This window comes from Nicotiana tabacum, chromosome 17 (genome assembly GCF_000715075.1).
Source record: "Nicotiana tabacum cultivar K326 chromosome 17, ASM71507v2, whole genome shotgun sequence".
Taxonomy (NCBI): domain Eukaryota; kingdom Viridiplantae; phylum Streptophyta; class Magnoliopsida; order Solanales; family Solanaceae; genus Nicotiana; species Nicotiana tabacum.
Window position 1 is genome coordinate 45,169,618 of NC_134096.1, and position 72,089 is coordinate 45,241,706.

At 40.4% G+C, this 72,089-nt stretch overlaps 2 protein-coding genes and 1 long non-coding RNA gene across 3 annotated transcripts; 1 reads left to right on the forward strand and 2 right to left on the reverse strand.

Annotated features, from left to right (window-relative positions):
• Window positions 1–32,646: 32,646 nt before the first annotated feature.
• Window positions 32,647–33,120, forward strand: LOC142171816 (uncharacterized). The gene has a single exon (XM_075235521.1). It carries the CDS (start codon window positions 32,647–32,649, stop codon window positions 33,118–33,120), a length of 474 nt encoding a protein of 157 aa, XP_075091622.1.
• A 3,725-nt stretch (window positions 33,121–36,845) lies between these two features.
• Window positions 36,846–37,854, reverse strand: LOC107799428 (NDR1/HIN1-like protein 6). Its single transcript, XM_016622540.2, has one exon. It carries the CDS (start codon window positions 37,775–37,777, stop codon window positions 37,010–37,012), a length of 768 nt encoding a protein of 255 aa, XP_016478026.2. The 5' UTR covers window positions 37,778–37,854; the 3' UTR covers window positions 36,846–37,009.
• A 1,058-nt stretch (window positions 37,855–38,912) lies between these two features.
• LOC142171399 (uncharacterized) lies at window positions 38,913–41,041 on the reverse strand. Its single transcript, XR_012700959.1, has 3 exons — window positions 40,871–41,041; window positions 40,135–40,216; window positions 38,913–39,047 (listed from the first exon to the last, which is right to left on the reverse strand). It is a non-coding gene; the product is annotated as an uncharacterized LOC142171399 (long non-coding RNA).
• Window positions 41,042–72,089: the final 31,048 nt, after the last annotated feature.

The following is a 72,089-nucleotide window of genomic DNA, read 5'->3' on the forward strand; positions in this document are numbered from 1 at the left end:
CAATCCTAGATCTTTTATAACTTGAAAAAATCCAAAACCAAAAACATTGTCTCTTAGCTTTACAACTACAAGCATTAGCGTAAAAGTAGAAGTAGAAACAATATTTGAAAATATGAAAGAGTAATCTTAGGCACGTCATACATTCACACTAGGTATATACCTTAGCTCACATCAAGCTCCCTTTGGAATCGACCCCGACTCGCGTTGGGTATTTATTATTGCATCGACCGCCTCGCTACCTAAATTAGTGGTGTGAGTTTTGGGAAACATCAATTTTTGGCGTCGTTGCCGGGGAACTAAAAATGGATTTAGCTATATATTTAGTTTTGTATGTGACTTGTCTTCTTTTCCTTCTGGGTTACTAACCTTTTTGTGAATCGATTGTAGGTACAAAAAAATGGCTCTCAATAATGATCCTCTCGGAAACATGCCTTTAGGGGATGTGAACGTGAAAGATGACCTAGTTGAAGAGGTTCTTTTTGAACCTCAAGCAAATAGACGAGGCCGACAACCTCAAGACAACATTCCCGTTCCTCCCCCAAATCCACCAAGAGCGGCTCCACACCGGGTGTTGCCGAATGAAGGGTTCGCAGATGCTATAGTCCCGCTCTGTATTAGGGCGGGCAACTTTCAAATCACATATGTTATGCTTACACTGCTTGAGAAACATGGATTCTTCATCGGGGCTCCATATCAAAATGCGTACAAGCACTTGAAAGGATTTGTGGACACCTGCTGGGGTAATAAACAGACCCACATTTCTGAGGATGCTTTAAGGTTGAGACTATTTCCCTTTTCTCTTCGGGGGAAAGCCTTGGACTGGTTAGAAAGATTGCCAAACCATTATATCCATATATGGGATGAATTGGCGAAAAGATTCATTGCCAAGTTCTTTTCTCCCGGGCATATGACTACTCTTAGAGACGAGATTCTAGCATTCAAACAAGAATCCAATGAGTCGTTGCACGAGATATGCGAGAGGTACCACTCCATGGTTAAAGAGTGCCTGAATAATGACATGACCGAGGCTATGATTCAACAAACCTTTTACAGGGAGATCAACACTACCAATCAATGCATGGTCAACCAACTTGCCGGTGGAAATTTCATGATAACACCATATGCCAAAGCTTGCGAAATCTTAGATGAAATGGAGGATACCTCATCGGCATGGAAAAGTAGAGCAAATATTCCTCAAGGTGATCTAAATGTGATTCACATACACAAAGAATTGCACGATCATGGGCAAGCAATTGTCGAGTTGATCACTACAATGAGTCAATTGGCCAAAGCTCAATTTCAACAAGTTCAAGGTCCTAAGAAAGTAAATGCAATAGAAGGTATCAATATGATGGTGAACAAGCGAAGACAAAAGAGTCAATAAGTGCAAAATCGTGTAGAACAATTTGTGCAAGATGATAGTGGGTTTGACCAAGATGAATCATATAATGAGAAAGAGGAAGAAGTGCAATATATGAATAATTACCAAGGGAAAAGGAACAACTCTCAAGACCCGAACCAACAATGGCGATCTCAAGGAACTCAAGGAAATTGGAACAATTAAAACCACCAAAGCAATTAGAGTGGTGGTACCAACAATCAAGGTAATTGAAATAATAACAATAATCAAGGCAATTGGGGTGGCAACAATAAAGGATATTGGGGAGGCAACAACCAAGGGGGTTGGAATGGTAACCAAGGGAATCGGGGGGCTGGATCTCAAAGGCCCCCTATGTATCAACAACCAAACAACCCGCCTCCTTATCCGTATCAAGGTTGTAGTTCTTCCAACAATGAGATGTGAAGGATTGAAAATATGTTCAAACAAATGATGGAGAAAAATGCCTGCTCCGATGCTCAATTAGCCTCTCACAACACTTCAATCCGCAATTTGAAAGTTCAATTGGAGCAAATCTCGCAAGCCTTAAACACTCCTCCTAAGAGGCACTACATAGATACAGTGGTGAACCTAAAGGGTGGGAACAACACGGGACATGCCATGGCCATAACAACAAGGAGTAGAAGAGGTGGAGATGCAACCACCTCAAATCAAAGAAGAATTGTGGATGATGATGTAGTGGTTCAAGAAGATGAGATTCCAAGCAATGTGGTTAAAGCTAATGAATAAGTGAAAATTGATATTGATGAGAGTGCGGAGGAGACCCAAGAAGAATTGAACCCGTCTAGGGAACACGTGATTGACAGACCGAAACTGGTAGTGCCAAAGGACAAGGCACCAATGCCAAGGCCTCCTCCCCCATACCCTCAAAGACACGCCAAGCAAAATAGTGAGAACCAATTCAAAAAGCTTATTGACATGATGAAATGGCTTATCCATTAATGTGCCATTGATTGAGGCGTTGGAACAAATGCCCGGTTATGCAAAGTTCATTAAAGATTTTGTGACAAATAAAAGATCAATGAATTGTGAGACTATCAAGATGACACATCAAGTGAGTGCTATTGTGCAATCAATGGCTCCGAAATTGGAAGATCCGGGCACTTTCACAATCCCTTGCACTATTGGAAGCGCCGACTTTGCCAAAGCTCTATGTGATCTAGGAGCGAGTATCAACTTGATGTCCTACTCGGTGTTCAAAACTTTGGGAATTGGGCAACCAAGACACACATTTATGAGGTTACAAATGGCAGATCATACTATGAAGAGACCATTGGGTATTATTGATGATGTGTTGGTTCGTGTTGATAAGTTCATCCTCCCAGCGGACTTTGTGATCCTTGACTGCGAAGTGAACTATGAGGTACCTATTATCTTGGGTAGACCTTTCCTTGCTACGGGGAAGACTCTTGTTGGTGTGGAAGCCGGTGAGCTCACCTTTTAGGTAGACGATGAAAAGGTGATTTTCCATGTGTGCAAATCTATGAGGCAACCAAATAGCAACAAAGTTTGTTCGTTTGTGGACTTAGTGACTGAGGTGATTGTTGATGATGATAGTGCAATGATGAATGTTGATGATACTTTGGAGGCCGTATTGCTTAATCATGATGATGATGAAAAGGATGACTATGTGGAATGTGTAAATACATTATAAGGAATGGGGTCGTATACTTATGAACCCCGAAAATTGTCCTTAGATCTTGAGAACCGGAAGACTCCTCCAACAAATCCCTTAATCGAGGAGCCTCCCACTTTGGAGTTAAAGCCATTACCTTCACATCTCAGGTATGAGTTTCTTGGCCCATGTTCTACTTTACCTGTTATTCTTTCCTCTTGCTTGACTAACGTGCAAGTAGATTCTACTTTGGCGGTGCTTCAAAAGAGGAAGAAAGCAATAGGATGGACACTGGAGGATATTTGGGGTATAAGCCCCGCCTTTTGCATGCACAAGATTATTTTGGAGGAGGATTCCAAGATCTCCATTGAACATCAAAGAAGGTTAAATGAAGCAATGCAAGTGGTGGTAAAGAAGGAGATCATAAAGTGGTTGGATGCTAGGGTAGTTTACCCCATTTCCGATAGCTCATGGACCTCTATGGTGCAATGTGTCTCAAAGAAATGGGGCATCACTGTGGTCACCAATGACAAGAACGAGTTAATTCCTACAAGAACGGTGGCCGAGTGGAGAGTGTGCATGGACTATCAAAAGCTCAACAAAGTCACTCGGAAAGATCATTTTCCGCTTCCATTTCTTGATCAAATGCTTGACAGGTTGGCTGGACAAGCTTTTTATTGTTTCCTTGATGGATATTCCGTCTACAATCAAATTCTCATTACTCATAAGGACCAAGAAAAGACTACTTTCACTTGTCCCTATGGTACTTTCGCCTTCTCGGGGATGCTATTTGGGTTATGCAATGCACCGACGACTTTTCAACGGTGTATGATGGCCATCTTCACTGACATGGTGGAGGATTTTCTTGAGGTATTTATGGATGATTTCTCTATGGTTGGGAATTCCTTCAATGATTTCTTGAACAACTTGGATAAGGTCTTGGCAAGATGTGAGGATACAAACTTGGTTTTGAATTGGGAGATATGTCACTTCATGGTCGAAGAAGGCATAGTCCTCGGCCACAAAATTTCAAAGCATGGTATTGAGGTCGACAAGGCCAAAATTAAGGTGATCTCCAAACTCCCTCACTTACATCCGTGAAGGGAGTTAGGAGTTTCTTGGGTCATGCGGGGTTTTATCACCGATTCATCATGGACTTTTCTAAGGTGGTGAACTCCTTGTGTAAACTTTTGGAGAAGGATGCCAAGTTCCATTTCAACGAGGATTGTATGAAGGCATTCTAATTGCTCAAGTTCAAGTTGAATACTACTCCTATTATCACCGCACCGGGCTGGAGCTTGCCTTTTGAGCTCATGTGTGACGCAAGTGATGTGGCGGTCAGAGCAATTTTGGGGCAGCGTATCAACAAAATCTTTCATCCAGTCTATTATGCTAGTAAGACCATGAATGATGCCCAAGTCAACTACACAGTGACCAAAAAATAGCTCCTTGCTATTGTTTTTGCTATGGAAAAGTTCCGCCCGTACTTGATGGGTACAAAGGTGATTGTTCACACCGACCATGCGACGCTTCGATATTTGATGAGCAAGAAAGATTCTAAAGCAATACTAATGCGGTGGGTGCTTCTTTTACAAGAGTTTGATCTATAGATATAAGACCTCAAAGGTAGTGAAAACCAAGTGGCGGACCACTTGTCTCGTTTGGAAGAGGAAGGGAGGCCACATGATGGCCTTGATATAAATGATTCATTTCCCGACGAGCAACTCCTAGCCATTTCTATGACCGGGATGTCATGGTTTGCCGACTTTGCCAATTATCTTGTGAGTGGCATTGTACTGAATGAGTTCTCTTTAAACCAAAGGAAGAAGCTCAAACGGTATTGCCTTGACTATTATTGGGATGAGCCTTATCTCTTCCAAATTTGTACTGATGGTGTGATTCGACGATGTGTACCGGAGGAGGAAAAAATAGAAATTCTTGAAGCTTGCCACTCTTCGTCATATGGTGGTCACCACGGTGGAGCTAGAATGGCAACAAAAGTGTTGAGTTGTGGATTCTTTTGGCCTACTCTTTACAAGGACGCTAGCGATCTCGTCAAGCATTGTGATGAATGTTAAAAGGCATGTGAGATTTCTAAGAAAAATGTGATGCCCCTTACCACCATCTTGGAGATTGACATTTTTGATGTGTGGGGCATTGATTTCATGGGTCCGTTTGTGAGCTCTTGTGGGAACACTTACATATTGGTAGCTGTGGATTATGTGTCAAATTGGGTTGAAGCCGTGGCTTTGCCCAACAATGAAGCTCGGAATGTGGTGGCATTTTTGAAAAAGAACCTCTTCACAAGGTTTGGTACTCCAAGAGCCATAATTAGTGATGGGGGATCGCACTTTTGCAACAAAGCTTTTGATACCTTAATTATAAAGTATGGTGTTACTCACAAAGTATCGACCCGCTATCATCCTCAAGCAAGCGGGCAAGTTGAAGTTTCCAACCGGGAGATCAAGAGTATTTTGTCAAAGACCGTGAATGCCATTCGGACAGATTGGTCAAAGAAACTTGATGATGCTTTTTGGGATTATAGGACGACTTACAAAACACCGATTGGTATGTATCCGTATCGGTTAGTGTACGGGAAAGCTTGTCACCTACCGGTGGAACTTGAGCACAAGGCTATGTGGGCATTGAAGAAGCTTAATCTTGAATGGGATGTCGCAGCCAACATAAGGGTGGCACAATTGAATGAGCTTGATGAATTCTGGTTCCATGGATATTCAAGTTCGTCCTTGTACAAGGACAATATGAAGTACCTCCATGACAAGTACATCCGGAACAAGGAGTTCAAAGAAGGCGATCTTGTGTTATCGTTCAATTCCCCGTTGCGGATGTTTCCGGGAAAGTTGAAATCCAAGTGGAGTGATCCATTTGAGGTTATGCATGTGACACCCTTTGGTTCATTAGACTTGAAGGACAAGAATGATGAAGTGTTTAGAGTCAATGGTCACCGGGTGAAACGTTATCTTGTCAAAGTTGATGATGGCTACGTTGTGGCGTTAATTCATTTCAAGTGATTGATGGTAACCTACGTCGTGCCGCGACGTTAAATTAAGCGCTTCTTGGGAGGCAACCCATATGTCTTTTTCTTTTTCTTTTTCATTAGATAGACTTTGTTTTGTGCTAACTAGTTTTGAAGTGTATGTAGGAATGGATGTGCATTGCAAGGACTGTGTCAAAAGTTTTGGCTAAATGTTGAAGAAGTGCGAATCACACATTAATTGTGCATACTTCACAATTCTAAAGGCAGCAACATAAATCATTCTGCGGCCGCACAATTCTGTGTGCGATCTCACAATCGGAAGAAAAGAATTGCAAGTTCTCTGAAGTTCGCCTGTCAAAATTCATAGCCAATATGTGGCTGCACACAAAATTGTGTGGTCTGCACAAATTCTGCTGCCACACTCACTTTTATGCGGTCCGCACGAGACAGTCTGCGGTCGCACTCAGAATTGTGCGGTCTACACTATCTCCTTTGATGACTGTTTTGTTCCAATTGTTAGTAAATGCTTGAAGTGTTTTGAACTTAACTGACCTATGTACCTTGTATTGCAGATAATGGTTAGATCATGTGGTGGAAGCTATACATCAAAAGGGAGAGGTGAACCCTCCCGAGGCAGAGGAAAAGGCACCCGCCCTTTGCGAGTGCAATCGAAGCCTATTGCTAAAAAGCCAACCACCGGGAGAGGAAGGGCCATAGAGCCCTTAAAATCCAGTTCCTATGCCCCATCCAGGGAAGCCTCCGAGGGTCATTCAATGGAGGTCCAACCTGAGGCCCAATCCCAACCATCCCTACCCACTAGGCATTTTCAATTGCGCGATGAACCTATATCTAGTTCTTCTAGGGATTCTGATGCGGGAAGCCAGGGTTCCAAGCCCTCATCTACACCTACTCCTCTGGAACCAGTACCTATTGATGTCGATGATGATAATATCCTGGATGATGGTAGAGGGGGGACACTCAAGTGGGAGCCCTTGAGAGGTCGAAAAAAAGGAAATGTGGGAGGATCGGTTCGTGAGCTTGACAACCTTCAACAGGTTCCGGGAATTGTGGCCCTAGAGGACGCTTACACTTGAGAGATAATTCTTATTTAAGGATTTGGATATTCATAATCCAGATGTCCTTAGACAGTTCCACGAGCGCAAGGGGTGGAAGTGGTTCACCCACAATGTCATCGAGGCAAATGAGCACTTGGTTAGCGAGTTCTATGCCAATGTGGCTGTAATGACCCAACCGGTTATTTTAACTTTTAGAACCCCGTTCCTCAAAATAAAACTCCCCAAACATGCTTTTATTAATTTATGACTTGCGGGGATTGTTGGTTCGGGATTTGGAAGCGTTTGGGTTGAAATAGGAACACTCGGTTCCTTAAGTTAGCTTTAAATGGACAGGTTTGACTTCGGTCAACATTTTGAGAAAACGACCCCGGAATTGGGATTTAACAGTTTTAATAGGTTCGTATGATATTTTTGGACTAGGACGTATGTCCGAATCGGGTTTTGGATAACCCGGGAGCGTTTTGACGCTTAATAGTAAAAATCAACTATTTGAAGGTTTAAACTTCTTTAAATTTTGTTTGGAGTAGGCTTTTGAGTAATTGAAGTCCATTTGGAATTTCGAGTTTGGGAATAGTTCCGTATAATGATTTAAGACTTGTACGCAAAATTTCGTGTCATTTCGGGTAGTTTAAGTACGTTTCGGCGTATTGGAAGTAAATTGAAGAACTTGAAGTTCTTAAGTTTGATTCAATTTGGTTTGGGGTGTGATTCTTAGATTTGATGTTGTTTTACACGTTCCAAGAGTTCGAGCAAGTTCGTTTTATGATTTCAAACCTGTTGCTACGTTCGGACGGGGTCCCGGGGACCCCGAGTGTCAATCGGACGAGGCTCGGACCAAGTTGGAAGTTGGGAGCCAAAACTGAAGCTCCCAGCTACAATCAGAATTGCACCTGCGCTTGGCCAGTCGCAGGTGCGACATTCACAGATGCGACAGAAGCTCGCAAGTACGGCATTCGCATATGCGAGATTTTGAGCACATAAGCGGAAATGGGAAGGGGCAATCCACCGTAAATGCAGACGATTTGCGCACCTGCGAACGCGTAGGTGCGAAGCTTTGTGCGCAAATGCGAGAATTGGCCGGGCAAGTGAAACTTGCACCTGCGAGGAGTTTTCCGCAGGTGCGTTCCGATTTCCGCAGGTGCGAAAGACCTTTTTGGCATAAAGCTTAAAAGAACGGGAATTCACCAGTTTTGCCCATTTTTATTCCATGTTTGAGCGATTTCAGAGCTTTTTGAGAGGAGATTTCAACTAGCGATTTGGAGGTAAGTTAATTCTACACCCCTTGAGTTAAATACATAGATTTTAAGTAGATTATAACTAGTAAATCTTAGAAATCAAAGGTTTAGGTGAAAAACCTAGCTTTTTATAAAAACGAGATTTTAACCACGAAAATAGTTATGGAATTGGGTAGAAATTATATATTTGAGTTCTTGAGATTATGGGTAACGTTTCCATCCGAAAATTTCCAGAATCCGGGCACGTGGGCCTGGGGTAAATTTTAGGAATTTTACAATTTTGGATAGGGTAATTTATTTAATAAATGAATTATGAAATATTGAACATATATTAATTATTTTATATAACTTTTGAATAGTTTCAAATTTTTCGGCATTTAATCGAGAATTTTACGCGACGCGATTAAATTGGAGCAAGACGAGGTAAGTCTCTTGTCTAATCTTGTGAGGGGAAAATTACCTCATTGGTGATTAAAATTAAATAATTGTTGCTAATTATGGGGGCTACGTACGCATGAGGTGACGAGAGTCCTTGCGTAGCTACTATTAATGCTAAAGTTCGGGTAGTTTAGGACTCAAAGAATGCATTACTTGTGTAAATTGTATTCTTTGATTAATTATATTAATTGATATATATGAATATATTGTGAATTGTTAGATAAAGATATTAAAGGATGGAAATCTCATAGCAAAATATTAAAGAATGGAAAATTTATATGTTTGATTTTCTGTTTAAATTAATTCATTATTAAAAGAAATTATTCTTCCTCCCGAATTAATCTCATAATAAATATACTCTTCTTCCGGAGGGACATAAGAAAATGTCCTCCTTTCCTGTGGAACGGGCCGAACGCCTCGGCATGATAGATGCATCTATGGATCGCGCCGCATGTCCCTCGGTAGTGTACACGACACTCTGGATCACGCCGTACGTCTTCGGCAGAAATCGTGCTTAATAATAATAATAATTACACGATACTTTAATAGCTTATTTCAACTTGCGAAACTAATTGATAAATTGGAAAATTCTTGGAATTTAATGAATTATTATTCTTGCTTGTTAAATATTTAATTGTTATTCCTGAAAACGATATTTAATTGATAAATTGGAAATTATTCGAATTTAAGGAATTTAATTAATATATTGAGAATTGTTGTATTTGAAGAATTTTGATTATTTCCGTTATTTAAATAAATTATTGTAAATTCTATAAATCATGCTGATTTAAATATTCTAGTTGTATTTCAATTATTATTATTGCCCCATCGTCTCTACCACTTCGAGATTAGGCTTGATACTTATTGGGTGCACGTTGTTTACGTACTCATACTACACTTGCTGCACTTTCTGTGCAGGAACTGAGGCAAGTACTAGCGGGGGACCTATCGTCTTACCCCCACGTTATCCAGGGACATAGTTGTGATATTGATTTTTGTATTGACTTGGCTTCAGATACCCAACCTATATCTATCCCACTTTATGGCATGGCTCCGAAAGAATTGAAAGAACAACTTGAAGAGTTACTAGCCAAAGGGTTCGTCAGACCGAGTGTATCGCTTTGGGGTGCACCGGTATTATTTGTGAAAAAGAAGGATGGAACAACGTGGATGTGTATTGATTATCGCCAATTGAACAAAGTCACTATTAAGAACAAGTACCCATTGCTGCGTATTGATGACATATTTGACCAGTTGCAGGGTGCTAGGGTGTTCTCTAAGATCGACTTGAGGTCGGGGTATCATCAGTTGAAGATTCGAGATTCGGATGTTCTGAAAACTGCTTTTCGTACTAGATATGGTCATTATGAGTTTCTGGTAATGTCTTTTGGTTTGACTAATGCCCCGACAACATTTATGGATCTGATGAATAGGGTATTCAGGCCATATATTTATTCGTTTGTCATTGCATTCATTGATGACATTTTGATCGTATGCTACAGTTCATGGACAATATGACTCAGACCGGTTTATTTTCGGCAGATCCAGCCACATCTCAGGCGGGCGGGGGAGCACAGACCCATACCGCGCAGGTTCATGGACAAGCAACTGCTGTAAATCAGACCCAGGGTGCACTACCCGTGGGTGGAGCCCAGCCAGTAGCAACAGCTACACCTGAGCCCAGGCCAGCTGTAGCCGCCGATCCTCAGAAATTATTGGACCGATAGACTAGACTACATCCTCCTGTCTTCGGGGGTGAGCGACATGAGGATCCACAACACTTCATTGATCGTTGCAGGGACAGATTGCACAACATGAGGATATTGGAATCTTATGGGGTCGATTTTGCTACTTTTTAACTAGAGGGGAGAGCCCGTAGATGGTGGCAGTCTTATTCTCTTGGTAGACCAGCAGATTCGCCTCCCATGACTTGGGACAGGTTCACCCGTATCTTCCTGGACAGGTATATTCCACCCTCCCAGATTGAAGAGTTGCGGTTTTAGTTTGAGCAACTCCAGCAGGGTCAAATATCAGTGACTGATTATGAGGCGAGGTTTTCTGAATTATCTCGCCATCCACTTATGATACTCCCTACTGAGGCGGAGATAGTGCGGAGGTTAGTAGCTGGTTTACATACTGGTATTTAGGCCACTATGGCTCGAGAGGTTGTGATGGGTACTTCTTATGAGCGGGTTGTGGAGATAGCCCGGAGGATTGAGGGTGTGCGTCAGTGGAGCCGAGAGCAGATTATGAGAGATAAGCGGTTCAAGTACTTTGGAGAGTTCAGAGGTGCTCCGTCTGGGGGCAGAGGTTAGTTCGTGAGGGGGCAGTCCAGCAGACCCCCATTTCCAGCACCACCACCTCCTCGAGGTGTTCCAGTGCATCCTTATCTCAATGTTATACCAGAGAGTTCCTACCGCCCACCAACTATTCAGGTTCATCCCAGTGGGTATTGAGTTCCCCAGGCCAAACACTTAGTCAGAAGCCCATCGCACCGAAGAGTTATTACGAGGGCGGGGATCCCAGTATTTTGCGTATGTTTTGCCCCAGGCTTCGGGGTAGACCAGTACATCAGGGTCAGCATCCTATGCTTACCGTACTAGTTGCTCCACGAGTAGTCCGACCACCAAGAGGTGGAGGACAGGTGGGTAGGGGTCGTCCTAGAGGTGGAGGTCAGCCAGGCGGAGGCCAGCCAGTTGGCGCTCCAACTCGGTTCTATGCTTTTTCAGCTAGACCAGATGCAGAGGCCTAAGATGCTGTGACTACAGGTATTATTTCTGTTTGCGGCAATGATGCCTCAGTATTATTTGATCCATCATCCACGTCTTCATATGTGTCGTCTCTATTTGCTCCATTCCTGGGTGTTTCTTGTGAGTCCTTGAGTACTCATGTTTATGTGTCCACTCCTGTAGGCGATTCTGTTATTGTGAATCGGATCTACTGGTCCTGTATTATTACATTCTGTGGTTATGAAACTAGAGCATATCTATTATTGCTCGAGATGATCGATTTTGAAATTATTCTGGGTATGGACTGGTTATCTCCATATCATGCTATTCTAGATTATCATGCCAAAACTGTTACCGTGGCTATTCCATTTTTGCCTAGGCTGGAGTGGAAGGGTTCATCGGTTAGTTCATTTAATAGGGTTATTTCTTTTATAAAGTCTCAACACATGGTTGAGAAGTGTTGTTTGGATTATCTAGCCTATGTTCGGGATACTACTGCAGAGACTCCGGCTATTGATTCAGTGCTAGTAGTATGGCAGTTCTCCGATGTATTTCCTTAAGATCTTCCAGGTATGCCACCTGATCGTGATATTGATTTTTGTATTGACTTGACTTCATATACCCAACCTATATCTATCCCACCTTATCGCATGGCTCCGAAAGAATTAAAAGAACAACTTGAAGAGTTACTAGCCAAAGGGTTCATCAAACCGAGTGTATCGCCTTGGGGTGCACCGGTATTATTTGTGAAAAAGAAGGATGGAACAACGTGGATGTGTATTGATTATCGCCAATTGAACAAAGTCACTATTAATAACAAGTACCCATTGCTGCGTATTGATGACCTATTTGACCAGTTGTAGGGTGCAAGGGTGTTCTCTAAGATCGTCTTGAGGTCGGGGTATCATCAATTGGAGATTCAAGATTCGGATGTTCTGAAAACTGCTTTCCGTACTAGATATGGTCATTATGAGTTTCTGGTAATGTCTTTCAGTTTGACTAATTCCCCGACAACATTTATGGATCTGATGAACACGTTATTCATGCCATATATTGATTCATTTGTCATTGTATTCATTGATGACATTTTGATCTACTCGCGCAGCAAGGAGGAACATGAGCAGCATATGAGGCGGGGGGGGGGGGGGGAGATCGCATTCACCTATCACATGTGTTGGACTTCAGCACAGTAGCTAGATAAGAGTTTGGGTTATGAAGAAGAGCCATTTGCCATTGTTGATAAACAAGTTCGCCAGTTAAGGTCCAAGAAGATTTCTGCAGTAAAGGTCTAGTGGAGGGGCCAACCAGTCGAGGAAGCGACTTAGGAGGCCGAGGAGGACATGCGGAGCAAATATCCACACTTATTTATCACTCAAGGTATTATTCTAATTCCGTTCGAGTACGAACGTTTGTTTAAGAGGTTGAGAATTTAATGACCCAACCGGTCATTTTAACTTTTAGAACCCTGTTCCCTAAAATAAAACTCCCCGAACATGCTTTTATTAATTTATGACTTGCGGGGATTGTTGGTTCGGGATTTGGAAGCGTTTGAGTTGAAATCGGGACACTTGATTCCTTAAGTTAGCTTTAAATGGACAGGTTTGACTTTGGTCAACATTTTGAGAAAATGACCATGGAATTAGGATTTGACGGTTTTAATAGGTTCGTATGATGATTTTGAACTTGGGCGTATGTCCGAATCGGGTTTTGGATAACCCGGGAGCGTTTTGACGCTTAATAGTAAAAATCAACTATTTGAAAGTTTAAACTTCTTTAAATTTGGTTTGGAGTAGGATTTTGAGTTATTGAAGTCCGTTTGGAATTCCGAGTTTTGGAATAGTTCCGTATAATGATTTAAGACTTGCACGCAAAATTTCATGTCATTACGGGTAGTTTAAGTACGTTTCGGCGTATTGGAAGAAAATTGAAGAACTTGAAGTTCTTAAGTTTGATTCAATTTGGTTTGGGGTGTGATTCTTAGATTTGATGTTGTTTTACACGTTCCGAGAGTTAGAGCAAGTTTGTTTTATGATTTCAAACCTGTTGGTATGTTCGGGCGGGGTCGAGTGTCAATTGGACGAGGCTCGGACCAAGTTGGAAGTTCGGAGCCAAAACGGAAGCTCCCAGCTATTGTCAGAATCGCACATGCGCTTGGCTAGTCGCAGGTGCGACAGAAGCTCGCAGGTGCGGCACTCGCATATGCGAGATTTTGAGCGTAGAAGCGGAAATGGGAAGGGGCAATCCACCGTAGATGCGGACGATTTGCGCACTTGCGAACGCGCAGGTGCGAAGCTTTGTGCGCAAATGCGAGAATTGTCCGGGCAAGTGAAACTCGCACCTGCGAGGAGGTTTTTGCAGGTGCGTTCCAATTTCCGCAGGTGCGAAAGACCTATTTGGCAGAAAGCTTAAAAGAATGGGAATTCACCATATTTGCCCATTTTTCTTCCATGTTTGGGCGATTTCAGAGCTTTTTGAGAGGAGATTTCAACTAGCAATTTGGAGGTAAGTTAATTCTACACCCCTTGAGTTAAATACATAGATTATAAGTAGATTATAACTAGTAAATCTTAGAAATCAAAGGTTTAGGTGAAAAATTTAGATTTTTATAAAAATGAGATTTTAACCACGAAAATAGTTATGGAATTGAGTAGAAATTATATACTTGAGTTCTTGAGATTATGAGTAACGTTTCCATCCGAAAATTTCCAGAATACGGGCACGTGGGCCCGGGGTAAATTTTAGGATTTTTACCATTTTGGATAGGGTAATTTATTTAATAGATGAATTTTGAAATATTGAACATATATTAATTATTTTATATAACTTTTGAATAGTTTCGGATTTTTTGGCATTGAATCGAGAATTTTATGCGGCGCGATAATCGGAAAGTGGACTTTGAGACGAGGTAAGTCTCTTGTCTAATCTTGTGAGGGGAAAATTACCCCATAGGGATTAAATTAAATAATTATTGCTAATTGCGGGGGCTACGTACGCACGAGGTGACGAGAGTCCGTGCGTAGCTACTATTAATGCTAAAGTCCGGGTAGTTTAGGACTCAAAGCATGAATTACTTGTGTAAATTGTATTCCTTGTTTAATTAATATTATTTGATATATTTATATATATGTTGTGAATTGTTATGTGAATTGTTAGATAAAGATATTAAAGGATGAAAATCTCATATGCTTGATTTTCTGTTTAAATTAATTAATTGTTAAAAGAAATTGTTCATCCTCTCGAATTTATCTTATAATAAACATACTCTCATTCCCGGAGGTACATAAGAAAATGTCCTCCTTTCTTGTGGAGCGGGCCGAACGCCTCGGCAGGATAGATGTATCTATGGATCGCGCCGCACGTCCCTCGGCAGTGTACACGACACTCTGGATCGGGCCGTACGTCCTCGGCAGAAATCGTGCTTAATAATAATAATAATTACACGATATTTTAATAGCTTATTTCAGCTTGCGAAGTTAATTGATAAATTGGAAAATCCTTGGAATTTAATAATTATTATTCTTGCTTGTTAAATAATTAATTGTTATTCCTGAAAATGATATTTAATTGATAAATTGGAAATTATTCGAATTTAAGGAATTTAATTAATATATTGAGAATTGTTGCATTTGAAGAATTTTGATTATTTCCGTTGATTAAATAAATTATTGTAAATTCTATAAATCATGCTGATTTAAATATCCTAGTTGTATTTTAATTATTATTATTGCCCCATAGTAAGTGTCAAAGTCGATCATCTCGTCTCTACCACTTCGAGATTAGGCTTTATACTTACTGGGTACACGTTGTTTACGTACTCATACTACACTTGCTGCACTTTTTATGCAGGAACTGAGGCAAGTACTAGTGGGGGATCTATCGTCTTACACCCACGTTATCCAGGGACATAGTGGTGAGCTGTTTCTCTGATCCGTTCTGCAGCTACTAGTGTCTCTCTTTGTATTTTAATTCTGTCTATTTTTATTTCAGACAACATTTGAGGTTTTGTATAATCTACTAGATGTTCATACACTTGTGACACCAGGTCTTGGCACACACTTTGGTAGAGTTTGAGTGTTATTATATTTTTCTTGGTTCGAAATTTTATCAATGTATGCTTAATTTAATAGTTGGCTTGCCTAGCTGAAGTATTGGGGGCCATCACGACTTATAGGTGAAAATGGGTCGTGATAGTGGCTCACATCAAGAAGGGGATGAAAGTGACAAAGGTGAGAAATTTGAAAGTCTGCTTCGACGCTTGCTCTTTGAACACTTATGTGGGATTCGAAGACATAGAGGCAGTCCAGTACCTAGAGAAGTTGGCTCTGGGTGACGCAGCTCGCCCATGGCTAGCTTAGGTTTTGGCCGCCTGAGGACCATCACCACCATGGATTACAACAGGAGTTCCTATCCTCCGGGCCACCCTAAATTTTGAAGCTAATGGGTGGAAAACCTTTGTGTAAAAACCGAATTGATCCGAGTTTGAATGAGAACAACCTCCCACTTCCCCGGGCAGTTTTGGTGGCTTCTATTATGGTGGGGTACCCGATCAATGTGGGTGCTATCATGTTAACCAACATCACATTGGCGGTCCGAAAAAGTGAAAAGTCCTACCCTTATCCAAACATCCTCACAGAGTATATCAATGATGCCAAGGTGGAGCCGAGGCCATATGACACAAAGGTAAAGGCCAAGAAGTCTTTCTCATGGTACCACCTGTAAGGTGCTGACAACCCGAAGTTCAAGGGTAAGATCACTACCACCGTTGGTCAGTCTGAAGAGCCATCGGTGGTGGGTTCCGAGGCTGCTACTGATCCATCTACAACTCTCATGCCTTCCACAACAGTCGGGTCTTCCACCAGGACAGCCTCCATACCACCATCTTTATCTTCTAGGCCATCAGCTGCAGTACCAGTGCCAACCTCATCCACTTATCCTCTCACTGCGCTGCGAGTCTCCTAGACTTTGGCGAGCCTCAACAACTGGATGCAGATAACCACTTCTAAGTTGTCTGACATATCCAGTACTGTTGCAACACAGTCCTCCACCCCAGCACTACCACAAGTCCCTCCGTCAGTGGAGGAAACATTGAAGAAGATTCTGGACAACCAGAAGACTGTTATGGATACTCTGGTGGCTCACGGGGGGGGTGCTATTGAGGAGTTAGCCAAGCAGGTGAAGAAGATGAGGAAATCCCAAGCTTCGAAGAAAGTAGTGGAGAGTTTGAGCTGGGAGGTGAAGAAGATAGCAGCAACATGTGATTTGCCCTTTGACCTACTGATAGAGACAGATCCATCAGTACCAGCTGACCCAGCAGCACCATCAGCAAAGGCACCAGCTGGCCAGTCTGACGAGCCAGATCTCACTTCCCCCACTGCTGAGGAGATGCTTCAGATGCTCACCAACCCTGTTTTCCCTCATCCTAGTGATGATGAGATACAGTTGGAGGATACGGAGGGTGGTGATGCTGCCAGTCACCCTGAGACCACATAGGGAATTTTCTTTACTCTGTATCCTCTTTTGTTTTGATTTTGCTAAGCATTAAGGACAATGCTTATGCTTATTCTGGGGGGTGGTCTATTTTGGTTCATTTTGGATGATTGTGATGACATTTGATTACATTTGGGTCTGTAATAACTTTAATACTCTTTTTATTTTATCTTTAGTTTTATTTTCTCTCTCATTATGTATATATTCATCCCGTTTGTATATATTTTATTCCTCTCGGTTTGTATATTCATTTGCCTTACTTTCAGTATTTTATTTCATAACTTCTTCATTTTATGTTCTTAATAGTATAGCTTCTTAGTTACTTTATTAGCTTCTTTTTGATTTGTAAGATTCTTTTTATGTTTTAGTGAACAATAAGCCTTTGGTTTTCTTAATTCTACGGTTCTTTCCAAAGGTGGGTCTTGTGTGAACCGGGTGGCTCTTCCCAATGATGGATGGCGTGATAACCGTCTTAAGGGATCGAATCAGTTTTTGATGATTAGGTAGAAACAAGTAGTATTAATGAATAAATAAGGTTCAAGCATGCTTCACTTGGTACCAACACACTTAACTACGCGCTTATGGTTAAAAACAAGTTTTTGTAAACAAATAGCCTTAGTTAGTGACCTTGTGACTCTTGTGTTGACTTAGGCAATCATCGGGTGGTTTAGTTGAACCATTAGTGATTTTTAATCTTGAATGCAGTTGTTGTGGGCCCTTGAATCTATTCTCTTTGACAATCTGGTTGTGTGAGAGATGCGGTATTTTGTTACAAGTCCAAGTACCCATGCGAGTGGTCTAGAACTTGCCTCGAATATGTTTCTAGGCAAAATTCTAAGTTAGCCTGGCTTGAGAAGTGATTCTAGGCTTTTCTTGACCCGTTTTGAAACCTTCCATGGCCCACCAATGATATCATCCTTAGTAAACCCTTTAGAGCCTAAAGACTTTTTATTCGATAACCACATTACAAGCCTTTACCCATTTTATAGTGACTCTCTCTTGGCACCCAAACTTTCTTTAGCACTCATGTGATTCAAATGGCAAAAACATAAGTTTGTGGGAGAGATGAGGAGTTTAAAGATGCTCTCAAGGCACAAAAAAATAGAAAATAAATGAAGAAGAGGAAAGGCAAAGAAAGATAAAGGAAGAACTAAAGAAAAAACACAAAAAACAACAACAATAACAACAACTCAGTAAAATCCCACTAATGGGGTTTGGAGAGGGTAGTGTGTACGCAGACCTTACCCATACCCCGAAGGAGTAGAGAGGCTATTTCCGAAAGACCCTCGGCTAAAAAAAATAAAAAGACAAAAGGGGCAAAAAGGGAGACAATATTAGTATCACAACAATAATCATAGGATAAATAGGAACACCATGAAATCCAGAAGAAAGATGCAAAGTAAAGGGAGACAATATTAGTAAATATTAGTATCACCACAACAGTCATAAGAAAAATAGGAACATCATGAAATTTAGAAGAAAGATGTAAAGCAAAAGCGATAGCTAGTAAATAGGACTTGCACTGAAAAGCGAAATAGTAAGCCACAACATTCCCACTAGTTATCTTAAACAAAAACCCTACATGGCTAGTCCCACCATGTTACGAAGTAAGGCACGACTCAACTACCTCCTAACCTACAACCCTAATACTCGACCTCCACATCTTCCTATCAAGTGTCATGTACTTGGAAATCTGGAGCCTCACCATAGCCTGCCTGATCACCTCCCCCCAATACTTCTTAGGTCGCCTTCTACCTCTTCTCATGCCCTCCGTAACCAGCTGCTCACACCTCCGTACCGGAGCATCTGGGCTTCTCCTCTGAACATGTCCGAACCATCTAAGCCTCGCTTCCCACATCTTGTCATCAATGGGAGCCACATGCACCTTCTCCCGAATATCATCATTCCTAATCTTATCTATCTTAGTGTGCCCGCACATCCACCGCAACATCCTCATTTCTGCTACTTTCATATTCTGGATATGTGAGTTCTTAACGGGCCAACACTCAGCCTCATACATCATGGTCGGTCTAACCACCGCTTTATAAAACTTACCTTTGAGTATTGGTGGCACTCTCGTGTCATACAGGACTCCGGATGCTAACCTCCACTTCATCCATCCTACCCCAATACGGTGTGTGAATCCTCGTCGATCTCCCCTCCCCCATGGATAACAGAACCAAGGTACTTGAAGCTGCCTCTACTCGGGATGACCTGCGAATCAAGCCTCACATCCACGCCCACTTCCCCTGGCTCAGCGTTGAACTTACACTCCAGGTATTTCGTCTTCGTCCTGCTCAGCTTGAAACCCTTAGACTCAAGAGCTTGTCTCCAAACCTCCAGCCTCTCATTAACACTGGCTCGTGACTCATCAATCAGAACTATGTCATCGGCGAATAGCATGCACCATGGCACATCCCCTTGAATATGGTGTGTTAACGCGTCCATCACCAGGGCGAATAAGAATGGACTGAGCACAGAACCTTGGTGTAACCCAATTACAACAGGAAAATACTCAGAGTTGCCTCCTACTGTCCTAACCCGAGTCTTAGACCCATCATACATGTCCTTAATCGCCATAATATAGGGAACCGACACACCTTTTGCCTCTAGGCATCTCCAGAGAATTTCTCTTGGAACCTTGTCATATGCTTTCTCTAGGTCAATAAACACCATGTGCAGATCCTTCTTCCTCTCTCTGTATAGTTCCACCAACCTTCTAACAAGGTGTATAGCTTCTGTAGTCGAACGACCCGGCATGAACCTGAACTGGTTGTCGGATACAGACACTGTCATCCTTACCCTCGCTTAACCACCCTCTCCCACACTTTCATGGTATGGCTCAGTAATTTGATACCCCTATAATTGTTACAACTCTGGATATTACCTTTGTTCTTATACAATGGAACCACCGTACTCCACCTCCACTCATCCGACATCCTTTTCCCTTTAAAAATAATATTAAACAACCTAGTCAACCACTCCAAACCTGCTCTCCCCACACACTTCCAAAATTCTACCGAAATCTCATCTGGCCCGGTAGTTTTGCCCCTACTCATCTTACGCATAGCTCCCACGACCTCCTCAACCTCGATATGCATGCAGTACCTAAAGTCACGGTGACTCTCGAAATGCTCCAATCCTCCTAGCACAATATCCCGATCCCCTTCTTCATTCAGATGTTATGAAAGTAAGTCCGCCATCTCCTCTTAATCTGGGCATCTTCCATCAATACTCTACCATCTTCGTCCTTGATGCATCTCAATTGGTCCAAATCTAGAGCCTTTCTCTCTCTCAACTTGGCCAGCCGGAATAACTTCTTCGCCCCACCATTTTCCCCCAATTCCTCGTACATATGACCATAAGCCGCATTTTTAGCCTCTGTGACCGCTAGCTTAGCCTCTTTCTTAGCTGCCTTATACCTATCTATGCACACTCGCCTCTCCTCCTCACCTATTCTACCCACTAACTTCAGGTAGGCCGCCTTCTTTGCTTCAACTTTACCTTGGACTACTTCATTCCATCATCAGTCTCCTTTGTGCCCACCAGAGATGCCCGTCGAGACCCCTAACACCTCTCTCGCAGCCTCCCTAATACAATTTACTATCATTGACCACATAGTCCTCGCGTCACCACTGCAAAAGAAAGCAAAAAGAAAGTGAATAATGTGAAAGGGTTGAAAAGATGCAAAAGAAAGCAAAAGTTCAAAGCATGAATAACAAAGAAGGAAAGTATGAATAGCATAACAAAGAAAGAGTGATGTAAGTCCCTCTAATCCCCCGAAGGGAAAAGAAAATGACTCATATAGTCGGCAAAGTAAGAGCCAAAAAGAGAATATGAAGTGCTAAAGGGAAGATGAACCAATTCCATTCCGATATTTCCCTCCTTAGTCCAAAAGCCTTCATTACATGGCGAAAATGCCCTACGTGATTTCAAGCCGAGCGAGCTTACATTAGTGGTGATCGACATGAGGGGCAAGCATATGGTACTTAGAGTCGGGCTTGTGACATTCTTTTGAGAGTGATGAGCGAATCTTTCTCGAGTCATTGAATTGAATTATTCATTCGTGAGTGAGATGAGCTTCTGGAGAGTATAAGAGGAGGAGTTTGGGATCCACAGTGACCTATATGAATGTGTGAGCTTCCTTGATGAACAAAGTCAACCCTTGATGCTCAAGCGTCACATTAGAGACATTTGTGCTTTAGCATTCAATTCATAGGCTTGTTAATGATTCATGAGCGTGTGGGTAGTTGTTGGTCCCAATTGATTTGTGTTTGATTCAACTTAGGCCAGCTGAAATAGCCCTTTTCTAGTGGAGATGGGAAATTGCCTTAATTGCATGAGGACAAGCAAAAGCTTAAGTTTGGGGGAGTTGATAAGTAGGGATTTTGACCGCTTATTTGCTCTCTTTTACTTACGTTTTAGCTAAAAAAATGCTTAAAGGTATTCTCGAGAACTAATGAAATGTGCTTTCTTGCAGGAATATTGAAAAAGGAGCCAAAAAAGTGAAAATCAACTCAAAAAGGAGTAAAATAGGACAAAAACCAAAACAAGGAAAAAGGGTCTACAGTGCGGACCGCACAATACTGTGTGCGGCCGCAAACTCTGAAGATGCACTGATAAGATTTCTTCACAGAGTGCGGACCGCATAATTATTGTGCACCCGCAGAAGACTAGATTCATAGATCTGAAGTTTGGGAGCTTGACTATGTGCGGACCGAACTATTATTGTGTGGTCGCAGGATGCCAAAATGCGGCTACACTCATAAATGTGCGGTCCGCAGAATGAAACCCTGATCCAGTCCAAGAGCAAGAGTGCGGCCACACTCAGAAATGTGCGGTCTGCACAATTAGAGGAAGTGCGGCCGCATCTCACTTTTGTGCGACCGCAGAAAGCCATACCCACCAGTCAGTCTCAAAGTGCGGACCACACATAGAATTATGCAGCCACACAACCTTCGCAAGGGCAATTTTGTCAGATATTTTCAGTTGGGTATAAATAGATTTTTTTGTCATTTTTAGGTAAAGTTTTGTGCACTTGAACACTTAGAGCCGTCTTTATTTACTGTATTGGGCAACTTTGTACTAGTTTAGCATTTAAACATTAGATTTTTTTCCTTAATCAATTATTATGCATTTTATCTTAGTTTCTTCTTTAATTTCTTCATTGTCCATTAGTAGCTAAACCCTTAGCTAGGGTTGTGACACAACCCTAGTATGGGTACTTAATGGGTGATTGATTTAGGGCTTATTTGTGATTGGGTATACGAATTTTAGCCTAGTTCTTGCTTGAATTTGAGATTTGATGGTTGCAAACATTGATTCATGCCTAATTGACTTAGTCTATACTTGAGAAAGTGAGACTAAGTCTAGGAAAACATGGCTAACAAGAAATTGGGGTAAACCCAAGAAATTGATAGCCCCAATTAAAGGGTCGAATCTAGAGATAGTAAGACCCGACTTGAGCATTTATCACTTGTTTCGTGAGATACCCATTTGGACTTGAGAAAGCCGAGTTGGGCAAAATCACTCAAACTACCGAGAGGTATAGAGTGCGGAATTACGTGTGATTGCTACATTGTATCCCGATCAACCAAACATTCCCTAAAGCTATAAATCCGATAGGTAACCAACTATGCGGAAGTCGCAACCCTAGATCTTTTATAACTTGAAAAACAACCAAAACCAAAAACATTGTCTCTTAGATTTACAACTACAAGCATTAGCGTAAAAGTAAAAGTAGAAACAACATCTAAAAATATGGAAGTGTAATATTAGGCACGTCATACATTCACACTAGGTATATACCTAATCCCACATCAAGCTCCCTGTGGAATCGACCCCGACTCGCGTTGGGTTTTAATTATTGCATCGACCACCTCACAAACTAAATTAGTGGTGTGAGTTTGGGTGACATCATGCGCCCCAAGGCGACACACTGGGTCTGATGAACCCCTTCTCAAGAAACTCTTGAAGTTGCTCATTTAACTCCCTCAGCTCCTTTGAAGCCATGCGATAAGGCAAAGTAGAAATAGATTGGGTGCCTGGCACCAAATCAATGCCGAAATCGATATCCCAATCCGACGTCATATTGGTAGATCAACAGGAAATATGTTGGAAAACTCTCGTACCACCGACATTGAATCCAGCACTGGAGTCTCTGCAGTAGTATCCCGAACAAAGGCCAAATAGGCCAAACAACCTTTCTCGGCCATATGTCGAGCCTTCAAGAAAGAAATAACCCGGTTAGAAATACCAACTGATGAACCCCTCCACTCTAATATGGGTAACTGAGGCATCGCCAAGGTAACCATCTTGGCATGGAAATCAAGAATGGCATGGTACGGAGACAACCAGTCCATGCCCAAGATAACCTTGAAATCAACCATATCGAGCAATAGAAGATCCGCTTTAGTCTCATATCCACATAAAGTCACCACACAGGACTGGTATACCCGATCCACAACAACAGAATCACCCACTAGTGTGGACACATATACTAGAACGCCCAAGGATTCACGAGATACATCCAGATAAGGAGAAAATAGAGAAAAAACATAGGAATAAGTAGACCCTGGATCAAATAATACCGAGGCATCCCTACGGCAGATAGAAATAGTACTTGTGATCACTACATCAGAGGCGACTGCCTCTGGCCGGGCGGGCAAAGCATAGAATCTAGCCAGAGCGCCACCTGACTAGCCTCCACCTCTAGGGCGACCCCTACCCACCCGCCCTTCGACTCTGGCCGGGCGGGCGGGCACTGTGGTAGCTGGTGCAGTAATCATGGTTCGATGGTCCTACTGCTCGGCCTTGCCCCAAAGTCTAGGACAAAACCTCTTCATGTGGCCAAACTCCCGGCACTCAAAACAGCCTCTCGGAGCAGTGGACTGCAGAAATAAAATCTGACGCTGATGGACTAAATACCCATTGGAGGAACCCTGAATAGCTGGCGGACGGTAAGTGCTCTCTGGAATAGCATTGAAGTAGGGTCGTGCTGGAGCACTCCGAGTCTCCATCTCTGCCTCACGGGCCATAGAAACCTGAATCTCAGGGTGCAGACATACAATGAACCACTGCACCCATTCTGTATCTATGGGGAGTATAATAGCTGCATGGCGAGACAAGTCAGTGAATCTCGCCTCATAGTTGATCATAGACATATGACCCTGACGGAATCGCTTAAACTGAACTCGAAGCTCCTCTCTCTCCGAAGGTGGTATATACCTCTCCAAGAACAGATATGTAAACTAATCACAAGTTAAGGGAGGTGAACCTGCTTGCCTGCTAAGGAGGTAAGCCTACCACCATCTGCGGGCCGTTCCCTTAAGATGAAAGGTGGTGATGACATGGAAATCAAGAATGGCAAGGTACAGAGACAACCAGTCCATACCCAAGATAACCTTGAAATCAACCATATCGAGCAATAAAAGATCTGCTCTAGTCTCATATCCACATAAAGTCAACACAAAGGACCGGTATACCCAATCCACAACAATAGAATCACCCACTAGCGTGGACACATATACTGGAACGCCCAAGGACTCGCGAGATACATCCAGATAAAGAGTAAATAGATAATAAACATAGGAATAAGTAGACCCTGGATTAAATAATATCGAGGAATCCCTACGGCATATAGAAATAGTACCTATGATCAATGCATCGGAGGCGACTGCCTCTAGCCTGGCGGGCAAAGCATAGAATCTAGCCAGAGTGCCACCTGACTGGCCTCCACCTCTAGGGCGACCCCTACCCACCCGCCCTCCGACTCTGACCGGGCGGGCGGGCACTGTGGTAGCTAGTGCAGTAATCATGGTTCGATGGTCCTACTGCTCGGCTTTACCCCGAAGTCTGGGACAAACCCTCTTCACATGGCCAAACTCCCGGTACTCAAAACAGCCCCTCGGAGCAGTGGACTGCTGACATGAAGTCTGACCCTGATGGACTAAATACCTACTGGAGGAACCCTGAATAGTTGGCGGACGGTAAGTGCTCTCTGGAATAGCATTAAAGTAGGGTCATGCTGGAGCACTCTCAGTCCCCATCTCTGCCTCGCGGGCCATAGAAACCTAAATTTCAGGGTGTAAACCTACAATGAACCTCTATGCATCTATGGGGAGTATAATAGCCGCATGGGGAGACAAGTAAGTGAATCTCGCCTCATAGTCGATCATAGACATATGACCCTAACGGAGTCGCTTAAACTGAACTCGAAGCTCCTCTCTCTCCGATGGTGGTATGTAATTCTCCAAGAACAGATATGTAAACTAATCACAAGTCAAGGGAGGTGAACCTGCTGGCCTGCTAAGGAGGTAACCCTACCACCATCTGCGGGCCATTCCCTCAAGCTGAAAGGTGGTGAAGTCCACCCCAATGGACTCAAATATCCCCATATTCTGTAGCTTATCCTTGCACCGGTCAATGAAATCTTGGGGGTCCTCTAACCACTCACCCCTAAAGTTAGGGGGACGAAGCCTAGTCCATCTGTCCAGTCGCTTCTGCTGATCAACGATCGCAACTAGTACGGTCTATGGCACAACTGTTGTAACTGGCTGGGGCCCGCCCGCAGGTAGTGCACTTGGGGTTTAGTAAATGGAAGCAGCGTGCCCTGGAGCCTGAGCGGTAGGGGTCTGTGCTTCCCCACCCGCCTGAGATGTGGCTGGGTCCGCTAGAAATAAACCAGTATGTGTCATAGAGTCCATGAACCACAACATACGACCCATGACCTTCTAAAATCCCAGTGCAATCAAGAAATCTACTGGGCTAGCTCAGCTGAAGGTGCCTCATCCTGCTCCTCAACAACAGGATCCTCCACTGGATCTACTGGTGGTACAACTGGAGAAACTCTAGGATGCCCTCATCCACGGACAGGAGATGGAACCCCCCCTTCCTCTAGCGATTAGGAGGGGGGAGGGGAGGGGGGCAGCTCATCTACCGCCTGGTACATCAGCTGCGCGTTCTCACCATTTGTGATAGATTAATAGAAAGATACTTAGCACAGTATAACCTCCATGATAGGAGATAAATGAGGAGAGGTTTCCTAATACCTTGTAGACTATCGAAGATAAGTACGGACGTCTCCGCACCGATCAACAAGACTCTACTAGGCCTGCTCATGACTGGTGAGACCTACGTGAACCAAAAGCAGTGATACCAAGCTGTCACGACCCAAAACCCATGATAGGTCGTTATAGCACCTAACGTCACTGTTAGGAAAGCTTACAAGTGAACCTACAATTTAGTTACTACTTTTTAACTTTTAAAACAAAAATTTCTATTTTAAAAGAACAAAATAAGATATCATGCATCCGCACACACTCTTTTCTCAACAAAATACCAACATGAGAAATACATCAAATGTAGTGACAGTAATGATAAGTACAACATTACATAAATGTTAAAAGCCCTCAAAACTCGGTGCCACAAGTGCATGAGCAATCTAGAGAATATACAAAACTAATACAACGACTGTTTGAAAGGTAATAAACAGAAATAATAGAAAATATATAGGGAGACTCTAATGCTGCAAATCGTTGCAAGGCAAGCAACTCACCACTAAATCTCCGTAGAAGTGCGATTGTGCACCCGTGTGACTACTAGTAGTACCTATCTCAATACCTGCACATTCGGTGCAGAAGTGTAGCATGAGTACGAAAAATAATGCGTACCCAGTAAGTATCTAGTCTAACCTCGAAGAAGTAGTGATGAGGGGTCGACTTGACACTTACTAGTGGTTAAACAGTATTAGAAATACATAAAGTAGACATTGTGAGTGTACAAAAAGTAGCAACGAAGCAAATAAAAGTAATTACAGTAATTCCACACATGAGTCTATATCAAATCACTAAACATGTCATAAACGACCTTGAATGCGCTAACTCAACTGTTACCAAACCAAATCTAGCCTCAAATATTAAGCACGAAATTGCCGAGGTGAACGGCCTGATCCCATATGAATAGTGGTACTTGGTACTGCCGAGGCGAACGACCCTATCCCATAAAAATAGTGTTACCATGTTGCTGAGGAGAGCAACCCGATCTTATAAGAGTAATTTAATTCATTGCCGAGGTGAACAAACTGATCCCATAAGAGTATAGAAATTTACCTTGCTCGCGGAAGTACATGCGAGTCGAGAAGACACGGATCCACATATCATCAAATATTTCCCAAGTTTTCTATAGTAAGAGGCTAAGTCGGTATCTTTATTCAAATCCTCAGTCTCAATCATAATCAAGAAAATCAATACATAGGATATGTACAAATAGCAAAATTAAAGGCATGATGTGAATCTAAATCTACCTAGACATATTATGAATATAGCTACGTACGGGCTCTCGTCACCTCGTGCGTAGGTATCTCCCCACAACAAGTAGCGCACAATAAATAATACACCTAAGGGAAAAAGTTCCCTCTTACAAGATTAGGCAGGAGACTTACCTCGATTCCAAGTCCCCAATCCAGCTCTTCAACTTTACTAGAACTCCTCAGACGACGATGAGGACACCAAAAATAACAAAAAGCCGCATAAAGTAATAAATATGTTCTCAAAAGTTCATAATTTAGCTATTAAACTAATTTCCCAACCCAATCTGGAAAGTCCATAAAAATCACCTTTAGGCCCACGTGCCCGGATTTCAAAATTATTTGAAGATAAATGTTACCCATGACCTCACGAACTCAAATATATAATTTATTCCCAATTCCATAATAAATTTTGTGGTCAAATTCCCTTTTTACCAAACCATGTCTTTCCAACAAAATTCCATATTTTCACTAATTTTCATGTTACAATCTACCCATAATCCATGTAATTAACTCAAAAATGGGTGGAATTCACTTATCTTGTGAAGCTTGATGAAAATACTCTCAAAAGAGCTCAAAACCGGCCTACCCAAGTGAAAATAAAATAAAATGAGCCAAATCCCGTATTAAAACTCGAATCTACCCAGGCTCGCTCTTTATCACGATCGCAGACAAAGCATCGCGATCGCGAAGGCCATCTCCTCCTAGCTGCTCAATTACTCATCACATTCGCGTAATCGTGGTCTCGTTCGCGATGCTCATCTGCCCCAACCCTTTGCATTTGCGTTCGCATTCAACCACTCGCATTCGCGAAGGCCTCCTACTTCACATCCATCCCCCCGCCCAGCCTTCTTCGCGCTCGTGAAGGAGGACTAGGTCCTTCTCCATATTCGCGAAGAGTAAAATTAGGGCACTTCAACATCCTTCTTTGCGATCGGGGGACAACCATCGCGATCGCGAAGCACACCAGAACACCAACATTTTCAGCCAAGATCAAACATGCTCCAGTTGGTCTGAAACACACATAAGCCCCCCCAGACCCCGTCCAAATGCACCAATAAGTCAATAAACACATTGCAAACTTAGTCGAAGCCTCAGAACACATAAAAAATCAACAAAATCAAGAATCACACCTCAAAACCTCATTAATCAATTTCAAAGCTTCAAACCTATTTGAACCAACTCCGAACGCGTCGAAACATACTTAGACAATTCAGAATAATGCCAAATTTTACACACAAGTCATAAATCATCATACATGCCTATTACCAAGCTCAGAATCCCAAACGAACCTCTATTACACCAAAGTCTACTTCAAATCAATTTTAAAGAACTTGAAAACCTTCAGTGTGCCAACTTTCAACATTAAGTGCCGAAATGCTCCCGGATCACCCAAAACCCGATCCGAACACACGACCAAGTCCAAAATTATCATCCAAACCTATTGGAACCATAAAATACCAGTTCCGAGGACATTTACTCAAAATATTGACTCAAGTCAAACTTGGCCATGTTTGGCCACTATTAGGGAACTAAGTATTTCGATTTCAACCGAAATCCTTCCAAACCCGAACCGACCATCCCCGCAAATCATAAAATAGTAAAATCACATACGAGAAGTATTAATTAGGGTAATGAAGATCTAAAAATAAAGAATATTGGTCAGGTCATTACACCTCCGGTCATAAAGAGCTCGGACTCAAAGAAGTATATACAGTTGTCGTTCAAACCTAGTATGGCTTCGGAGTTGATTTCAAAGAGATTCAAGATGGAGAATATTCTAAAATATGATGAAACATCGAATCCATAAGAACACATTACAACTTATACTACATCTATGAAGGTAAATGATTTGGCTCCACATGAGATCAAATCAGGGTCTCTAAAGAAATTTAGCGAAACTCTAACAAAATGGGCTTTAATATGGTATTCACTTTTACCTAAATACTCAATTAATTCTTTTGAAATGCTTGCAGATTATTTCAACAAAGCTCATGCAGTAGCGAGGAAAGTTCAAGCTAGGAAAGCAGATATTTTCATAATCGCTCAAGGAGACTCAGAGTTGCTACGAGAATTCGTGATCAGATTTCAAAATGAGAGAATGTTGTTGTACCAGATGAATGGGCAGCGGAAACATTTACTAAGGGTCTCAATATCTTAAGCTCTGATGCCTTAAGGAAGTTGAAGGAGAGTTTGTTGGAATTTTAAGCAACCACGTGGGTTGATGTCCATAATTGCTATGAATCTGAAATTAGGATTGAAGATGATCAGCTAGGTTCCCCGGTGTCTTTCAAAGGTCGAAATCATGATCAAAATCTAGAAAGGTCCAAGAATGACCTCGATGCAGACTGGAGGGCATCTAGGAGCCGTTTTCAATCATATGTATTAAACTAAAGGTTAGACAATGACGTGGAATGCTATCAATCGTTGAAAAGAACAGGACCAGATAGAACGAATAATCATGAACGAAGTAGCATAACTTTGCAACATAAATAACCATTGGGGTATCGGGATTCAAGCTATCCCAAGTTATAAGATTATAATTTCAATGTTAGTTTAGTAGAGTTGGTTTTGGCTATGGGGAACATTAAAGAGACAAGATTTCCGAAATCAATTAGAGAGATCCTAATTTATGGTATGAATTCCATGGTACACATGGTCATATGACTGGGGACTGCCGTATCTTCGTGAAGAGGTAGAAATATTGCTGAAAAATGACTATCGTAGATACTTTTTAAGTGACCGGGCTAAGAGTAATTACGGTAAGGGTCGTGATACAACAAAATCAGCAAAACCGGCGGGGTCTCAAAACTCACAATAAACATAATTTTTGGAGGAGTTGAAGTGAATGGGGTGATATTTTTTGCTGCAAAGAAGACGAAGATATCAGTCACTCGTGGAAAGAGGATCCGGGAAACACCAAAAGATGATGAAATTACCTTCAATGAGGAAGTTACGGATGGTCTTATTTTACCATACAATGATGCACTGTAATATCCTTAAATGTTTTAGAATTCAAAATTAATCTTGTGTTGGTTGATCCAGGTAGTTCCTCCAATATTATTCAACTAAGAGTCCTAGAGCAAGCAAAGTTGGTCGGTAACATAGTTCCGACAACAAAGCTTCTGGCTGGTTTCAACTTATCAAGTAAGACGATCTGAGGAGAGATCGTGTTGCCTACGTATGCTGAAGGAGTAACAAAATCAACGCTATTTGAAATTTTGGATTGATATATGGGTTACAACGTGATTCTTGGTAGGCCATACATCCACGATATAAAATCTGTTCCGTCATCTTATCACCAGTTGTTAAAATTCTCAATACCAAATGGAGTTAAGCAAATTAGAGGTGACCCGCCCACTGCTAGGGAAATGAATGTTCTTACTTTGTCTAATACAAGGTAGATGGAGTCAGTAAATAGCAATTACACGTACCGGTGCCAACATCTAATTCAATCCTGGTGGAAATACCGAAGAAAGATAGTAATGAGGAGGAGACACCGAATATTTACCAGGTACCCATATCCTTCCAAGTACCAGAAGATACGGATGCAACAAAATCAACCGCATAAGAACTCGAACAAAATTATTTGTTCACTGAGTTCCAGGAAATAAAGGTTTATCTGGGAACAAGGTTAAGTCCCGAGCTCAGATGTAAAAATATTGAATTTATTAAGGTTAATACTGATTGTTTTGCGTGGTCTCACTTAGATATGACATGGATCCCACTTGAAGTAGAAGTTTACAAGCTAAGCTTGGACCCTAATTTTCCTCCGACAAAGCAAAAAAAAAGGGCCAATAGTCGAGGTAAGAAATAGGTTTGTCAAGGAGGAGGTAATAGGTTCAATACGTGAAGTTGAATATCCTGATTGGTTAGCTAATGCAATGGTAGTACCAAAAAAGAACAATAAATTTAGGATGTGTATTGATTTTAAAAACTTAAGGCATACCCTAAAGACTATTTCCCATTACCTAATATAGATCAAATGATTGATACCACCGCTGGGAATGAGTTCATTAGTTTCTTTGATGTGTATTCCGGGTATAATCAAATAGGGATGCACCCTGAGAATCAAGAAAAAATATTATTTATTACTAATTTTGGTACTTATTGCTATAATGTGATGCCTTTTGGGCTCAGAAATGTTGGAGTCACATACCAAAGGCTCGTAAATAAGATGCTCGGACATCAAGTTGGTAAAACTATAAAAATTTATATTGATGATATGTTGGTTAAGGCTTTTAGTGTATGTGGGGGGGGGGGGGAAGGGGGAGGACCATTTGACTCATCTACAAGAAACGATTGACATCTTAAGAAAGTGCAAAATGAAACTTAACACGAAGAAATGTGCTTTTGGAGTTGGATTCGAGAAATTTCTTGGTTTCTTGGTTTCGTAAAGAGAAATTAAAGTAAATCCTAACAATATCAAAGCCATAGAAGATATTCCTGATCAAGTAAATAGCGTGAAGGAGTTGCAAAGGTTGACCGGAAGATTGGCATCTCTTAGTAGATTTATATCTAGATCCTCAGAAAAGTGTCATCGGTTCTTTTCATTATTCAAAAAGAAGAATGACTTCTCATGGATATCAGAGTGTCAGCAAACGTTGAAAGATTTGAAGAAATACTTGTCCAACCTACCTTTAATGTCCAAACTGAAGGATAGATAGAAAGTTTTAGTATATTTAGTGGTTTCAGAAGTAGAGATAAGTGAAATTCTGGTCCAGAAAAATGAAGATATGCAGTTCTCTATTTATTATGTTAGTAAGATATTGTCAGGTGCGAAAACTCGATATCCGCATCTGGAAAAGTTGGCTCTAGTTCTCGTAGTTGCCTCTCGAAAGCTTAGACCCTACTTTCAATGCCACCCAATAGCCGTTATGATGACTTTTTCCCTGAGAAATGTCCTTCATAAACCTGAGTTATCGGGTCGGTTGGCTAAATGGGTAGTTGAATTTAGTAAATTCGATATTGAATATAAACCGCAGATCGCAATCAAGTCACAAGTTTTGGCCAACTGCGTGGCTAACTTTAGTTCGGAAATGATGCCTTTAGCTACCAAAAAAGCAGTTTTGGTATTGGTGACTGGATTCAGATTCTGGACCTTCTTTGCGAATGGCGCATCAATGTGAAAGGGTCCAGTCTTAGGATAGTATTAATTACTCCTTCGGGATAAATCCTAAGGTAGGCCATACGAACTGTTCCTTTAACTAACAATGAAGCCGAGTATGAGGCTATGGTTTTTTTTTTTTTTTTTTGGACTCAAATTAGCCCTTGGACTAGGCTTCGAGGTGATTAAAGTAAAGTGTGATTCCCAGTTAGTGGTTAATCACATATATGAGATTTTTTATGCTAAAGAAGAGCGTATGGAGCAGTACTTAAATAGAGTCCAAGTTTTACTTTTCCGGTTCAGGGAGTGGTCGGTGATCTATATCTCAAGAGAGGAGAACGTAGAGGCTGATGCATTAGCTAACTTGGGTTCTTCAACAAAGATAAAAAGGGATGATTCTGGTGTAGTTGTACAGTTATTGCATTCAGTCCTAGATGTGGATGGTTATTGCGAAGTTAATTCAACAAATCTAGTTTGGGATAGGAGAGATGAATTTATAGAGTATCTAAGACATGACAAATTACTTGATAATTCCAAAACTTCCCGGGCACCCAGAACAAAAGTTGTATGTTATTATCTTATTGATAGACAATTATACCGGAGATCTTTTCAGGGTCCGTTGGCTCGATGCTTAGGACCAGCGGAAGCTGATTATATAATGGGGGAAGTTCATGAGGGAGTTTGTGGCAATCATTCTGTAGCATATTTATTGGTGTTCAAGTTAATGTGACCCGGTTACTATTGGCCCCGAATGGAACAAGATTCAAAGATGTTTGTGCTAAAATGTGATAAATATCAACGTTATGCTCAATTAGTACACTTGTACACCAGTCAGCTGCCATAAGATTATTTCATAATACTGCCGAGGCGAACTGTCTGCTCCCATAAGAATATTGAAACTTTCAACAGTTCACTAGCCCAACTCGCGAAGACACGTGCGAGTTTAAGTGGTCACGAAACTACCGATCAAGCAAGTACAACACGAGGATATGTACATAAGAGGAATCATAACTCTATCGATAATAAAGTATCCCGCCGAGTTCTTAAAATAGCACGGCTCGGTAACCTACACAAGTCCAGTCTCAAGTTAAATCACAAATTGGAGCATTTAAACATGTAAGAACAATTCAAATAATACAGTTAAAGCATAATATAAGTCTAAATGTACCCGGGCATATCAAGAATCTAGCATACGTACGAACGCTCGTCACCTCGTACGTATGTAGTTCCCATAATACATAGCACATAGAAAATAGAATACCTATGAAGATAAGTTCCCTCTTACAAGATTAGGCAAGAGACTTACCGTGCTCTGAAATTCGATAATCGGCTCCAACACTTTTCTAATACCTCAAACCAATGCCAAACGATCTGAAACTGGCCAAAGAACATGCAAACTAATTAATACATACTCAACACCCCGTGATTTAAAAAATAGAAATAATTCTCAACCCCACACAAAAAGTCAAGAAAATCAACCTCGGGGCCACGCGCTCGGTTTTGAAATTTTTTCGAAAACAAATGTTACTCATAGCATCACGAACTCAAATATATAAATTATTCACAATTTCATGTTTAATTTCGTGGTCAAATTCCCTTTTTACCAACTCTAGATTTTCCAATAAAATTCCACAATTTCTACTAATTTTCACATTAAAATCTATATATAATCCATGTATTTAGCTCACAACAATTTGGATTCACTTACCTTGTGTTAGTTGATGAAACTGGCTCCTCCAAATCGCCCAAAACTCTCCTTAGCAAGAGAGAAATGAGCAAATTTCCGATTTACAAACTTATATTCTGCCCACACTTTACCGTTCGCAATCACGGTCCAAAGCATCACAATCACGAAGCAAAAATTCTGTTGGTACCTAAAACATTCTACGCGGTCGCATTAGACAATCCACGATTGCGAAATTATCTGCGCCTCCACGAACGTGAGACCTTTCCGCGTTCGCGAAGACTAACTTTCCCCAGTTTGGTTCAGACTCTACGCGAACGCAGACTCAGACACGGAACACGAAGTTTCAGCACAAGCCACTACGTGAACGCATACTCCTTGGCGCGAACGCGATGGTCCAACTTCTAGACCACCAAGCACCCTATGCGAACGTAGTGAACCAAACGCGATCACGAACCACAAATGCTCTCCAACTCTAAATCACTCTTCGCGGTCGCATTACACCTTTTGTGATCGCTATGCATACCATTGATAGCAGAAAACCAGCAACTACAAATCAAAGGAAAATAGTCTGAAACCACCCCAAAACACAGTCGAGGCCCCCTGGACCCCGTCCAATATACAAACTAGTCTCAATACTTTATCCAAACTTATCTAAGGTCTTGAAACACCACGAATAACATCAAAACCAAGAATAGATGATCAAAATCTCTCTTTTAACTTTCAAACCTTCAAACTTCGTCGAACGCGTTGGAATAATATTTAGACATTACAGATTACATCCAAACTTCGCACATAAGTTTTAATTAACTAAATAAACCTATCCAAGGTCTCAAAACCTAAATGGGAGTTTGATAGCACCAAAGTCTACTCCAAGTCAAATTTAGCAAATTGAAAAATCTTCAAAGTACAAACTTCCGACAATAAGTGTCGAATCGCTCCCGGGCCACTCAAAACTTAACCCGAACATACGTCCATGTCCAAAATCACTTTACGAACCTATAGGATTCCGAGGTTGTTTACTCAAAAGTCCACCTTGATCAACTCTTCCAACTTAAAGCTTCCAATTTGAGAATCACTCTTCCAAATCAATCCTGAACCTTTCGAACATCGAAACCAACCATACACACAAGCCATAATGCATCATATGAAGCTACTCAAAGTCTTAAGTTGCCGAACAGATTGCTAAAGCTCAAAATGATCGATCAGGTCATTACAATAATTAAATATAATTTATGTATGCTGACTAGAAAAAATAAATCTATGAATTTGTTTGACTAATTGTGCAAGTTCCCTAATTAAACAACCAAACAAGCCCAATTCCATGCAACATAAGCGTTTGGGGTCCCATTGAGAGTCTAATCTTTTTATACAAGTACTTCAACAGTTCAACTTAACATATCAATTACATATTCTTTCACAAGAAATCATTTAGACAACAAATAAAATAGCATTTCTCGTTACTCTGTGGAGTTAATATCTTAAACTTCCCCTAAACTATTAACTTTTGATCAGTTACATATTAAAATTATAGTATGTTCTCAAAATTCTCCTGAACTATAACGACATTCATATTAATACCCTATTGTTGCATTCTTAGAACTGCGTTTAGTACACATTTCTAATTAACTAAAAAAAATATGTCATGTGACAGTACACATGGCTATTTAACTTAGCATAAAACCTCCCTAAAGTATCATTTTTTGTCAATTACCTACTTGAACTACCTGGTGTCCCTAAAAAACTTTGAACTATATTTTTCTATATATTAAAATACTTGCTGAATTCTTAGCGGTGCATATGTATAACTATATTAACTTACGATTTGTACTAAAGTTTTTATATAGTTTACTCATAATGTATTACTCTCGGAATACTGATTAATTATAGAAATTTTGGCCAAAATAGGATCTAATAAATGTATTATTTTTTGCTTGACTCCAATTGAATAAGTCCTTAATTGTATTCACTTTGTAGCACCAAAAATAAACAAATAAATGAAGGCATATAGTATTGCATTTCCGGAAAAATTATCTTATATTACACAAATAAGATTACACAAAATAACTTTTTGCAAATAAGAAACCAATTGGCCAGCAACTATATTCTCTCGTTCAAGATTACACAAATAAGGTTCAAGAGATTCGACTTCATTTTCTATAAAGTGTTGGGTTTAATAAGAAGATTTATATGAGTGTTCTTTCGACATTATGGGTAAGACATGAAAGAAGATTAAAACAAGAAAGAGAATAAATCATTTCAGATGAAACAAGATAAGGAGAAAAAATTTCAGAAGAAACCCATATGAAGAAGTGTAGAAAGGTGAAAAATGGAGAAGAAAAGTGAAAAAAATGAGGAAGAATGATAAAAAGTGAGGAAAAAAGGTGAATATAAAGGAAATATAGAGAAAATTAAAAAAATTAAGAGGGTTAGGCTAATTAGCCGGTACACTCTGTTAGGTAGGCCATTTTGATGGCTTTTTTCAATTGTCACTCTCTCTCAAGCGAGTTATTACACATGTTATGCTAGATAAGTAATGAAGGAGGTTTTAATACGAAGAGCGATTTAGTTTAGCGGAATTTCGGAAATATCCAAAAGTTTAAGTATGTAACTAATAAAAAAATTTGATAGGTTATGAGGATTTTAGAGTATTAACTCTGACTTTGTGTTATAATTATTAAAATTTGACGTGTTCTACCAATACAGGAACAAAGATTGCTCTAAGCGTTCACACAATAGAAAAAGATACTTGATGCAAAAGACAAACAAGGGAAAAGAAGAAGAAAAAATCCAATAATTTATTATAACAAATTACAAAACAGCATTATTGTGAAAAGCTCTCAAAAGAATATAATCTAAAATCCTCCACCAGATTTATTGAGTAAAAAGTAAAATAAAAGTGTACATGGTGGACTATAATCAAGAATGGACCAATTTAAAACCTAAACCGGACCTTACACTTATTATCCCTAATCCGAATAACATTATCCTGAGACAAGCTATCCACGTTTAGTCTACACTTCAACAAAAACTTCCACTTCGTAAGCTTCAATTTTCCCAGCTTTATCCTCACTGGAACCTTAACTCGAAGATTCAATGGAATAGTTCCACTCTGTTGATCCACCTGCAATGACTGCAACAAATTGGTAGCATTCTCTGTTTGCCCTGTCATTTTCACGTTAAGTACAGTGGTATTTCTATGGCCTTGATAAAACTTTGGCAATGACCCTTCACATAAATTCGTGCCTTTGTACCATACACTCAAATGGCTTCCATTTTCATAGTAAATTCCAATCTTTTTGTTGGGATTTCTTGCAGTGATGCTCACGTTAAATGTTGCGGACAAGCTCATGTCATTGTTGATGTTGAATTGTGTAATTCTCATGCTGTCGACAGAGTACTTTGGTATTTTTGGTTGGAAGACAAAGTAAATTATGGCAGCTAAAATGCCTAAGAGTATGATCAGTAGGAAAAATAGGCAACAGGACCAACACAGGCATTTTTTGCAGCAGCTTCTTTTCTTTGGTTGTTTTGATGGTGAATATGGGGTTAATGACCTTCTCAAAGGTGGTTGCTGCCGCTCAGGATCGCCGTTCTCTGACCGCGAAGAGCCACGTGGCACCAACGGAGCCGTGGTTTTGGGTAGCGCTTCCTGCTGCGGCTCTGGTGCCGGAGCGGGATGAATTTTTTGGTGATCGGCCATGGAAAACAAAATGTTGTTACAAGATTAAGAACAAACGAGAGCAAAATGTTATACAAAACGTATTTTCTTGGACCAAGATTTTTATGTATATATATATAGGGACGTTGAAAAAGTGACAATAAAAATATACAAAGTATAGTGGGCATGTAAATGGATATTTTCAAGCTTCCTTATTTTGACTTTGTGTGTAAGAGGTTGAATCTAAAGTCTGAACAAACGTGTCTACGTGCCTGAATGGGTCAATGTTACTTTTGCGTATATTTCATATAGTAAAAGCTTAGTTATGTTGAGGAGTGCCTAATTTCTTTGCGCGTTAATACTTTTCCATAAAGTCCGGCTTCAGTGTGTTCATTATTTATTCGCTCGTTTCGGTAAGTATGCAGTTTTCCAAGAGGGATCGGATCCTGGTGGTGAGAGGTGAGATAGATATCTTTATCCAGAAGTCTTGATTTTGAATAGGAAATATTTTCCGTGACGTGAATCCAAATAATAGCGACTCCAATACTAATACCAGACAATGAGTGGGGAGAAGAAAAAAATACTCCACAATTTGAATTTTATTACCTTTCATAGTTGAATTATATGTGCCACAACCTTTCAGTAAGAACAAAATGTTGTCTTATATTTCATACATGTTTCTTTTTGTTTTTCCTGTTTGTTAAAAGGGGCCAAAGAGTTTTTAAATTGTGGATATGACTTTTGAGTATTGCTGAAATATTAAAAGAATGCATCAATAACTTATGTGAAAATTTTACGTGCACACTCTCGAAGTTTAGACAATTACATAGATATACTTTCAAAATTATAATTAAAATACACTGATAACTAATGAGAACGGCCTAGTAACCTTTGATGCCCTTGTCCTAAACATTTTTCACTCTTAATTTCTTTCCTTTCCTTTAATTTGCCTAAGTTTTTGAAAATAAATGTGTGAGGAGAAATTGGAAAGATGACATTCACTTCCTATCATAATTCAGTTTTGGGTTTGAAAAGGGAGCAACTGCGACAGGTTCTCTCATTTTTTGGATTCAAGACTCTTGTAATAGTCAAACAACTAAAACCTTTACATAAAACAAACCAAATTTAGAACAAATTATTTGTTTTTTGGCCAAATGTTGTAAGGGTTTTTTCAAGAAAGAAATTTTTAAATATCAGACAAATGTGAAAATAGGTCAGTTGGCCATCCAGGTTTCATGTTAAGTATGTTACACATGTACACGCCACCGCAAGAAAAAGCAAACTCATCTTTATTCCATTTCCACCATTGCTTCTGCAATAAAATATGGTTTAAGTCTTAGGTAGCAAGAAAATTAAAATAACAAAATTCAGAGAAGTTAAGCTTAGAAACGGACTTTTTGGAAGCTTCCTTAATACAACTGAAACTTTAAGGCAATATTCCAAACTTTCAAAGCATATGTCATCGGTATGCGTTGACGATTGCTTTATTTCTTTTGGTGCTTTTGAATACCAAATCCTCTTGACTTTAGGTGCCTTTAGTAGGCAGAACATTGTTATGGGAATTGCTCAAGTCGCGGAGGTAGAAGCCCGATACGAGATTTTGATCAAACACACTATATTTATGTTACGAAATTAATTAAAATAAGTATATGTTTTAAATTTAAAAATCAATTATTAGCACTTTTAAGTCATGGTTCTAAAATTTAGAACCTATAATTTATCTCCATGTCTGTACTTGCACTAGGTGTTTGTGATCTACCACTACCAAAATAAGCTCTTTTTCACCAATTTGAATGATGTAATTGGTGAACACAGATCTTGTTATTATATAGTCAGTGAATAAAACTTAGCAAATAAGATGCCACGCAACATGAGAATTTCCCAAGTTCCTCATTGTACTCAGCCTCACGCTTTTGCATTGGTTAGGCCACTTAAGGGGGTGAAGAAAATTTCCGATCTTCGAGCTCGAACTCAAGATTTAGAGTTAATGGTGGAGAAATTGAAATTCCAATCATCCCATCACTTATTTCAAATTAGATGTGAATATATATATCCCTAGCTAAATATAGCTAGAGTTTTTTTGTATAAACATATATGAGCTATTTATCAAGCTAAGTTCATAAATATATAAATATATTGGCTTGGAACGTGTTCCTGTTCCTGGATAAAGGCATAGCTTAGAAAAACTATAACTAGGCATAATTCCTATCTTACATAAACAATACAATTGCCCCTATAAATTAGAATATGATAAAATCAATAACTGAAATTATTCAAGTCTTACCGAATCATAAAATATATTTAATGTATCTTGCACAATCATTTCAAATAGTTGCATTCCTCCTTAAAATTAACAAGATACATATATGTAAGTGAGATAACACAAGTCGTAAACTTACTCCATGTCTGATGTCTCCCTCCTCTACTTCAACATCTTCATTCTGCCTCATCCACTTTCTCCAAATATTCTTTGTTTGTATTCTGAAAAAGAAAAGGTAACTAGTTATTATATGAGATAATAAAATTCATCAAAACACAAGTTATATCAAATGACACAATTCATCAAACCAAAAAATAACATCAAACTGCATAATTCATTATCGTCCTTCCCCAAACTAGCATCCAACTCTATATATATCAATCTCGAACGATTTAGCACAACCACCCCTAGCTCGATCATTTCCACATACAAAAGATATCTCTTCAAACATATCAATCTGAATTTTTCATAAGTAGGACAATGGAATGTGATCGGTTTCAACTTCAATTAGACTGAAATATACAATCAATCAAGCTGCTGCAAATAGTAAATCATAGTGGGTTATATTCAGCCTTAGAAACTGTATATTTCAATTAGAAACTATTTAGATGCATTGGCCACTGAGTACATATGGATATATTTAGGCACAAAACAGTGATTGCAATTTTGTGAAATCCGTCCAACTCCAACACAGTAATAGATTAACTCTTTGCATCACTTGTTTCATTAGAATTGCATTATGAGGAGTGTCGACTCTATGCAACTGTACTTAATAATTCACCTTATTATTGCCATTGACTCAGTCAAGAGCAATAACAATGAAAATAAAGACAGCAAGACGAAGAAATTACACAGATAGGTAAATGCTCGCAAACCTGTTGAATAACCTCTGATGCAAGAGCACCTGGTTCTATAATCACTGACACAGGAAAACCAAGAACAGAAGTGATCCATGAGAACTTGCTCTTCTCTTTGTATGGGTCAAAATCTAACTCAGTGGGATTTAGCGTGAACCAGTATCGTGGAAAGCGATATGGACGAGGTCGATTAATAGATAACGGAGCTTTTAGCCGAGTAGTCAATAATAAACGAGGTCGAGTATCAAAGGCAGTGCTAACGGCTAGTTTTTGTAATAAAATATTCAGGAGAATATTCTTGGTGACTGTACTTTTAGGGTTGACTGAGTAATGTCCTAGATAAATAGAAAGAGAGATAGGGGAAGATGGGAGATATTCTCTGATAAGAACATTCTTTGAAAAACAGACTTTCTCTCTAGATAAAAGACAATCACTACATTTCTAAAGAGATTCGATTGTCTACTATTCCATACTTTTTCCGTTAGATCCGAGAAGGGTCGCAACATTCTAGTATTTGTCTATCATTCATCATTATGAGAGAGAGGAATCATCCACCTCATTCAATATTGAGTGAATCATTCTCCTTATAAACACAGATCTATAGCTGGCACAATCCATAAAAAAAAGAGCTCCTACTTCCTTGTACACACAGATCTAACATGGCAGGTAATGGAGAAGAAAGAATGAAGGCAGTGACCGATCTCACTACCAACCTCTTAAACACCATCAATGAGGTCTCCGAAACAGAAGGCGAAGACATAACACCTAACACCTCTCCCCGACGAAGTGGGTCGCCCCTCCCTCACGGCAGTATCACAACATCCTGTGGTAAAAGAGCTTCCACGTCCACAGCGAAAGCGGCGCCACCAGCGGTGAAGAAGCTACTCGAGGCTTGGCTGACAAATATGCTGACTGGCATCCTCGACAAGCGCACTTAGGAGGTAGTCAGAGAAAATGCAAGGACTTGCATTGCACCAGCAACGGCCATGCAGCACGACCCTCCCCCTCCAGTAACAGGTATCACTAACAATATTAATAATGCAGGTAACGACACCCTCACAGCCATTTCGAGGAAAATGGAAGAAATGAAAAATGAAAACAAAATGCTTCGGGATCAAATGAGATAACACCAAGAAAGAGTCGACAAAATACCGGGTGCCCCAAAACTCATGCCAAAAGAGACGTTGGTCGGTTCGTTAAGCAACTCTACAGTGATGAAGCCGCCCCACATGCCATACCCAAGACCTTCAAGATGCCGCCTTATCTGAAAATTTATGACGGTACGACCGACCCCGGAGATCATGTAACTCACTATGTCACTTCGGTAAAGGGCAATGATCTCGCCAAAGAACAAGTCTCCGGAGGAGCATTAACTTGATATTCACAGCTGCCCGCACGCTCCATTGAAACATTCGAAGAAATGGCCGACAAGTTCGTAACGACCCATGCTGGGGCTAAGAAGTGGAGGCAAGAGTGAACGATATATTTGCCATCAAACAATCACCCGGAGAGGGATTGAGGGACTTCCTCACTCGATTCAATAGAGTAAGGATGACCTTACCGAATGTATCGGAAGGAATGGCTATAGCAGCTTTCCAGAATGGACTTAACATGAATGGCTCAAGGGCGACCAGAAAACTATTTAGCCGGCTTATGAAATATCCTCCAACCACTTGGGATGAAATACACAACGCGTACTGTGCCGAGGTCCGTGCCGACGAAGACGACCTGAATGGGCCAAATTGACCTCGGTACAAGCTGAAACCAGGAAGGATCGGAGAAATGATGCCAGGAGAGATCTCGCAGCTCCACGATCCAACCGAGAAAGGCATCAGCCATATGTCAGAAGCGCCATCATGCCCCCCCCCCCACGAAGAGGGCCCATCTAGGTCAAGGACAGGGACTCACCAGAACGAGAGAGGTATGCCCCATTTACTATCCGCTCACAATTTTTGTGTGTCATCCTCAGAAATAGTCTACGCATTAAAGAAGCTCGGACCAAAAGTAAAGTGTCCACAAAAGATGAGGTCAGACCCAAGCACTAGAAAATCAAACGCCCTTTACGAGGTCAGAAAACTGAGGACTGCATCGCCCTAAGGCAGGAGGTCGTGAACATGCTTCATCAAGGACACCTCAAAGAATTGTTGAGCGACCGAGGGAGGACTAACTTTGCCCGAGGATGTGAACAACACCAGGGACCGCTGAAACTACCCTCACCGACTCGGACCATTCAAATGATCATCGGGGGCGGCGACGATGTTTCGATCAACATCGTAAAGTTCGCCACAACCCACAAGCCCAAACGGTCAATCACTCATGAACGGTACGAAGAACTCGAAGAAAGTATCATCTTCGATTAGACAGATACCCACGGTTTGGTTTTCCCTCACTATGATGCCCTTGTTATTGCATTACTAATATTAGATACAGATGTAAGACGCATTATGGTGGATCATAGGAGCTGCGCGTGCATTGTCCATCCTCGAGTACTTGCACAAATGAAACTCGAGGATAAGATAGTGACGCGCTGCATCACGCTAACATGTTTTAATAATGCAGTTGAATGAATATCCGGGGAAATCACACTCCCCGTCTTGGCCGGCGGCGTCACTCTGGAAACCACATTCCACATCATGGACCACGATACGGCGTACAACGCCGTAATAGGCCGGCCTTGGATACATGCCATGAGGGATATCATCTCCAGCTTGTACCAAATTATCAAATTTCCAACCCATAGGGAGTATTCAGCATACGAGGAGAACAACGCACATCTCAAGAATGCTATCGCATCGCCTTGGATTGTACATATACCCAACAAATGAAGGGCAAAGCAGAGGACGCATAGCAATTAACAGGGTTGAGGTCAAGCTGTGATGAAAAAGCGGACGTCGTCAGAGATCCCGAACCAATAGACGCCACATGATCAACTGTAGAAGACCTCGACCCCATCCAACTTGATGATAACGACCACAACAAGAAAGCCTACGTCGGCCGCAAGCTCCAAGAACCAGGTAAATTCCGTCAATTCTTAACTACTAACGCGGACTTGTTTGCTTTTTCCCATGCAGACATGCCAGGTATCCCGAAGGAGGTCGCCATACACAAGTTGAACATCGACCCGTTCTATCCCCGGTAAGGCAGGTTAGGCAAAAGTTCAATTCCGCAATAAACAATGCCGTCTGCGAGGAGGTCGTAAAATTGTTAGAAAATGGCTCCATCAGGGAATCAAAATACCCCCAATGGGTCGCCAATGTGGTCATGGTGTAAAAGAATAACGGAAAGTGGAGGATGTGCATAGACTTAACGGATTTAAAGAAAACCACCTCACATTGACCAGCTCATTGACGTAACGGCCGGGCATGAACTGCTGAGCTTCTTGGATGCCTACTCGAGCTACAATCAGATACTCATGGAAGAGGAGGACCAGAAGAAAACCACCTTCATCACCCACCAAGGAACGAACTGCTACAGGGTGATGCCTTTCGGACTGAAAAATGCGGGAGCGACATACCAAAGGTTGGTGACCAAAATGTTCAAAGACCAACTCGGCAAGGCCATGGAAGTCTACATAGACGATATGTTGGTCAAGTCTAAAAGGAAAGAAGATCACATAAACCACCTGAAAGAAGCCTTCGATATACTCAGGCGGTACGGAATGAAGTTGAATCCCGAAAAATGTGCATTCGGCATGACCTCGGGAAAATTCTTGGGCTTCCTAGTATCGCAAAGGGGTATTGAGGTCAACCCTGACCAAATCAAACCCATAGGAATACCAGAGCACCTAACCAACAAAAGATAGGTTCAGAGGTTGACCGGCCGCATCGCCGCCCTGTCAAGATTCATCTCACGATCATCCGACAGATGCCATAAGTTTTTGGCATACTCAAGAAAGACAACGACCTCCAATGGACTTCCGAGTACGTTCAGGCCCTGAAGGAATTAAAGGCTTATCTGTCGTCACCGTCGTTGCTTTCCAAAGCAGAACAGGGGGAACACCTTCTCGTCTACCTCTCCGTATCTGAAGTAGCACTGAGTGCAGTCTTGGTCCGAGAAGATAAAGGTACGCAATCCCCCAACTATTACATTAGCAGAACCTTAATCAACACCGAGACGAGGTATCCCCACCTCAAAAAATTAGCCCTGGCCTTGGTCGTAGCTTCACAAAAACTTAGACCCTACTTTCAGTGCCACTCCATCTCGGTAGTCACAACTTTCCCCTTGCGGAGTATTTTGCATAAGCCTGAGCCATAGGGAAGGTTAGCCAAGTGGGCCATAGAACTGAGCGAGCATGATATCTCATATCAACCGTGGACGGCGATAAAATCACAAGTCCTTGCCGACTTCGTCGCCGACTTCAGCGCAAAAATAATGCCCGAAGGCGGAAAAGAAGCCGCCCACACTTCTCCGCGAACACAAGATCTATAGATTTTGTACACCGAAGATGATTCCAATGCGTCAGGGGCCGGATTGGGACTTGTACTCGTAGTCCCGACAGGCGAAGTGGTTCCCCAGTCCATAAGGTGCCCGGACATGACTAACAATGAGGCCGAGTATGAGGCCGTGATTGCAGGTTAAGGCTAGCACTCAAGTATGGGGCAAGGCGGGTCATCCTACGCTGCGACTCGCAACTCGTCGTCAACCAAGTCACAAGGACTTTCCAGATCAAAGAGAAAAGGTTACAAAAGTACCAGGCCGAGATTTGTAAACTACTTCCCGAGTTCGACGAGTGCCAGCTTCACCAAATCCCTCAAGCACAAAACATCGAAGCAGACGACCTCGCCAAATTAGTGGCAACAACTAAAAGCATAACCAGAGAAGGAAACGTGGTCACCCTCCTCCACTCATCGATAGATCAAACTGAGGTAAGAACTATAAATCTAACCTGGGACTGGCGCAGCCGTATTGTTACATACTTGCAAGACGACGTACTCCCAAATGATAAAAAGGAAGACAAGAAGCTCCGGATACAAGCAGCCAGGTACAACATTATTCACAACGACCTATACAAAAGGATGTATGGTGGCCCCTAGAGAAATGCTTAGGCCCGAATCAGACGCAGCGCGTCCTAGAAGAAGTCCACAAAGTCCACTGCGGAGCTCACTCAGGCAATCGAGCTTTGGTCAGATGTCTCATACGAACAGGTTACTACTGGCCTACCATGAAAAAAGAGGCCGCAGACTTGGTAAAAAAATACGAACAATGCCAACAATACACCCCAATGATCCATCAAGCGGGCGAGCATCCCCACTCGGTCACCTCCCCTTGGCCTTTCATCAAATGGGGAATGGACATCGTTGGCCCCCTCCCTGCGGGGTGAGGTAATGTACGATTTCTTTTGGTTTTAATTAACTATTTCTCTAAATGGGTAGAAGCAGGATCATTCGCTCAAATACGCGAACAGGAAGTGATCGCCTTCATATGGAAAAATATTGTGTGACGCTTCGGCCTCCCCAAAGAGATCAGTTGCGACAACAGACCCCAATTTACTGGAAAAAAGGTCGCCGAATGTTTTGAGAAGTGGCATATCAAAATAATACTCTCCACACCATACCACCCCGCGGGCAACGGGCAAACGGAATCCTCCAATAAATCAATACTGAACATCATGAAGAGAAGGCTTGAGGATGCCAAGGGATTATGGCCGGAGCTATTACCAGAAGTGCTTTGGGCCTATCGCACAATGCCAAAGACGAGCACAAGAGATACGCCCTACTCTTTAGTCTATAGGACTGATGCGGTTATACCGGTCGAAGTTGGAGAGCCCAGTTTGCGATATTCCCATGAGAGAGGGACGAGGAATGATGAAAGCAGAAGGCAAGAGCTCGATGAAACCGAAGAACAGAGAGATATGGCTTAAATACGGATGGTCGCCAAAACACAAGCATGTAAAGACCCGTGGGAAGGAAAAATAGGGATGAATTGGGGCGGCCCATACAAAATCATGATAGCAGCAAATAAAGGGTCATTTCAACTAGAAACAATGGAAGGAAAACTACTGCCAAAAAACTGGAACGTCGCCCACCTCAAGTACTTCAACTTTTAAGAAAAAGCGTCCTCCAAGTCGCACTCTTTTTCCCTCACTTGAGTTTTGTCCAATTGGGTTTTCTCGAGGAAGTTTTTAACGATGCGACAAAGAGGACACTTCCAAGTCAAAATATGAGCGGAAAGAGACACCAGACGGTTAGTTCATTGTCCAACCTCTCAACACGTCTCCAGGTCACCCAATGAAGGGACTAGATAGAGTGGGACTGGAATGCCAGCCCGAAAAACATGTAAATTTCTCCAAGTAAATGAGAAAAACACAAGTGTATGAAGTTCGCCCATGTTTTTGCCAAAACAACATTGCCTCAATATCTACCCGGCCCCCGGCCACAATTAAGTAACTCACATTCGACCTTGTTCGAATCAACTCACATTCGACCTCGTTCGAATCAACTCACATTCGACCTCGTTCGAATCAACTCACATTCGACCTTGTTCGAATTAACTCACATTCGACCTCGTTCGAATTAACTCACATTCGACCTCGTTCGAATTAACTCACATTCGACCTCGCTCGAATTAACTCACATTCGACCTCGTTCAAATTAACTCACATTCGACTTCGTTCAAATTAACTAACATTCGACCTCGATCGAATTAACTCACATTCGACCTCGCTCCAATTAACTCACATTCGACCTCGCTCGAACTAACTCAATACAAGTTACATTCGACCTCGTTCGAATTAACACCTACTGATCCCTAGCCATGACCAAAACCAAATTTTTATGATTAAAACGACAAAACAAAAGAAAGAAGCGTGCAAGCCCGAACAGAAAGAAAAGAATTAGATACGAAACAGCGAAAATGACATTTCTTACTTCAAATATATACCTTACAAAGGCTAAAGCAAATGCCAGCAAAAGTATGTACAAGAATTACAAGCAAAAGAAAAAAAAAAGCAACTACGCTCGACCTAACTCAGCAACACCATCTCCACCCGTCTCTCCATCATCGCCGTCGTCGCCGGGATACTCATCCTTATACCAGGCATCTTGCTCAATCCCTTCCACATCTTCCTCAACATCACCAACTTGTGATGTAGCGGGGTCATAACCGCAAGCAAATCGAGCTTCACGTGCCTTAGCACGATCTTTCTCTAAGTCGGCTTCCGAAACAACCCCCGTCCTCATCAGATCCCTGAATATATCCAGCTGGGCCTCGACGTGAATCCATTCTCATACAGATCCCGAAGAACATGAGGAAAAGTAGTACGGGATGAGCCTAGCCCCCAATCCGCTCATCAAGTCGCTCCTCTCTGAGCCTAACCATCTCCATGGCGCAATTCGTTCAGAACGGATAACACGGATCGTATCCTCTAAAGTTGTCGCTTTATGTGTAGCTGATAATTGGTCCGACTCTGCCTTCAACAAATCCGCTACCTTCTTGGCGACCTCCCCACTCAAAACGGCCGCTCAAAGTTGACACTCTTCCAGCTCGGCCGCAGCGAGACCACTTGAGCCTGAAGGTCGGCGCATTGGGCCTCAACCCCCTACTCACCTCGAGCTCCTCCTCTTTGTCCTTCAACTCCCCCTCGAGCTCACTACATTTTTCGATGACCTTCACCAATTCATCATCCTTCTCCTTTAGCTCGTTTCGAAGGGCCCGGAAGTTGCTACTACCACCAAGTCGCTGATAAAGCTCACTGTGCTTATCATGATATTCGCGATATTTCCGCTCCATCTTTTAAAAGATAGCCTTACGCCTCTCCTCTTGGCGGGAACTTTCAATCTCCAAGATCACAGTCTAAAACGAAAGCTAGAGCGGGTAAGAACAAAGTCAGAATCAACATAAAAATAAATAAATATGGAAACGGAATACCAAACATACCCTAAGAGCAAGGCCGGCTATGCTCTTCGACAAAGTATAATCCTTCAGCTTCTCGAGGGTCTTACCCTCCACATCGGAACAAAGTAGACCGAGTGAAGGGACCACTTCCTCCGTGTCAACTAATAGATCCCGGTCCAGAGGGAGCGCAATAGTCCACGTGCTCCCTTCCAACCTTACCTCAAGCAGGGTGAGTCCTTCCCCCATCATCCTAACCTCCTCAGCGTCCATATCGGAGCCCGTCTCAAAATCCTCTTCAACAACACTTTTGCCCTTGGTATCAACCCGAGAGGAAGGATCCTCGGTCGGTAACGAGGTCGATATCTCACACCCTTATAAGGCGTCAGGGACTCACATCGACAACCCTTCAATACTCATTCCGGCCTCAAGGAGCAACGTACATCCCTCGGCCCCCGACGGCGACAGAATCGTGGACAGCAGCTCGGTACCAACTCCGAGATCTATGGTCATCGTTTCTCTGATGACAAAGCCATCCATCACCGAACTTCCCACGTGGAAACTTCCCTCGCCGATACAGACGGATCGCCTCTTGCGGGGAAGCAAATTATCATCAGTTGGCGATGATCCTTCCTCATCGTCCTCGTCAACTAGACGCAGAGAGGAAGTGGAAACACTCATCGCAGTAGTCAACGACCGAGCAGGTCTCACCACAGCAGTAGGAACAGAAATGGCATTCCTCTTACGGAATGCGGGAGCAGGAGCTTTCTGCCTCTTCGAAGACCCTCGGCCTGCAAAAGTGATTAGAACGGCGACTCCCAAAGTTATGACGAATACGCTACCACAAGGTCAAGATGGCATACGTAAAAAGTCACTATATGGACGGACAAACTCACCGGTCGCTGAAAGCTTGGGCCCGAACTTCTGGAAAAAGGCTGACCACCTATGAATCCCCATTGTGTGGGCAAGATCTTGCTAACCCATTCGTGAATATCCGCGACCAAAGGAGGGGGCTCGGTTTCAACAGGAGAAAAAGGAAGAACAGTTAGACTACGACCAGAACGAGCAAAATGAGCACTTAGTGAAAATACTTACGGGCGTAATTCCACGCCTCAGGAAATCTATTTGCGTTCGCCACCACGTCCTCAGTCTTGACGTAGAAGTAATTAAGCCAGAATCAACGATTTACTTTATCGTCCATCTTTACTACCAAGCTTTTGACTCCACGGTGACGAAGGTGCAACATCGTCCCTGTATGGAAGCTCGGCGCGAAAAAGTGCATCAAGTGGCAAAGAGAGACCCCACGGCCAGCCAATTCTGCGTACTTCATCAGCATGAGGATGAGCTTGTAGATATAAGGAGAAAGCTGAGCCGGGGAATTCCTCTGCTAATGGGAGAATGGGGAAAGAGTAGCCCACGTAGAATGGATATGCGTAGAACGCGCAATATCCAGGGCGATGAATCTGCACCACATCGCGTCCAGCCGGGACCAGATCGATGTGGACTAGAATTTTGAACTTCGCCCTGAAATTAGCAAGGGCCGTCGTGTCCATCTCAGACTCTACGACCTCAGGGTCATCCTAGGGCAGCTTTGAGAAGTCAGTTCTAGCCTTCTCCCTATAGGAAATTATTTTCTCCATCGTAGGAAAGCTTTCATCATCTGCAGCAAGGGCAACCCCACCTTCATGGGAAGGCATGCACACTACCAATAGAGGTGATGTAAACGCAGAAGAGTCGAGTAGCAGGAACCACTGAAATCAGTGAAGGCAGGAGTATGAAGTAAGGTCAAGAAAGCAGAGATTCTGATTAGGGAAACCGATAGCTTATTGGCTTATTGGTATCAAATTATCGAGGTAATGGATGGTGAACGGATTGAGATTTTATAATTAACGACTTAACGGTTTTGGGGCGGATTACTTAATTTTCTTATCGGGTAAATCGTTAATCCGTTAAATTTTTTTATATTTATACTTTTACCCCTTATGTATATAAAGTACTACTGAGAAGTCGCCAGTCACCAGAGCTTAGAAAATCTTTCAGCAGTTCTGAAACGTAACTTAGATGCCTTTTGCAATGAAAATGTCATCTAAGTTACTTAGTTTCTACTTAGATGCCTTAGAAGTTACGTTCCAACAGATTCAGACTATGTACTTGTAGCAGATTCAGACTATGTTGCGTTAGATGGCATTTGGACTAAGTAACTTAGATGCCTTTGCAATAACCAAATGAAAAATAAGTGGAAACTAATAAGAAGTTAGAAGTGCATCTGTATTCTGTGCAGTAGTGATATAATTATTTTTTTTCATAGCAGAATTTTACCAGATATATAATACAATTGTTTAATCAATACTTTCCAGAAAATATGCATGAAAATTGAGGCAGTGCAAACACAATTCCAAGATAGAACCAAAGAAGAAATCAACACAACATCTCAAGATAGAACTAAAAAGAGAGAGAGAGATCTATGATAATGGCCAGAACTAGAAGTAATTTGTAGATCTCAGATGGTATTGATTTGAAACCGTTTTGTATTGATCGAATGATTGTTCAAAAAATTTCTATTTGACTTAGCCGATAAGCCGCCTGATAATCGTTAATCTGATACCAATCTGCCTGTTATCTTATTGGATGGCTAGCAGATTACTATATTTATAATCCGATAACCGATAAGCCGAACCGTTAAGCGTAATTATACGCCTGATCCGCCCGATAAGCACCCCTAATTCTGATTGAGGAAGAAAGAGATATGGAAATCCGATTCTTAGAAGGCAAAGAGTGAATCGAAGGATTAAGTATCTCCATTTATAAGACTTAGGGCATCAATATCGAGGAAGCAAACCACAGTTGCCCAGCTCAAGAATCGAAATGGCAGAGGTGCGGGAAACGATACATGGTATTGGGAAAATGCGTAAATAATGATGTATGATGACATGATGTCACTCTAAAACGACGTGACCCTAGGTTGTGGCTCACGGAAGGCCACGTTTCCTTCCCGTCCGAAGCGCTACTACTCGACCTGCTCGCATAAAACTTCACCCTAACTGACAGAGTCCGCTTATCAAGGTCGCCCAGGGTCGACATCAATAAGTGGAGGGACTAACTGTATGGGTCAAAATCTACCTCAGTGAGATTTAGCGTGATGCAGTATCGTGGAAAGCGATATGGACGAGGTCGAATAGTAGATAATCGGGCTCTTAGCCGAGTAGTCAATAACGGTTGAGGTCGAGTATCAAGAGCAGTGCTAACAACTAGTTTTTGTAATAGAATATTCAGGATTGAATATTCTATTGAATATTCAGGAGAATATTCTATTGAATATTCTTGGTGATTGTACTTTTAGGGTTGACTGGGGAATGTCCCAGATAAATAGAAAGAGAGATAGGGGAAGATGGGGGATATTCTCTCATAAGAACATTCTTTGAAAATCAGACTTTCTCTCTAGATAAAAGACAATCACTACCTTTCTAAAGAGATTCGATTGTCTACTATTCCATACTTTTTCCGTTAGATCCGAGAAGGGTCCCAACATTCTAGTATTTGTATATCATTCATCATTGTCAGAAAGAATAATCAACCACCTCATTCAATATTGGGTGAATCATTCTCCTTATTTACTTTAATGCCATTTATCGATTATTTATTGCTTGATATTCTCCCATTATTAATGATCTATGTACATTAAATGTACATCACATTTAATCTTCTCTCAACATTGTTCTTGTGCTATTTATGTTAATCGATTATAGATCTGAAGTTATTATCATTAATTAGGTTTAGCCCTTCGTCATACTAAATTAATTAGTTTAATCAAAAGGTTTCCATGGAAAGGTGTCGAAGGAATAGGTACATTTAGAGCTGTGGGACTTGAAGGAATAGAATGCCCCGTTAGAATGGGCAGGGACAGTCGATCATTGGCTTAATTTCCTGGGGGACTGACGTAAGATTCTCGATCGATTTGATCGAATTTCAAGAAGTCTTTCTCACTATTCAGAACAGTGGAGCTTTCGATCAAGATCTTCTCGCCTCACCCGTTTGGGCTCTCGCTCTTCTCTGGTTGTACAGCTCAAACAACATTCCAGCAAAATCTTATAGCTGCATAAGAAATGATATTAAAATAGGAAAGAAGAAAATGATAAGAGAAGAAAGATGGACTTTACACTGTGCTGTCACCGATGCTAGCAGACTGTCCCAGGCTTGTCGTGCAAGCTTGGATCGGCTTTAGCACACTGCACTCATGTGCACCTCATTTTACGCCGTCCAAAACTTTTTGGATCCGCTCAGACTGCGGACAGAAAATGTACTTACTCCCTTCGAATGAACCTATTTGACTCGGTACTGCGTTTAAGAAAGAATATTAGACTTTTGAAACTTGTGATCTAAAACAGTCCAAAGATACTTGTGTGGCTATAGATTATCTCATTAAGGATAAAATAGAAAGTTTAAAGTTATATTATTTTCAAATTTAGAAAGTCGTCATTTTTTTCTAAACGGACTAAAAAGAAAATAGTTTCATTCTTTTTGAAACGGAGGGAGTATTAGTTGATTTGCTCAAATAAATATACACAACAACTAATCAAAAGCACATCATTTTATGATGGTTAAAAGTGATCGGTTGATTCATGTTAAACTCACGTCAAATCCATGCATACGATCTCCTTTTGCAGAGCACGAATGCGAGATTGGTATTCGGTGAGCTTTCTCATGACAAGTCGTAGTCTTTCAGATTCAAAGAAGGTCTCAAAGCATTGACGATATTAGAATACCCAACAAAACTCACTAGTTATCTCATCAATTTATGACTTTATATCTGCACAACTTCCATATTTCTCAACTCTTAAATCATCTTCAAGTGGTGTACTGATGCCAGTTGCTCCTTCAATGATGCTGACTTCTTCTATGGTTGTATCCATTGAGTTGAAAAAGCACGGTTTTGAAGGATTGTTACTCGAACTGCAGCAAAAATATTTATAGTGATAGAAGACTAGATTTAGCTCCACATGAAATCATTTTAGGAACACAAGCATCAGATTAAAGCATGAGAAGAGCATATTATGGGTTCAAGAGGCTAGCCCTTTTAAGTTACTGAGTTCTAGATTAATAATTTGTACGCATTAAATAAATTTCTTAGGACAAATGTAGAGTTTGAACCAAAGTTACTCGGTTTGTCCGAACCCGCACATTGGTCCTAGCTCCGCCACTGGAGAAGAGAAATGCATAAAGGGTCTAAAACAGCATACAATCAAACAATTGTGAGTTCAAGCATACACTATTGCACGCCAGTGTATCTCAGTTCCAGGAATTCAAATAACCATCTCATGCTCATAGGAAATCGACTGAACTAACAATCTTAGGTAAACACAGCATATATATTCTCACATTGACGAATTTGAATAAAGGGTCATTTGAATGATAAAAAAGAAAAGTTAAGGGCATGGAATCAAAACAGAGACGAGAGAAAGATATCCGATGAAGCAGACTTTCTTGAATCTTTCTAGTGATTTATACAGTTTAATGTTAAGGTTAACATTTTTAGGTGGATAGTAAAACACATAAAGAAAAGTTGCTAAAGTTGCATCAACGATAAGCTTATTGGACATATCCATCACTATAGGCAGTAAAAAAGTGTTGGTAAGTCTATCGCGTGGTTCCCGAAAGGAAATCTTTGGTGAAAAGGGAGATAGACAACGTCAGAATGAGGTGTATCCCACAATTTATGGAACATAACGAGTCCACAAAAGCTTGTGGTAAAGAGGACAGAGAAGTGGCTCTGTTACCTTTGAAGCAATTGTGTTTGGTTGGTTATTGTACATCCTATGAAAAATGGCAACCAATTCTTCTTGGTTAAACCTTGTGACAACAAAATTTCATATCTGTAGTTGGAGGCTACACTTATTTCACAGATTGTGGTCCATTACTTAAAGAGACTATTTACACCTTCAAGTGAAAAATAAGTCACCTTGTTCCATGACTTATAACCAAATGGTCCCTTAAGTTAATCTGCCTATTATTTGTCTTCCCAAAAGAGCTCCTTCAATTCAGAAACACTACCCTTGTTCTCCCATTCCCTTCTCTTCACCAAACCTCTCTGTTATGCTAAGTTCAAAACATTACTAACGTGATTCTTCGAGTTAACAAAAAACCAATCGACAAGGATCCAGATCTTGAAAGGAAAACGTGGTTTGTGGGTCGATTTCAAGAAACAACGTATCTCAAGTTTTAGGACTCGGAATTTGATGATTCAAAAACGAGATGAAAGATGACGATCTGAATTATAAAAAATATTATTTACTCGTTCAAAACAAGTAAATCTTGATGATGTACCGGCTCAATGAAAGTTATGATTCTATGATATCAAAAGAACGAATTTAGATCATCAAGAACTAAAAAGTTCCTAAAGTCAACAATTGGAATCAATTAACATGATAAAGAAACACTACACGTAATTGAAAACAAGATAAAGACTATCACCACCTTGCTTGGAACCAAAAATAAGGATAAAGAAGATAAAATAGAGAAAACCACTCTTGTAAAACTAGGGCAAGCCTCAAAAACGTGAATTCCATTCTACAAGGCAAGAGAACCCTTTATATAGGCATAAAGTCTCTTCTTTGATGACTACAATTCCTATTCTAATTAAGAAAATAAAATAACTAAAGACAAGGAAAGTGAAATCCCTATTCTACAAGGAAAAGAAACTAGAATCCTACTAAAAGAAAAATCCTTATTCTAAAAGGAATAAAATAAATCCTTACTTAAGAAGGAAAGAATCTTGGATTCTTGAAATCAATCTTGTGCTTCTTGGACTTCTTGCGCTTCTTGAAAATAAGTCCATATGCTTGGACTTGAGCTCTAAAACATGATCTTGGCCAAAATTGATAAAAGTTAACATAGATTGTTCTTTTACATCAATTACCATGAGCAGCGAAAAGGTAAGGAAGTTACAATCAGGAAAAGCAAATGCATTTGGCATTTTTTAGGATGGATCTCATTAAGGAGTACTACAGGAATGGCTCTGAAAGCTCCAAGCATCTCAAAAGGTTAGCAAGAAACAGATAATGGCACGGAATAAAGCTTCACAAAGAACAAATCATTGACAGTTTCTACAGGTGGACAGCCAAATTGATTACTTTTTTACAGACCAGCTTCAGGGAGAGATCGATTCAACCACACTTATACAAATACTCAAGAAAGAAGCTCATAGTAGTAACATCCAATTTCAATATCCATATCAAACACACAGATTTATCTGTATCGGCAAACAACCTTTTACCCAGCACCATATATAACAGAAGAAGTAGAAACTGAGAAAGCAAGGCCATGAACGAGGAATACCTTTCGCTGCCTCCAACTTTGCCAGCAACAGCAGGTGCACCTCCAAATGGTCTATAAGTCGGGACCTGGAATTGCTCAATGTTTGTCCTGTAATTAAGCCCCAATTATCTCAGTATATTGAACATTGCATGCTCAAGCTCCACCTGATGCAGCTTATTATGCACTATCTTGGGATACATTAAGGAAGTGGGAAAGTTGAGTTTGTGTTCCAGTTATGGCCTTTGTTGAACAAATCTGATTACTTTATGCATTTTTTCCTCCTCCTTTTTTTTATTTCTTTATTTTGTGTCTCCATTGAGTCTTTGATCCAACTTCACTCTGTTTTTCCTCTATCTTTCATAAGGACATTATGGCAACAATAACATACTGATATGCAATTTTGTATTGTATGACTACAGTGCAAAACAAGTCTAACCTTTTACAGTCAGGACTGAAATTTGTTTGCATTCGTTGTACCATTTTCTCTAGTCGAAAGGACGTAGACATGATGAACTTTTCAATGTCCAATTTTTTTAAGAGACGTCCCCAAAGGCATTACAATGAAAATAACTATTTAGCACACTATTAGAAATTTCCAAAAAACAGCAGAAATAAACATAGAGATTAAGGATATAAGGGCTACTCGTTTAATAATATGACATATACCATGTGTCAATATCATATTTACTAAGACCAACAATTGTAAGAAGTTTGCACATACTACTATCTACATTGTACAGAGTCCTAAAACTATAAAATACCCGAAAATCTTAATGCTATTAACAAATCTCAAACTATAAGCTATGAGAGACATAGTTACATTTTATTGTCATCCTCAGTTTAACAAATACTGAGATCGTCCAAACAACTGAACTCACCTAAAAGAGATCCATAGTTATCAATGATTGGTAAGCCCAGTCGTAGTGACAATTTGACTGCCCTATCACCTGGAAGTTGGACCCATTACCCCACCCACAAATCTTCATCCTCTTGATCTGCTTGCTTCTCCCCTGCACTAGAATCAGTTGGCATATGGCTTTGCAGCTCGACCTTTTCTGAGTTCTGAAAATCCAATTTCTTAGACGGATTAGCATGGAAAGCTTCTTCAGTAGGGCCTAGAGTCCCCAGCAAATGTTTTGTCATACCAATGGGGTTTGTAATTTCTGTGGTATATTTTCCTGATTTTCTCTTTCGAAACCTCATGGAGTGGATTATTTCATGAAAAACAATCCCCTGGTCACTTCCTCCATCCGTTGAATTTGATATTGGAACATCAATTTCTGAGGACGAGGATCCACCAACTGATTCAGGCTGCAATCCTTCACGATTTACAGTTTCATGTACTAGCTTGACATTAACTAATTTCTTTTTCCCATCCTGCTTCTCCCTTGCACTAGGCGTTAGCTTACTGCATTGCTGCTTCGCCTTGAGTTGTTTCTGAAACTCAAGCTTCTTAGATTGATAAGCCTGGGAAGCCTCTTCAGCAGTACCATAAGTCCCTAACCAAAATTTTCTCTTACTAATGTCTAATCTCGGAAGTATAATTCCCTGAATTTCTCTTGCGAACCCCAATGAAGTGTGTTGTTTCGGGATAATTGCTTCTTCCACTTCTACTTGCACCAGCAGTATTTAAGGACTGATCATTAGCCAGAGGAGATAATTCTGCACCGGATGAATCAGGCTGAAGTTGTTCACAATTCTTTGATTCACCGCCTTGTTTTCCCTGGTTTAATTTCTCAAACCCACATTTCTTGGATAAATAAGCCTTGGAAGCCTCTTGAGCATTGCTAAAGGTGCCCAACCAAACCCGTTTTTTCTTAATCGGATCTCAAATTACAGCACTGTACTTACCGTTTTTTCTCTTTCGAACCCCAGTAAATATTGTTTCGGAAGAATTGCTTGTTGCATTTGTACTTACTCCAACAGTATTTAAGGATTGATCATTAGCCATAGGAGATAATGCTCCACCACCCAACCATTCAACTCCAGAAAAGGGTCTTTTCTCACCCAACGATATCTCGGGCTTTTTACTACAATGTTGATTAGGCTTGACTAGTTGCGCAAATTCACATGGCTTCGCTAAATAAGGCTTGGAAGCTTGTTGAGCAGAGCTAAATGTACCCAACCAAAGGCGTTTTTTCGGGTCTCTAATTACAGCAGCATACTTACCGTTTTTTCTCTTCCAATTTCCAAACCCCAGGAAATTTTGTCTTATCATGCAAACTAAAAACTATACTGTCCATGTGATATTTGTGTTTGTTAAAAAGAAAAAGAAAAAAAATGGGAGGTTGTTTACCTTTTGTCAACAAAAAAACTGAGAGACACCAAGCTCCTGCTGCGCTAGCTTCTTCTTCTTTTTCTTCTTTGTCCTCCCCTATATATGCGTCCTTCAAATTCCATGGAAATTAAGTAAAACGATTATGCATTGAAATGAAAGGATGTCTTGCTGATGAGATGAAAAGGGGGGAAATGAGGTTTGTTTGGTCTACGGAATGAGAGCATACTGTGATTGTGACCCGGTTAATGGTTATTGGCCACTCTCTCTCTCTCTCTCTACAGTACGGACTGCAGAATAGTGACTGCCATTCGCGCTTGTTAACAAGCCACAACTGCCACATGATTTTCTGTTTGCTTTGTCAAATAAACGTCACTTCACTCTATTTAACCAAAAATCTTAGCAAAAATATGGTATCTGCTTAACATTTTTGCACATTTCTTTAAGTCAAAAAATTGCACCAAAGTGACTGGTCTTAGCAGAATGTTCCCTCTTTTACTGTCTTGGCAAAATACTACTACTTCTTTACTCGAACACCGTAATTTTTTAATATCTAAAGCTTGAAATTCTTATTTGATGGGTGGAAAGTAGAAGGTTAATGATTTATTATTGTTAAAATTGTTTCAATATTGATAATTTATGCTTAAATTGTTAATTCAAATACCGATTTAATGATTTACAAAATGGATCTTTTTCATTTGGTGTTATTAATCGGTGATTGTGGATTGTTTGGGTTGGTATTTGGAAGCTTTGTTTCAAATTTGAGATCATTTGGAACAGATTTGAGGTGATTTGATCAAAACTGAAGTTGCAAATTCGAAAAATACTTTGTTAAAATAACATAAAAAATATAGCATAAATTCTACCAATAAAAAAAACTGAAGAATAGTAGTTGTGTGTGGGTCTAGGGCCATTTTTTAAATATTGTTAATTTTGGGGACATTTGCCTAAGACTAGCCCCATATGGGGCATTCCTATCAATCACCAGCCGTAAGTGGCATGCCACTATCACTTTGTTGTAAGTCCACTTTCATACCTAACAAATTTGAGGCCCATTAATCCACATACTCAACACAAGGGAAACTACTAAGTATGTCAATTCATAAGTAGCTTGTTACAAAAACTGATCAATTCATAAAATATTACTAATATTAGCCAATTAGATATTTATAGCTAAAAATATCAAGTTTTATTTTCTTTTAAGTGGGTGTTATTAGAATAGATTGGGTACATCTTAAGGAGCTTGAATATCAGTTTTGGGATGATTTGGTGGAGTTTTGAGGTGGTTTGAATTGAAAATTCGAAGTAGAAGATGAACATGAAAAAAAATATATATCACACTGTGTATCATTTGTGTTTCATATATGTATCATACGTATCAAATATGTATCACATGTATATATATGTATACATGTGTGTGAGATACATGTTTGATACATGTGTCGCATAAGAATTTTTGAACCAATTTTTACTACGAATTTTGATATCAAATCAGTCTAAATCACCTCCAATCTTTCTCAAAATTTGTATATTGACTCATCTATATGTTTTCAATAAATTTCAACCATACCCATTGAAAAAAGTCATTTTTTCAATAAGTTTTTGGAATCTTGTACATATATATTTATATTCATTACCTTGTTGCTACTTCATTTATGAAATTTCATTTCTGTCTTTTATCTAATGTTGCTGATCACGCTTAAAAATATGGAAGGAGATCTTTGCGTATGATTCTTGGAGAAAAAGAACCTTATTTATTTGGGTTTTCAATTTTATATGTATTTGGCTAATTTTGGTAAGTCTATAATTCTTGGCTAGAGGTTGGTAAGTTATGACTTATTTGAGACATTTATGTAAGATTTCCCATTAGTAACATAGGGAAAAAAAATATTAAAATCATCACCCAAATTTGAATAGTTTTAGATTTTTTTTATAGTGTTAAATATATGCACAATGTTAAAATGCTTATGTGTTAATGTTATTGAGGTCGGTATTTAGGGTTAAATTTTACAATGTTTAAAATATTAACATTCTTATTTTGGGGATGGTAACTTTTTCTAGCTAAAATTTTAGTACCCAATATTAGCAACGGAAGTTAGACACAGTTAGGGATTTTTGCAAAGTAGGAATTCTGTTCCTCGCTAAATGCCAATTTTTATGGAATGGGAAAAGAGAGAGAATATTTGCAACGTGTGATGTGATGCTAAGGATGCTAGGAATGAAATCAAATGTCATAAAATTTAGCAAATATCAATTGATAAACTAGCACTTCTAGACACCAACATTCTTTCAGACACACACCATAGTTTGCTAAATGATTGAGAGCCTAAGCACCTTCGTAGCATAGCTAGCTGCAAAACCCCTCCAATTTCATATCAATATCAAACAATTTAGAACAATCACCTCTAAGCTAAATCATTTTCACATACAAGAAACATTTCTTCAAACATATGAATCTTCTTGTTCATGAGTAGGACAATGGAATATGATCAGTTCAACTTCAAGTAGACTGAAACATACATCCATTAATCAAGCTACTGTAAATAGTAAACTGCATTGGACTGAGCACTCTAATTAATCACTATATGAAAGGATTAGCCAGAGAGTACATATAGGCACAGAACAACGATTGTAATTGTGTGAAATCAGTAGAATACACTAATAGAGTAGCTCTTTGCCTCACTTGCTTCATTAGAATTACGTACATTATGAGGCAAACGACTCTATGCAAACTTTACTTAATAATTCACCTTATTGTTGCCATTGACTCAACCAAGTGCAACAACAACGAAAATAAAGACAAGAAGGCGAAGAAATTACAAAGATAGGTAAATGCTCGTTGACCTGTTGAATAACCACCAATATAGCACCTGGTTCTTTAATCTCTAACATAGAAAAACAGAAGTGATCCCTGGGAATAAGGGTGTTCATCGGCATGATTTTGAAACATTTTAGTTTGGTACTTAAATATGTTATATCATTACTAAACCAATTTAACTCGCTACAGTTGAATTTTTCTCTTTTAGATTTTGGTTTTGCCGATTTGTTAACTTTGATTTTTAGGTTTGGATAGAAAATTGTACTCCTTCCATTTTAGTCTATATAAACCTTTTTTTTTTTCCAAAAACAATGACTTCTTTCTAAAAATTTAGAGACAATTTAACCTATACTTCTCATTTTATCATTGTTTAGCACAACAAGTTTAAAAAATATTTATTTTTTCTTAAATTTCGTGCACAATTAAATGAATTCATATAAATTGAAAAAATAGATGAATAGTAACTTATTAAATTTTGTATTTACGGGTTAGGTAGATGACATACTCGAGAAAAGCCATAAAACAGCTTCACAGATTTTAAGAATAAGAACCAAAAGTATAACGAGAAAATATTTCTAGATTAAAGACTAGGAGCTCAATACCATACTTCCCTTTTCCGCCTTTATGTGGTTTCTAAGTTTTTTCTCCCTTTCTTATGGAAAGAAGAGGGAACTTCTTCTAGGGGATACAATAGAAGGAACTTCTTCTAGGAGTAAATGATACATTCTTTTAGGGGCAAAACAAAAGGAACTTTTTCTAGAGGATCAATGATATTTCTCATTTGGTTTGGTGTGGGAAGATTCGCAATTGTTATAAAGTCGAGATTTTGAGAATCCATAGTGAAGGAAGAAACAAGAAAAATGGAGAAAGGTTAAGCAAAATGTCAAGAAAGTTGTAAAAGGAATTGCAAAAAGTAACTAACAAATGACGGGGTCCTGTATCCACAGATATAGGCATGAAATCTACTTTTCATAACCGTCAAACTCGGGAAAGACTTTTGTCATAAAATTAGTTATCATGATCTTGGGGATTGTAATCAACCGCAAAACCAATTAGGAATTACCATATGTCCTGAGCAATAAAGAAAGACTGCACATGCCATCTCAATCACATATCTTATCACTTTAATAGCGAAATTAATACTATTGAGCTTTCTTCCTTGTCAAGATATGATGTTGGGCGAGATATCTTTCTATTAAAGGATTTTCCCTTCTCGGGTACTTCTCGAAGAACTACTCGACAAGTGCGGGGACTATCTGTATTTGTAAAATTAGGCCTTACCACGTGGCACAACAAAGCAGTGACACATGATGAAAGTGATTCTGGACCCATGAACATGGAAGATAAGATCTGGGAGCAGATGAACTGTAATCGTGACCGCCTCTTCAACTCGAAATAAGGTCAACCAGAGGGGCATGTACCTGGAGCATGTCAAATAATTTCGATGCCGAACTCAACTGTACTGGAAGCTCTTCTGAGATCGTGGTCTCCGTAGGTTGCACAATTATGGTCACCGTTGGAGAGGATCTCGCTATCCCACTAACCGTATACCGAACATGCAGGTTAAGAACTTGAAACAACCTCATCCCATCTAGGTTATAAATACCCCATTTAGTTCATTTGTAAGACACATCCGATTGCAATAAACCTTTGTAGGGTTATTCATTGTGTTCTTATTTTGTTCGTTAGCAAGTGTCTCTCTCTTATGAAATTATACTCCATTTCTACACAGCTACCTCAAAGTCAACAATCAATAAGATTTCTCTCATCTTGATCTTCGTTTTATTTATCATTATTATTTTTAGATTTATGATATGCACTTTGGATTAATATGTTTGCTTGTGATCTTAAAATAAAGATATACTTCAATGTATATCTGAATTATGAATGTGACTTCAAAGTACACAAATCACCACAATCTTTCGTTTCTCAAATTTATTGTGGAGTGGACTCTTCAATATGACAGTATGAACTATGAACATAATTAAATTGAATAGACATAAAAAAAACAAGCATATGAACTCTTGATTGAGTGAATGGAATTAAGAGTAAAGGTACAAAAACTCTAGACCTTTTATATTTATGTTATAGTACTAGTTTCTCGGCACGTGCGTTGCACGTGTATGACGAGTCATGTAGTATATGAATTTTTAAAATAATATGAATATTATTATTATAAAAAATTTGAGTAAATGATTGTACATGAAAGAATAAAGTACAAATTCAAGCTAACTGAAATTTGCAAGCTTGGACACTTCAAAGTCAAGAATATTCTAATTTTGTGAAAAAATGTATCAATTATGAACCAACTTCTAATAAATTAGAAGTATTAAGTAACACCAAAAGGTATGTGAAATATACTACTCCCCTTGTTTGTGATCAGTACCTCTATCAACACTGTGACTATAATATAAACTAGATTTTTAAATATAAAATATTCTACAAAAACCTACATCAAAATATTTTTCTCTATATGAAACTCACTCAAATTTATAAGATCAGACACTTAAAAATTGAGAATGTTCTAATTTCATAAAAATGAGTCAAGAACCCTTATCCAATAAATAAAAGTATTAAGCAATGTCATTCAAACTAAAAAAATTTAAATTTATCAAAAAATTGTGTGTTCAATCATTTTTTAAAAGGTGTAAGATCATTCCTGCTAAGCTATGAAAAAAATATGAAACTACCGGCTTAGCAAATAAGCCATATACTATTATATTTCTATACAATGTCAGGTAATAAATAAACTATGCGTTAGGGGTATTCTTTTCAATAGAATCGACACAGAAAAGATAGAATATTTTAAAAAGAAGAGAGACAATAGTAGTGCTCAGATAAATATTAACTTAGTGCGCAACAATAGTTTGTTGCTGATAAAGAAGAGAATGAATATAACAAACTCGTAAAAAATAGTCGACCGAAAAAGCATTTCTATTACTCATTTGTTAACTTGAAAACTCGCTAAAATTATCATAAAACATTTGTCCTTAACTAACGGTTCCAATTAAATAATATAAATAATCAAATTGGTCATTCCGAAGTGTCTTTACGCTCACGAAAAGTAAGATGAGAACATGTTAGTTGTACATCATAAATTTTCAAAGTTATCAGCGATTTTGATTAACTTAAGCTTAATGATTTTAAGTGATTCATGTGCCTTAAAGGGTAAAATTTAATATTCTTAATATTGACTTCCAAGTACTATGTTTTATTTTTCATGATACAAGTAATTACACTAATAATATAATGAATATTAACTTTCTATCTTTCCCACATCATGAAATCCTAGTCGTCCAAAATCTCGATCATCAATTATTAGTTTAACCCCATATATAACTTAGTATACCCAAATAGTGAATTTGTTTTTTTTTTTAAAATCTACAGAATCAATAATATAAGATGAATTTTTTAAACATGTCAGAAGATACAGGAGAAACCTGCCAAACTCTTGGTGATTTTCAATAATCCTCTTAACAAAATAACATAGTTTATTGTATAAATAATTGTATACGGTCGAAATAGATTTCGGCCTTAGCACGTCCGATCGAGTTCGAAGGATGATCTATCGAAGTAAGACCCCGAAGGTGGAACAAACTGACCTCGAACCCGGGGAGGCCAATCTGTGTCGAGTTCGATATCATCATCAAGCTCGAATCGAAATCGAACCATGATGCAGAGTAGATCTATCATACTAATAATCTAGAGACCAACCAACATTGACCTCGAATCAATTCGAGGGCTCGAGCCAGGATCGGGCTCGAACCAAGATCACGAGTTCGAGCCGAAATCAAGCTCAAAACAAAATCGAGGGTTCTAAGCAAGATCGAGCTCACAGACAAAAGTCGTTGCAATCCCACTAGAGAGAATCTTGACAGAAATTATGGAAAAGCTGACTTATCATGGGTCTCCCATTGAATGTTTATTTTATTATGCTTAGAGCCAAATCCCTTCACTATAAAAGGGCTTGGTTACCATTTCTGTAAAAAAAAGTTTTTCTCAGGCTTACATTATAATAAAAGTGCTATATTCTTCTACAGTAAAGAATCGTTCTTTCAGATTTCTTAGATTGATTCTATCTGTTGAATCCTAAAATTCATTGTTTCCTGATAACTTTATCTATTTCGCATTCTCTGCAATCTATATTTATATTTCTATTTATTCTTACATTTTGTATTAAGTTACGCCACATATCCTCGGAACTGCGTATAAATTCAACTCTATCCATTTTTCGGGTAAACAGTTTGGCGCCCACCGTGGGATCGAGGATAATAGTGGTTATTTGATACAAATCTAAAAAAATACGCCATTGTGCTTTGCGCTTATTTCCGAAAACATGATGAATTTCGGATCAACTACGAATAACCACCAATCAAATGGCTTCATCAATCGATAACGAAGTTGGCCCTCAAGATGAAATCAACGACTTGGCACCCAGGGACGGGAGGCGAATTAACGATGCCACCGAAGCTCGAGTCGAAGTACCGCTAGATGTCAATTCACAAGTGGCTCTTGAAACGAACCGACGTTCCGAAGCTCGAGACACCCATAACGCGGAGGAGATCGAAGTCAGCTTACGGATGATCTTCGAGATGTTGCAAGCCCAGCAAATAGCGCTAGCTCAGTTGCAGAGCCAAACTCAGAAACAAAGCAGGCCGAAGCCCAATCCGATTCGAGAAATCACCCACAGAACAGAACCAGCCATAGTGAAGTCAAATGAGCCGGAATCGGGGACTCCTCCCGAAGTTACTAAATTGCTCCAAGAACTCACAAAACAAGTCGAAGCCAACGATAAAAAAGTAGAAACGTATAACTCCAGGGTCGATCAGATCCCGGGAGCTCCACCAATGATAAAAGGGCTAGATTCGAAGAAATTCATTCAAAAGACTTTTCCCTCGAGTGCAGCCCCAAAACCAATCCCCCAAAAATTCTGTATGCCCGAAATACACAAATATAACGGAACAACCGATGCCAACGAGCACGTCACTTCTTACACGTGTGCCATCAAGGGCAATGATTTGGACGATGATGAGATCGAATCTGTATTATTGAAAAAATTCGGTGAAACCCTGTCAAAGGGGGCAATGGTATGGTATCATAATTTACCATCTAACTCTATTGATTCTTTTGCTATGCTTGCAGATTGCTTCGTAAAAGCACATGCCGGAGCCATAAAGGTCGAAACTAAAAAGTCGGACCTGTTCAAGGTAATACAAAAGGATAACGAGATGCTAAGGGAGTTTGTAGCTCGTTTTCAAATAGAACGAATAGATCTGCCACTAGTCACAGACGATTGGGTTGTTCAAGCTTTCACTCAAGGTCTAAATGAGCGGAGCTCGATGGCTTCACGGCGGCTGAAGCAAAATCTGATCGAGTACCCAGCTATTACTTCGACCGATGTGCACAATCGATATCAATCCAAAATAAGAGTCGAAGATGACCAGCTGATTTCTAGGTCCGCTACGAAAAAGCAAAAGTCGACTAGGGATCGACACCATCCATATAGCGAAAATGATACTACTACTGAGTATCCGAGGCCTCTTTAAAATCAACCCCGTACACTAGGGGGCCTTATCATTGAATGCATCTGTGATGACTATCAGGTTCGGTGCAAAGGAAGTTACTTCGTTATTTCATGACAAACAGTGTCTCAACGGGAAACGTTGTAAGGGCCAAATGATCAAAACGAACCATGCTTATGTAGTTGGCCCGAGCCTAGACGCAGAACATGAACCCATGTATAATGACTTGCAAAGAAAGCTCTTTTCTTTACCTATATTCTATGTTCAAGATTTATTATGCAAACAGGATCGAGTTCGAATCATTCGCTCGACTGCCAAGCCTACGAGCTACCTTTTATTTCGAGTTCGAGCAATTACTCACTCGACCATTAAAGCCTATGGGCTACTTCAACTATTACGCCTACGGGCTACATTGCATCGAGTTTGAATCATTCGCTCGACTGCCCAGCCTACGGGCTACCTTTATTTCGAGTTCGAGAAAACACTCACTCGACCATTACGCCCGCAGGCTACATTACTTCGAGTTCGAATCATTCACTCGACTAAGCCTACGTGCTACTTTTATTTCGAGTTCGAGCAAACACTCACTAGACCATTACGCCCACGGGTTACATTACTTCGAGCTCGAATCATTCACTCGACTAAGCCTACGTGCTACTTTTATTTCGAGTTCGAGCGAACACTCACTCGACCATTACGCCCACGGGCTACATTACTTCGAGTTCGAATCATTCACTCGACTAAGCCTACGGGATACTTTTATTTCGAGTTCGAGCAAACGCTCACTCGACCATTACGTCTACGGGCTATATTACTTCGAGTTCAAATCATTCACTCGACTAAGCCAGCGGGCTACTTTGAGTAATAAGGTTAAGGGCTACATCGCTCCAAGTTTGGGTAAGCGCTCGCTCGGTTACAGAGGCTACGAAATCCAAATTTGATTAAGTTGTTTAAATCATTGTGAAAACATTCATAAAGCGTGAATAAAGTCCTCACAAGACATGATACAAAAACAGAAACAAGTCGGCAAAAAGGGAGATATGTTTATATACAAATTTATCTGTATGGGTGACTACAACATAAAAACTAAGAACTAAACTTCTCAGTCAGGAGCGGTCTCTTCTTTATCAGGCTCCCCCCCCCCATTTTCGGATCAGCTCTTGCTCCCATCATCATCGTCATCGTCATCGGAAACCAGGGCTTCAGCATCAACTTCGAGTTCTTTGGCCCTTTTTATCTCTTCAGCTAGATCGAAACCCCGAGCATGGATCTCCTCGAGAGTTCCCCTTCTGGATCGACACTTAGCAAGTTCGGCGACCCAATGTGCTCGAATATCGGTGGAATCGGATGCCTCTCTTGTCTGGACTTGGGCAGCTTCAGCATCAGCCCGATAGATGGCCACGAGCGCATCCGCATCGGCCTTTGCCTTTTCAGCATCGAATTCGGCCTTGGCAAGTACAGAGGCAAACCGAGCTTCAAGCTCCTCAATTCTTCTTGCTTGAACCATGCCTTTTTCCTTCATTTTCTGATGTTGGGTTTCAGATGATGATAACTGGGCTCGAGCAGCCTCTTTTTCTGCAGCAAAGCGGTCCATACCTTCTTTCCACCGCAAACACTCCGTTCTTATCACGTCAACCTCCTCACGAAGATTCCCGATCATCTCAATTTTTTGCTGCAGCTGTGAGACCGAAATGTTCGCTATCGTTCCGGTATCAAGCCAATAGGCTTTCAAAAGCATCATTACCTGCTCAGACAAATTGGTCTGATCTCGATAAGCCTTGGCCAGCTCAGCTCAGAGGTCTTTTATTTCCTCTTCTCTCTGCCCTAAGGAAAGTCTAAGGGAGTTCCTCTCGTCAGTAGCCCATTGTAGGTCGGCCTCATATCGATGCAGCTCATTCTGGGATCGAGAACATTGTTCTCGATGAACTGTCGCTGCCTACAAAGAAACAAGAAGTGAAGTTAACGAACAATGAACATAAAGATAGTACCGACAAAATAATTTTAAAAGCTCACCTGATTCAAATTCTGCCGCAATCCGTGAAAAAGATCGGATTCATCACCAGCACCGGCAACGTCCTCAATGCCGGTAAATAGGACACGGAAGATATCTTCTTCATCATGAGGCATGTCTAGATCGAGGGCTCCCAGAGCTTGAGCTTCCCGAATCACCCCTGCGGAAAAAGCAGGAAAGGTAGGCGAATCCTCGATTTGTTGCTTCCCCAAATGAATCGCCTGGAGCGTTCTCCTCGGTTCGAAGGGGTTCGAGGGCCTCTTCGGTCATATCCCCTGCCAGTTGACTCCGATGAGATGCGTCTTCAATATCCGATAGTTCGGGGACTCTACCCGAATCTTTCTCCGGTATATCTTCAGTTTGAGGCGGAGCCTCATGGAACATCATCGATCCAACCGGCGATGAGGCATCGATGGTTCTCTTCATTCGGACCGCCAGCGCGGATTCATCATTCTATTCTTCTTCTTCTTCTTCTTCTTCTTCTTCATCTTCATCCCTTAGACGCAGAACGGATTCCACTGTCAAAGGAATGACATTCTTGTTCGGCTTACGAGCCATCCTCTTCTTCGGTTTTGGATCTTCGGGAACCGAGGCTCTTTTCCTTTTATTTTCCTTCACCGGCTTTGGGACAGAGGCTGAAATTTCCTCCTCATTGGACAAGGGCCTCAAAACCGCGTCTTTACCCAAACCTGCATATGGAAAACCTTAATAAAATATTTTTGAAAACCACCTCGTTCGGATCATCAAAGAGTCCGAGAAATGAGCTTACCGTGATTTTTGGCCTCCCACCGACCCTTTGACAAATCACGCCATGAGCGCTCAGCGTATGTGGAGGTCAAAACAAGGGCTCGTACCCAGTTCTTGAGATCAGAAACTGCTCCGGGCATCCAAGGAACCGCTACATCACAAAAAGAGGAGTGTCGATGAGAGAATAAATAAAAGAACAAAATAGAAGTAACAGCAAGATCACACTTACGTTTCATATTCCACTCCTCGGGAAAGGGCATCTTTTTAGTCGGAATCAGGCCCGAAGTCCTTATTCGAATGAACGTGCCCATCCAACCCCGATCCCTGTCCTCGTCAATACTCGAGAACAGATCCTTGGTATCCCGATGCTGAAGTTTTATTAACCCTCCTTGAAAAAGTCGAGGACGGTACAATCGGATAAGATGGTCGAGGGTGAACGGCATCCCCTCGATTTTGCTCACAAAATATCGGATCAGGATAATGATCCGCCACAAAGAAGGATGGACCTGGCCTAGGGTTACCTGATATTGTCGACAGAAGTCAATAATAATGGAATCGAGGGGACCTAAAGTGAAAGGGTACTGTATACACATTCAAAAACCCTTTCACATAAGAAGTGATATCTTCGTCAGGGGTAGGAATTATTATTTCTTTTTCACCCCAATTGCAATCCTTCTTTAGTTGTTCGAGGTGCTTCTCGGTTATCGAACAAATGTACCTCGATAGAGGCTCACACCGTTCAGGGACCGATGAACCTTTATCGAACTTAAAATCTGAAGTAAGGACACACGCCCCGGGAACATACTCCTCAGGTCGTGGTTTTGCCGGTGTCTCATCGGCGGCACACTATGAAGATGAAGCCTTCTCTTTCTGAGGAATGGTTTGCGATGTTTTCGCCATTTTCAATTTCGAAGGTGAGGAATAGAAGAAAGTGACAAAGATTTGGTAAAATTGAAGAGGGGCTTTTGCAGAAAGAAATCACAGATTTACTGGTAAGTTGGAGAGTACGAAGAAGAACTTGGGAAATTTGGAAGATAGAAGATGTAAAAGTTGTAAAAGATAAAAGAAAGGGTTATTTATAGGTTCAAGCGACGGCGGTTCAGTATCAGCAGTGGCCGACCACCGCACATACATTAAATGCCTTGAAAGACTAAACCGACGAGGCAGCTACCAGATACGTCATGGTCGAACCCGATGGAAACGACAGGTTATAATCCGATCGAACTGTTAAAAAATCATATCGTTTCTCACCACATTCATTTTGAGAATCGAGGGGACTATCTGTATACGGTCGAAATAGATTTCGGCCTTAGCATGTCCGATCGAGTTCGAAGGATGATCTATCGAAGTAAGACCCCGAAGGTGGAACAAACTGACCTCGAACCCGGGGAGGCCAATCTGTGTCGAGTTTGATATCATCATCAAGCTCGAATCAAAATCGAATCATGATGCAGAGTAGATCTATCATACTGATAATCGAGAGACCAACCAACATTGACCTCGAATCAATTCGAAGGCTCGAGCCAGGATCGGGCTCGAACCAAGATCACGAGTTCGAGCCGAAATCAAGCTCAAACCAAAATCGAGGGTTCTAAGCAAGATCGAGCTCGCAGACTAAAGCTGTTGCAATCCCACTAAAGAGAATCTTGGCAGAAATTATGGAAAAGCTGACTTATCATGGGTCTCCCACTGAATGTTTATTTTATTATGCTTAGAGCCAAATCCCTCCACTATAAAAGTGTTTGGTTACCATTTCTGTAAAAAAAGTTTTTCTCAGGGTTACATTGTAATAAAAGTACTATATTCTTCTACAGTAAAGAATCGTTCTTTCAGATTTCTTAGATTGATTCTATTTGTTGAATCCTAAGATTCATTGTTTCCTGATAACCTTATCTATATCGCATTCTCTGCAATATATATTTACATTTCTATTTATCCTTATATTTTGTGTTAAGTTACGCCGCATAACCTTGGAACTGCGTATAAATTCAACTCTATCCATTTTTCGGGTAAACAATAATATAACAGAACTTATATATATAAAAACTTCGATGAAACACTAATTTATTGATTTTTCCTATATTAACGGACTCTTCCTAATAAACAGCCAGTAAGAGAAGGGATTTAGGAATTTGGAGCTGTCACACCTTTTAATTACTTATTGAAAATTTTGAGGAATCTCATTGTTTTTACTGTGCTATTGCGGACGACTATGAAGCCAAGATCTAGAATTTGCTTTTGTCCATAACCGTTTTAACCATAGCCGTGGTTACAAGAGTCATGCATTCAAATCACTGGAATACCATTAACCACTAAGTTCAACTTTATACCCACAATCAACATGCAATATTTCTTCGTTTTTTTTAATATTTTCTCAATGAAAAGAAGAGTATCTTTGTTGGAGCAAATATTAAATGCACCTTATCGCTTTTCAATCAACTTATTAGGCGACAATTCACTTGTTTGTCCAGTAAAATAAAAAACTGCATGAAAACGTCATTTTACATCCGGTAATAATTGACAACTTCAAAAGTGAATGGAAGGACATTATAATGTAGAAAATAATATTAATCTAACTTAAAAAGAAGATAGATTTGAAAGGTTGTGACTATTACGTTGCTATTGGGAACGTTGAATAGTACAACAAGTGTTAATATACAATTAGAATATAAATATTGACGTATTTGTTAAAAAAAAAAGAGAAGGTATAAATATACACTAAG

Bases quoted from the DNA above. Each gene is read 5' to 3' on its own strand.
- LOC142171816 (XM_075235521.1), top strand. From the start codon at position 32,647: ATGGAGCAGTACTTAAATAGAGTCCAAGTTTTACTTTTCCGGTTCAGG.
- LOC107799428 (XM_016622540.2), bottom strand. From the start codon at position 37,777: ATGGCCGATCACCAAAAAATTCATCCCGCTCCGGCACCAGAGCCGCAG.